At 34.2% G+C, this 56,797-nt stretch overlaps 3 protein-coding genes across 4 annotated transcripts; 1 reads left to right on the top strand and 2 right to left on the bottom strand.

Annotated features, from left to right (window-relative positions):
* Nucleotides 1–6,111: 6,111 nt before the first annotated feature.
* Nucleotides 6,112–27,746, bottom strand: LOC124360771 (testicular acid phosphatase homolog). Its single transcript, XM_046814652.1, has 7 exons — nt 27,476–27,746; nt 22,724–22,828; nt 21,540–21,779; nt 19,481–19,699; nt 14,501–14,627; nt 9,646–9,857; nt 6,112–6,507 (listed from the first exon to the last, which is right to left on the bottom strand). Exons 1-7 carry the CDS (start codon nt 27,641–27,643, stop codon nt 6,328–6,330), a joined length of 1,251 nt encoding a protein of 416 aa, XP_046670608.1. The 5' UTR covers nt 27,644–27,746; the 3' UTR covers nt 6,112–6,327.
* Nucleotides 27,747–32,678: 4,932 nt separating this feature from the next.
* On the bottom strand, nt 32,679–52,930 carry LOC124360773 (lysosomal acid phosphatase-like). Of its 2 annotated transcripts, XM_046814654.1 has the most exons (8): nt 52,611–52,930; nt 43,362–43,492; nt 40,102–40,206; nt 38,156–38,395; nt 37,478–37,696; nt 36,710–36,836; nt 34,691–34,902; nt 32,679–33,064 (listed from the first exon to the last, which is right to left on the bottom strand). In XM_046814654.1, the coding sequence occupies exons 3-8, from the start codon at nt 40,177–40,179 to the stop codon at nt 32,888–32,890; spliced, it is 1,053 nt and encodes a 350-aa protein (XP_046670610.1). In that variant the 5' UTR covers nt 40,180–40,206; nt 43,362–43,492; nt 52,611–52,930; the 3' UTR covers nt 32,679–32,887. The 2 variants fall into 2 exon arrangements, with proteins under 2 accessions (XP_046670610.1, XP_046670609.1); XM_046814653.1 differs by lacking the exon at nt 52,611–52,930 and having other exon boundaries at nt 43,362–43,596.
* On the top strand, nt 46,425–55,970 carry LOC124360769 (prostatic acid phosphatase-like). The gene is made up of 7 exons (XM_046814648.1): nt 46,425–46,783; nt 47,896–48,000; nt 49,466–49,705; nt 50,764–50,976; nt 52,619–52,745; nt 52,873–53,099; nt 55,072–55,970. Exons 1-7 carry the CDS (start codon nt 46,598–46,600, stop codon nt 55,228–55,230), a joined length of 1,257 nt encoding a protein of 418 aa, XP_046670604.1. The 5' UTR covers nt 46,425–46,597; the 3' UTR covers nt 55,231–55,970.
* The last annotated feature ends 827 nt before the right edge of the window (nt 55,971–56,797 follow it).

Genomic DNA, 56,797 nt, shown 5'->3' with positions numbered 1-56,797 from the left:
ACCTCAACATCTCCCCACACACGTCTGTGTGTGAATAGCTAGTGGTCGACAATGAGAGGATTGGCGTGTGGCCTAAAATTGGAACCTCAACATCTCCCCACACACGTGTGTGAATAGCTAGTGGTCGACAATGAGAGGATTGGCGTGTGACCTAAAGTTGGAACCTCAACATCTCCCCACACACGTCCGTGTGTGAATAGCTAGTGGTCGACAATGAGAGGATTGGCGTGTGGCCTAAAGTTAGAACCTCACAATCTCCCCCACACGTCTGTGTGTTGTGAATAGCTAGTGGCCGACAATGAGAGGATTTGCGTGTGGCCTAAAGTTGGAACATCAACATCTCCCCACACACGTCCGTGTGTGAATAGCTAGTGGTCGACATGAGATGAGGATTGGCGTGTGGCCTAAAGTTGGAACCTCAAACATTCTCCCCACACACGTCTGTGTGTGAATAGCTAGTCGGCCGACAATGACGAGGATTGGCGTGTGGCCTAAAATTGGAACCTCAACATCTCCCCACACACACGTCTGGGCCATGTGTGAATAGCTTAGTGGCCGACAATGACGAGGATTGGCGTGGGGCTTAAAGTTGGAACCTCAACATTCTCCCCACACACGTCTGTGTGTGAATAGCTAGTGGCCGACAATGAGAGGGATTGGCGTTTTGTGGCCTAAAGTTGGAACCTCAAATCTCCCCACACACGTCTGTGTGTGAATAGCTAGTGGCCGACAATGAGAGGATTGGCGTGTGGCCTAACAGTTGGGGACGCTCAACATCTCTCCCACACAGTCTGTGTGTGAATAGCTAGTGGCCGACAATGAGAGGATTAGCGTGTGGCCTAAAGTTGGACCTCAAACATCTCCCACACACCGACGTCTGTATGTGAATAGCTAGTGGTCGACAATGAGAGGATTGGGGGCGTGTGGCCTAAAGTTGGAACCTCAACATCTCCCCACACACGTCTGTGTGTGTAATAGCTAGTGGTCGACAAATGAGAGGATTGGCGTGTGGGCCTAAAGTTGGAACCTCAACATCTCCCGCCGACACACGTCTTTTGTGTGAATAGCTCAGTGGCCGACAATGAGAGGATTGGCGTGTGGCCTAAAGTTGAAATACCTCAAACATCTACCCACACACGTCTGTGTGTGAATAGCTAGTGGGCGACAATGAGAGGATTGGCGTGTGGCCTAAAGTTGGAACCTCAACATCTCCCCACACACGTCTGTGTGTGTGAATAGCTTAGTGGGCCGGACAATGAGAGGATTGGCGTATGTGGCCCTAAAGTTGGAACTTCAACATCTCCCCACACACGTCTGTGTGTGAATAGCTAGTGGTCGACATTGGAGGACGGATTGGCGTGTGGCCTAAAGTTAGAACCTAAACTCTCCCCACACACGTATGTGTTTGAATAGCTAGTGGTCGACAATGAGAGGATTGGCGTGTGGCTCTAAAGTTGGAACCTCAACATCTCCCCCACACACGTCTGTCTGTGAATAAGCTAGTGGTCGACAATGAGAGGATTGGCGTGTGGCCTAAAGTTGGAAACCTCAACATTCCCTCCCCACACACGTCTGTGTGTGAATAGCTAGTGGTCGACAATGAGAGGATTGTCGTGTGGCCTAAGTTGGAATCTCAACATCTCCCCACACAGTCTGTGTGTGAATAGCTAGTGGCCGACAATGAGCAGGATTGGCGTGGTGGCCTAAAGTTGGAACTCAACATCTCCCCACACACGTCTGTGTGTGAATAGCTAGTGGTTCGACAATGAGAGGATTGGCGTGTGGCCTAAAGTTGGAACATCCTCAACATCTCCCCACACACGGTCTGTGTGTGAATAGCTAGTGGCCGACAATGAGAGGATGGAGTGTGGCCTAAAGTTGGAAACCTCAACATCTCCCCACACACGTCCGGTCTGTGTGTGAATAGCTAGTGGCTGACAATGAGAGGATTAGGCGTGTAGCCTAAAGTATGGACCTCAACATTTTTCTTCCCCACAACACGGTCTGTATGTGAATAGCTAGTGGTCGACAATGAGAGGATTGGCGTGTGGCTAAAGTTGGAACCTCAACATCTCCCCACACACGTCTGTGTGTGAATAGCTAGTGGTCGACAATGAGAGGATTGGCGTGTGGCCTAAAGTTGGAACCTCAACATCTCCCCACACACGTCTTTGTTGTGAAATAGCTAGTGGCCGACAATGAGAGGATTGGGCGTGTGGCCTAAAGTTGGAACCTCAACATCTCCCCACACACGTCTGTGTGTGAATAAGATAGTGGCCGACAATGAGAGGATTTGGCGTGTGGCCTAAAGTTGGAAACCTCAACATCTCCCACACACGTCTGTGTGTGTGAAATAGCTTGTGGCCGGGTTCGGGGGGGGGACAAAAAAAAAATGAGAGGATTGGGGCGTGTGGCCTAAGTTGGAACCTCAACATCTCCCCACACACGTCTGTGTGTGAATAGCTAGTGGTCGACAATGAGAGGATTGGCGTGTGGCCTAAAGGTTAGAACCTCTAACATCTCCCCACACACGTGCCCTGCTGTGTGATCATAGCTAGTGGTCGACAATGAGAGGATTGGCGTGTGGCCTAAAGTTGGAACCTCAAACATCTCCCCCCTCCCCCGCCCCCACACACGTCTGTCTGTGAATAGCTAGTGGTCGACAATGATGAGGATTGGCGTGTGGCCTAAAGTTGGAACCTCAAACAATCTCCCCACACACGTCTGTGTCGTGAATAAGCTAGTGGTCGACAATGAGAGGATTGGCGTGTGGCCTAAACGTTGGAATCTCACACAATCTCCCCACACACGTCTGTGTGTGAATAGCTAGTGGTCGACAATGAAAGGATTGGCGTGTGGCCTAAAGTTGGAACCTCAAATCTCCCACACACGTTTCTAGGCTGTGTGTGAATAGCTAGTGGTCGACAATGAGAGGATTGGCGCCGTGTGGCCTAAAGTTGGAAACCTCAAACATCTCCCCACACCACGTCTGTGTGTGAAATAGCTAGTGGTCGACAATGAGAGGATTGGGACGTGTGGCCTAAAGTCTGGAACCTCAACATCTCCCCACACACGTCTGTGTGTGAATAGCTAGTGGCCGACAATGGGAGAGGATTGGCGTGTGGCCTAAAATTGGAACCGTCAACAGTGTCCCCACCCTCACGTCTGTGTGTGAATAGCTAGTGGCCGACAAATGAGAGGCATTGGCGGTGGTGCCTAAAGTGGAACCTCAACATCTCCCCACACACGTCTGCTGTGTGAAATAGCTAGTGGCCGACAATGAGAGGAATTGGCGTGTGCCGGTGTGGCCTAAAGTTGGAACCTCAACATCTCCCACACACGTCTGTGTGTGAATAGCTAGTGGCCGACAATGAGAGGAATTGGCGTGTGGCCTAAAGTTGGACCTCAACATCTCCCCACACACGTCTGTGTGTGGGATAGCTAGTGGTCGACAATGAGAGGATTGGCGTGTGGCCTAAAGTTGGAAACTCAAACCATCTCCCCACACACGTTCTGTGTGTGAATAGCTAGTGGTCGAGCAATGAGAGGATTGGCGTGTGGCCTAAATGTTGGAACCCAAACCTTTCCCCAACATCTCCCCACACACGTCTTTGTGTGGAATAGCTAGTGGCCGACAATGAGACGGATTGGCGTGTGGCCTAAAGTTGGAACCTCAACATCTCCCCCACACACGTCTGTGTGTGAATAGCTAGTGGCCGACAATGTGAGGATTGGCGTGTGGCCCGTAAAGTGGAACCCTCAACATCTCCCCACACACGTCTGTCTTGTGTGTGGTAGCTAGTGGGCCGACAATGAGAGGATTGGTGGCGTTGTGGCCTAAGTTGGAACCTCAACATCTCCCCACACACGTCTGTGTGTGAATAGCTAGTGGTCGACAATGAGAGGATTGGCGTGTGGCCTAAAGTTGGAACCTCAACATCTCCCCACACACGTCTGTGTGTGAATAGCTAGTGGTCGACGATGAGAGGATTGGCGTGTGGCCTAAAGTTGGAACCTCAACATCTCCCCACACACGTCTGTGTGTGAATAGCTAGTGGCCGACAATGAGAGGATTGGCGTGTGGCCTAAAGTTGGAACCTCAACATCTCCCCACACACGTCTGTGTGTGAATAGCTAGTGGTCGACAATGAGAGGATTGGCGTGTGGCCTAAAGTTGGAACCTCAACATCTCCCCACACACGTCTGTGTGTGAATAGCTAGTGGTCGACAATGAGAGGATTGGCGTGTGGCCTAAAGTTAGAACCTCAACATCTCCCCACACACGTCCGTGTGTGAATAGCTAGTGGTCGACAATGAGAGGATTGGCGTGTGGCCTAAAGTTGGAACTTTAACATCTCCCCACACACGTCTGTGTGTGAATAGCTAGTGGTCGACAATGAGAGGATTGGCGTGTGGCCTAAAGTTAGAACCTCAACATCTCCCCACACACGTCCGTGTGTGAATAGCTAGTGGTCGACAATGAGAGGATTGGCGTGTGGCCTAAAGTTGGAACCTCAACATCTCCCCACACACGTCTGTGTGTGAATAGCTAGTGGTCGACAATGAGAGGATTGGCGTGTGGCCTAAAGTTAGAACCTCAACATCTCCCCACACACGTCCGTGTGTGAATAGCTAGTGGTCGACAATGAGAGGATTGGCGTGTGGCCTAAAGTTAGAACCTCAACATCTCCCCACACACGTCCGTGTGTGAATAGCTAGTGAACTAGTTATCGATTAACATCGACACTACGGAAAAGTTTCTCTCCTTACCTTATAGAATACTAAAATATACTTAGAAGTGTCATTATGCACTTTTTATGTGATCACACGTTGAGCCTTTATAAAAAAGATGCAATAATATAGAGAAGGGGAAATGGCAACAGTTATAGATTTTTTCATGTTTTTCACGCCGATTAATCACTGTATGAAACTTAGATACACCATTATACGCCCGAAACCAAAATACAGTCAAAAAAGTGGACTGCATAGTAAGTACCGGCTTCAAAAAAAGCAAAAACTGTTTTTCTGTCTGGGAAAATATTGGCGACTGATTTTGGAATAGTCATGGAGTTATTTTTATCGATTATTTTCACGAATGAAAAACCATTACAGGAACATCTATGCATAATTATTTAACAAGCTGAAGGGAAAACTCGGAAAAAACAGCAATATTTGGAGGTTAAAATACTCTTTCACCAAGATAACGCACCGTCTCACACCCGATCGATTGCCTGATTAACCATCCGTCTTTCTCACCAGATGTAGCCCAAAGCGACTTATTTGTGTTTCCTTATAAAAGTTTTGAGCTCGGAGAACAATGATTTTCGTCAAAGGAAGAGGCAATGACTTTCTTTTTTGGACAGGTTACAGAGATGAGAGCATTGCTGGGAGAAGAGTGTAGAGTAACAATGAGCCTAAGTTGAAAAATATTTAAAAAATGTCAGAAAAATGTCTTGCATCTTTGTTAGGGCGGAAACTTTTCAGACCATCCCCGTAGCTCAGAACTGGATAGCAGAGCTTCAATATGTAATTTAGCCTACTAGTTTATATAGTTACCATTCCTATATATTTATACGAGTGTTTGTATTATGATTATGTTCAATATCAATAGTTCAATATTATCAATAGTTTGTCACTGGATAATCCAGTTTTTATTACATTTCATGGATCGCAAACCCAAATAAACTTTGTTCGGTAATTTTGTGTACGAAAAATGTAGAACACGTTAAAATAAATGCATTGATAGTAAGTTCTGGGTTTTAGCCTTAAATATATTCATATATTTAAAATTATCCACTACGAACTTTAACTAAGTAGCTTTAATTAAAAAGAGTCACATCATTCAGTTCATTACGAAATCAGATTGTTGTCTTTATACTTGTCCATCTTTACACACGATAACTTTCGATGTTGATGGTTAAAACTGGCCTATTAGGAGTCGTTCTTCAGGGTGTTGTCCGCTGGGGGCGAACGAGAAGTCTCCCACGCTAACTCGAAGTCTTGCGTTGAACTTGGTTTCATAAGCAAGAACATGATGGAATATAAATCTATACACTTGTGAAAAGGTTTTTTATATGTACAAAATGGTAGAAATGTAAAATTCAGTACACCTTTGACGATAAAGTATCATTTATTACAGTTGCAGTGAAAGATTAAAAATATTGGCGTGCAAGGTGTTCTCAGCTGATATATCGTGCAGAGCTCTTCTAAGATCATCCTCCAAAACCAGCAAATCTTATATAGTTACAGAATTGCTATTACAGTCCATGACTCGAGCCTATACTACTGAATATAAGAATAGTGAATAAAAGAAAAAAAACTAAACTTCTAGTTCATTGTACAACATGGTTTCGCAGGTTCCAAAATACATTCTTGGTTCCAGTTTGTGATATTGTAATATTTCTCGGTGATATTCAACAACTGGTAGAGGTCACAGGGGGAACCACAACCCTGAATGTTGATATCTTCAGGCACCGATTCTGGAGAACCTCCGTCAACGTAGAGAACCTGCAACAGACCTTCCATTGTGCTTTTATGTTCTAGTCTAAGTGATACTGAGTACTTATTAAGGGTAGGGTACGATAAGCGGACCCGGTTTTTTATATCGAAATTGGCAACCGATATTACTTAATCATAACCATCGATATAATCAATCGATACTAATTAATCATTTTAAATAATCTATATCAACAGTTGTAAATACTTTCAAATAATACACGTAAGGTAATATTTCAATTTAACATAAAAAACATTTGATTATTAAAAATGACAGTCAATTTTAGAAAACTACACAACATTGCTTTGAAAGATGATAAGACATGTTTTCCGTGGCTTCAACATGGACTCGTACCGAAAAACCCATTATGTGAAATTTGTGGGAAAGAAGCAAATGTAACTGTGAGAGGAGCAAATATGGTCGTCTTTGGTTTTCCTAATTTTGGTTACAATAATTTGTTTGATCACTGTTAATATTAAATTCACATTTTAATTTAAAACATATGTTTGTTTTTGGGAACTATAGATACTTTTATATCGATTGATAGTCTAGGGTTTGAGATGCGAATATCATGTATCGATGATTACATTCTTCGATATAAAAAACCGGGTCCGCTTATCGTACCCTACCCCTTACTAATTTTCTTCGTGCACTATTAATTATTATTATGGTAACTCAATTTTTTTCAAACCTTATCATAACAATTGGACTTCATATCTGTACAATTCTTAACAAATCTTCCTCAACACATATGGCATGGTATGGTATTTAATATGGTACATATTTTAATCATTTAAAAATTACTAAAAAATTCAAGAAATAAATATGAGTACTATTAATTCAGAGGTACTTCTTATAAATAGGGTTAATATTGTCAATACAGATTTTAGGCCATTTTAAAGAAATATTACACAGCCTTAGTAAAAGATTCGGGTGTGTTGTAAGATATGATGTATAGTCTCTTTCATTATCAGTTGTCTTAAACGTGTAATTAATGAAAGGCTAGGTAATTCTTTGAAAACGACTATATCGTATTAACTAAATTTCTTTGATTTTTAATTAAGTTGGTCTCGAGATTCAAATAACTATAATAACTCCAGTATATACCAGAATTAAATAGTTTTTTCAACTCCAAAGAAATTGTAGGTAGACTTTCTTCGATAACACATATCGAACTATCGATATATGAAATACGAATATATCGATGTAAGCGAGTGAAAACTGTCTTGCCACTTTATCAAAGTTGATGCGAACAAAAATTAGAAAAACAAACTGTAAATGCACGCCTACCTACTGCGAATAAAACTAAAAAATGTTCGTAAGAATCCAATCATAATTATTAGTGTTTGTGTCATTAATTGTTATGTGTCATAGTGGAAGAATATAAGTTTTTCCTACCATATGTGTAATTGAATATCAAGATCGAAAAAATAGTTTAGATTTTTATCTACCGCATAAATAACAAATTAGAGAATTAGCATGTAAAAGTCTACCCACAATCAGGCTCCATAACATATACGAGGCTAGGCAGAATCTGGCAAACAAACTCAATCCTAACACCAAATATTTTAGATATATAATTAGCCACAAAGGCTTGGAATTTGATTAGATACACTAAAACAGAGATGAAATATTTGTTTTACAAACAATATAAATACAGAAAGCAATCATTATTTTATATATATATATGTGTGTGTGTGTGTGTGTGTGTGTGTGTGTGTGTGTGTGTGTGTGTGTGTGTGTGTGTGTGTGTGTGTGTGTGTGTGTGTGTGTGTGTGTGTGTGTGTGTGTGTGTGTGTGTGTGTGTGTGTGTGTGTGTGTGTGTGTGTGTGTGTGTGTGTGTGTGTGTGTGTGTGTGTGTGTGTGTGTGTGTGTGTGTGTGTGTGTGTGTGTGTGTGTGTGTGTGTGTGTGTGTGTGTGTGTGTGTGTGTGTTATATACATGGAGGGTATGAACTCGGGCCACCTATCTAGAAAATAGAAATTATCTTTTCGGTCACGGTTACAAGTTTTTAAATGTAACGAAGACCCTTTAGGTTTTTATTTGAAAGGCCTTAATGAAAGAAGAAGAACAGTTGAGACTAGAGCTTTCTATCTCAACCCAGTACAAAATGGCAGCTCATTGAAATAAATTAAGTTAAAAGCATGGATGGATCCTGTTCAACTTTCAATGAACAAAGATAGAAAAATAAAACTCAGCATAGGACACCCCGATAGGAAACAAGTGAACCATTTCCCCAAAATAGGCTTTTTAGGGGGTAGTTTAAAGTTTTTAAAGGTAAAGTTACAGTAGTACTAGTAATTACAATTGCATTAAGCAATAAAACGGCTAAAACTTACTAATCTGTGCTTTTTATATCAGATGTTCAAACTGCTGTCCCAGGACCGTTTGACAATGTCCAAGCCTGTTTTAGAAACTTAAAATGACACGCTGTATGGATTCACTAGGGATCTTTTACATTTCTGCTACTATTCTGTCCCTAAGGTCATTAATGCTCTGAGGTTTCGTTTTATAGACATTGTTTTTAATGTGGCCCCATACAAAGTAGTCAAGTGACGTGTAGTGATCTTGGTGGCCACTCGATAATTCATCTTCTGCCTACCCAGCGATTTGGAAAAATATTGTTTAAATACTCGCGGACATGCAGGCCATAGTTTGGAGGTACTCCATCCTGCTGGAACTAAATTTAATTACAGCTGTGAGTAAAACATGCTTGAGTTTGTAGGGAAAGTGGTTGTCTGCTGAAGATATTTACCTTGCGAATGTGGATTTTACGTTATGCCTCAAATGTTTTAATTAATTTCAATTAGCTGTCATTTTTTAAGATAGAAAGCTCTAGTTTCCACTGTTTTTCTTTTATCAAGACCCTTCAAATGAGGTCCCTAATGGGTCTTTACATTTTAAAAATTTGAGGCGCCCCCACAGAATCAAATTAAGGGAAATGGGCAAAGTTGTAACAATGACTAAAGATTTAACTTCTATTTCCTAGAAATGTGTCCGGAGTTCCATCTTTCTATCCTCAGATTGTATCAATAATTTTATTTTAACTCACACTGTATACGTATAACTGTATAACTTATATTCCATCTCTCTTTAATTTAAGTGTATAATGAAACTGTGTCTACGTAAATTTAGTAGATTTTACATCACCTGGACGTAGAAGTTGCCAGTGCTTGGATTGCGGTGGAGCTCGTAGATCAAAGCAGACCCAGTGTTCACGTAGCGATCATTCTGCTGACCAAGCATCAACAGTAGGGACAGTATCGTGAAATCGCGACCTGAATAGTAGTACATCTTTCTTACATCTGTGCTGTTGTTAACCTTGGATCGGAACATGTCCACAACCTCTCGGAACAGTTCTCCTGGTAATGATATTAAATATCACAGTTATAAAAGTTAAGAGATTATATGTATACTCTTAAACTTGACTGCTGTAAACGAAAGGACATTTTTCACAACAAATCTTCTTGCATACAAGTTTTCTAAGGGTACATAAAAACACTATAGATAAACCGCTCGCAAAGAAACCTGCGCAGAAGCAAATATCTGAGCAGCTACGCGCAGGAGAGGTCTCCAATGGTGGGGAGTGGGGCAAGCATCTCCTCGTCTGTTTTGTCAGCTGTGTGTGTCGTGTCTCTTGCTATTTTGTTTACATAGCGGGTACTTTCATATTGTAACATGTTATTTTTTAGCATACAAAATTAAATTTAAATTAAAAATATTCATTAGTAAAATTGAATAAATTAGAACAGACAATTTTTTTTTAATATTACGAATAACGACTTGAGTTTTTATTATTATGAGCGAAATAAATTATTTTACTGACGATGAGTCAGACGCTATCTGGCAGGTCCGTGCCCGCACGGATATCGCCGCTTCCCCCCTCCGATCACGGCGAGAGGAGAAGGCTTCCCCCACCCCCGCGATCGCGCGAAACCTATATAATGACGGCCGATTGAAGACACGGAGAGACAGCCAGTGACTCCGCGACACCCGCCGACGACCGCTGCTCACCACTACTTCCACCCCTTCCCCCGACCGCGCTCGCTGAACGACTACATCGCGACTCGACGCCCGCCGCCGATATCCCAGCACCAGGTAAGGAACAACGACCCTGTTCCTTACTAAAGTGTTTTATCTCCGCCATCAACAATTCTTCCAAATTTTTATGTGAAACAGAATTTAATATTTTATTTATCATTTATGAAAATTAATCGATCTGAAATATATTATTAATGTTTGATGGTTATAGATTTATTTTGATAAGATAATTGTTTGATTTTAAATATACTCTTAATAATTTATTTGATATTTAAGGGTATCATTAAATTTAAATAGAATATATTTGACTTTCTCGATTTACTGAAACTTTAATTACTTTTTCAACTTGAATTACTAAAGTTATTCTTTTCTTCAATTTAACTTATATTTAGAATTTCAATTACTCAGATTATTTTTTTTTTTTCATTTCGACTAAATTTTAATTACTGTGTTAAAATTTTCCTTTCTAAATTTTTCAGATCTCGCAATTTCTTTTCCTGGCGATCGATCTGACACCTCATCCCGAGTTTCCTTTACGAACTTTCCTACCAATTATCTCCTACCCGGAAATAATTATAACAGTCGGGACTCGCCTTACCACTGCTTTCTTTCCGGCGATAGTACTGGCATCCTATACCCACGACTTCCTTTTATAAATACTTTCTTCCCACCGACCCCGTCCTCATAAAACTAAATCTTATGTTCAATCGATGTAAATTTGTATATTATGTATAAAGTTTTCTCGACCATCATTCTGTTGTCTGATTATTATCACATTTCTTGGCGAATCTCTAATCTATGCGGAAATATTTTTCTTTCTTATTGAAGTTCAATCTAATTTTCATTTTATTAATTATTTATATTTTTGTAAGTGATTATCTTTATTTTTCTCCTTTATCTATTTCGGGACTCGCAACCCTTTCTTTTTATTTTTTGCGAACGTCCTGACACCCTCACCCGATAACCTCCATCAAAATATTTATTTAACGATATTTTAGTTTATTTTTCTGGTGAACTGTGCAGATAGGGTGAGTGTTCAATTTTTCTTTGATATTCATAGAGCCCTAATATTTATAGTAATTTAGCTTAGTAGCCTTATTGCATGGTTTTAAATCATTTACCTTTATCTTAGCTTGCACATGGTAGGGTAATTCTGCATGGTGTGTTATAAGTGATTATTTTGTTTTTATTTTTCCAAAATTATATGCCTGAGAAAGTAAACTTGATATTTTATTTTGGAGCTATACACTTGCCTACAGAATAAATACAGCTTATTTATACTATAAAATGCATCTAGCTTTTGCATCCCGTAGAATATTTTTTGTTAATGGTTAGTGCTTGCTTTATGTATATAGTAGTTGCACTGTGATATTGGTGCATGGCTAATTTTTAATTTATAAGATTGTATATTTGCTATTGGTGTTTATTTGAATATTGCTTTTGTTTGCCATTGCTATTCATACTTTGCTTTGATTTTGTATTTTGCTTCTACTAACCATCATTATTTAACCGATTAATTATTCCAACCCCGGGCTCAATAATTACTGTATACGACTCCCCGACCAAGTTATCAGTGGAGACTACTCAGCTTACTTGTAATTCCTCACTGACCGACGTATTAATAAACAATACAGTTGTTTTCGAAAATCGAACTCGCTTGAACAATAACTTTCCTAGAACCAAGACATTTTTATTTTTCTGAGCAAGATTATTTTTATTTTTTACGTCTTCAAAATATTATTGGAGTTGACGTGATGAAGTAAGCCCAACGTTATTTTGGAAGTATCAATTTCTTCCGCAGGGCCCTCTGATTCGACTCCTAACAATAAATAATAGTTGTATGGAATTCTCGAACCCTGGAATTTTCTAACCCAGCTCGACTGGCTATCTGGCAAGTTGCGAATATTTTCGCTTGCCCCCGAAAATAACATCGCAATATTCTATAAGTACATTGAATTTTTGTGTGTAGAGCTATACAAGCGTAAGAAACTAATTAAACGCACTAATGTAGCTACAGACGTATTTAGTGAGCTTGCGTTTTGGTGTGAGGTTAGCCGCTAAGTGGCAGTGACCAGGTCAGGGGATAGAGTAAGCGGGCGAGTGCCAAAGAAGTGGTGGGGATACTGAAAGAGGGCGGTATCACAGCGGTGGAGGGGCATTTACCCCACCCTGTGTGAACTAAAATCACCCAGTGTCTTTTTTGTAAACGGTTTACCTATGGATCATCAGTAGTTAAGTTCAATATCCTAAGCAATTATCAATCCAATTTGTTCTCAATTTATAAATTTTGCATTCATGTCATATTGGATGTATAAATACTGGACCCATTTGGGTGAGTATGTTTCCAATAAATACCATTTTCCAGTGATTCCACTGCAGTCTGGCCCAGCATTGGGTGATTAATTCATTTTCGTGTGTATGGTAAAGCCAAGCAGAGTACATAGTTACAGGGAATCAGTGTTCTTCAAATTATCACAATGATCTGTTGATACCAGGTAACATTTACCTTTCCTTTTTTGATTGCAAGTGATGATACCTGTATCGGGGTTAGTTCGGGATCCTTCTTGAGGCAAATAAACAGGATTGTAAATATTGTAAATTTATACTTTTCAACAAGCATGTTACAGGAAAACTCATTGATTACGTTGCTGAAGAGAACTTATTAAGAGGCCCTTGAGACATGACGGATATGTTGTCTCAAGCCTGTTAGAGTATTTTTCATAGCTAATGCAAAGGTTCATGCCGAATAACGTCTCAGTCGGAAGCAATATGAATTCCGTCCTGAAGCAGTGGAACAGGACGGGGTGTGGATTGAAATTTGATCAGATGGGATTCGTTTTTAATAATCATGCCTTCCTACAGTAGTTCTAAAGAATTTACTTTTTTGTTAGTTTTGGAATGTCGCAAGTTTTGGGTTCCGTGTAATACATGTATGTCTTGAGACAGAGAGATTACGAGAGGTTTGCAGAGACTATTATTTCTCAAAATTCCCTTGATCCATCATACAAAATGACATGGTGTGGGATGACGATTCACTAGTAAGCCTGTAGATCATGGAACAACGGTACTGGATAAGTAGCAGAGATATAATCTTTAAGGAAAGGTCAAATCCCTTGGATGTTCGAAGATTCAAAAACAACATTGCGTTGATTATGTTAGAGTTTCGGGCGAATACTGTACTGAAAGCACTGGCAAGAGGGCATGTGGAAATTTCCTTAATCTGTGATAATAGACTTGGGATCCCTGATTTTTGGGAAACGCACACATTTCTAGCCTTTATATAAGAAGATAACCAACAGAATTGTTCGACAGTCTACAATTTCGGGATTTCTGATATATTTTAATGATTCAAACTTTAGTACTACAAATTTAGTATTCCACTAGAACGAAGTTTGTCTTTAATCTTTAGCAAATAAAGTGTAAAATAAAGCTTAGTTACTTGACTTTGTAATAATGCATAATCCATACGCGAGTATGACGGAAGGCTGAGGTTAGCAGGGCATTATTAATATTATTAATCGTTGATAATAATAGATTGTATTTAAATTGAGAACTCGTTTTCAGATCAAATAAAAAGTAGTCCACAAATCTAAAAGTAACAAGCACTCGCTAACATAAAAATATAAGACTTTAATTGTATTTATGTACTGCGTTCTCTCATTTAACTTTAAACTATAAAAATAATATAATAGCTTTTGCAATATCAACTGTATATAAATATAAAACGTCATGTCATACAATAGGGAAAACATATCCCATCTCCAGAGAGTAAGTCCAATAATAAGTAAATTACTGTTTAGTAACATTGAAATTTACAGTACTATAAAAATTTAGAAATATCAAATTGGATATTCTACTTATAGCAATTCGTGTAAACTTAGTATATACCCAGCAGCAAAATGTAGCAATTCCTGTAATGGAACACCATAACTTTAAGGCCAAACATAGATCACCAAATACATACCTGATAATAACCTTATCTGGTCAAAAGACCCCGCAAAGAATGCACTTCCTGTCACGGTTCGCAGTGAAATCACCGGCTCTGGATATGCCTTTGTGGCCCAGTCAGGAAGAGAAAGTCCATTATCTGCCTACAAATACGAGATCATAATAAAAAACGCAAAACCAACGTAAGTTTCATCGTGTCAGTAAAACTAATTATTAAACGTTACATCTAGCTAGGAGTCTGTCCTCAAATTACGTAGAAACATCCTTAGCAAGTACGTGGTTGAAATGTCTTTTAACTGAAAAAGTCAACTTTTGGTTAGCTAAAATTCTTCTAGTCACTGTCTAATTAGAGAAAATAGAAAGCAGTGAACATGCGTCATGCTCATTATTACTCGTATAAAAACAATGATCATGACTGTTACATTTTTGGATGATTCAAAGAGCAATTAAATGGTTCCAATTTAAATTATCTTTAAAACAGCTCTTCAGATAGCTTTTAATGAAAATCTATGTCGACCACACTGTTTGAAATACCAAACATACTAAAATGAACTAAGTCACCTTATATTTTTTTTATGGAATATGTATGCATCCTTTACATCTGCGCTAAATGTTAGCTAGTTTGGTTCGAGTAGTCTGCTTACATTTTATATTTTTTATTTAATGTACTTGAATCAATAAATGAATATCCGAAAAATTACAGTAATTGTTTTCCTGCCGGAAAAGTTTCAGTCACATTTTGACTACATGCACTTTAGAAGAACACGTTATCGCCAAGATATGTTATATTACAGAATATATTGGTGCATGGGAATTTCAAATATTTTTTTTAAAAACAGCCCAGTTGAATGCAAAAAGATAAGTGTTTCAAGGTTAGGCAATATCATCGTCAATATCAACAAAAAAGTTAACTCAAAAGAAACAAAATTTATGTGTCTCCTCAACTCAGTAAAATAACATAAAATATCAACATAGGCACCTGGTTTCTTTCAACTAAATCCCATATCCACATTCGTGTATGAATTAGGGTATCGAAAAGATATAGATATTTTTTCGGTATAGTAGTGAACACGACATTCCACTGGGAATACGTGAATTTGGATATTAAACTATACAAATGTTATTGCATATACTAGTTGTATCGAGAGATTCTCATTTTTAAAATTTATCTCCCCTAAGTAAAATTTTGTTTTGCTCCCTGTAAAAAGTTTTGTTTAGTGTACTTCTGTTTCTAGTCTTTTTTTAAATGTTGACTATTAATGTAGATAGACAACAAGAATCTTTCTTCTTAAATTATTGTTAAACTTTGTTATTGAATCGTACTTCAAACTTTAAATTTGCATTCAATAAATTAATATGTATATACTATTCAGAACTACGTATCTTCCAAGAGCTTTTCCTATCCAGGGCTTTTAATAAAATATAAAAAATAAGTACTTCTTGACTCAAAAATTAAAAATTGAACTAAAATAACTCTTACACAACTCAAATAAAACAAACCATTCTAAATATAATTCAAAACAAATCAACTAATTCTCTCTTATAAGCTTAGCTAAATAAATTTCAATTAAAAATTCTTCGTGCCACTTGAGAAATTTCTGTTACAATTGGCACAGGTTCAAAGTTAAAACTGTAACTATACCCTGAATTCCTTCCAAAAATGTTTTATTAAAAGCTTGAAATATTTATTTATTAATTCATTCTTATTGTTGAATATAACATTTCCTTTTTCAAACGACCTTTAAATTATATTTAAACTGAAGACGTTACTTGAACAAAATCTTGCTTTCTTCATGTTCTTGTGTTAATAATTTAGTTAATTTTCAAAATAAATTAATCCAAATAGATTGAAATAATATAGTATTCCCTGTAAAATTAAAACCTAATTAGTTGCCAATAATTTCCTCTACGCATTCGAATATAAAATTTCTACATAAGCAAAACCCCTTGCAGAAAGGTTTTTGGACGCTAAAAACCCTGAAACACAACTAAATAATACGACAAAGACAAAAATGTCTCAGGGTTCCCGAGTCAGAACCTTGAGTATATTACCTCATAACCAAAGCTTCTGATTGGTCTCAGATCACCTAATCATAAGACTGCAGAAATTAATTGTCGTTTGTTCTACCTTATTGTAATTAGTTTTCGTAGTAGACTTCAATGAACCGTTGTCTTTCTGTACCTTCTCGGATCCTTTCTTGAAAAATTACATTTTAAATTTACCTATGCATTAACAATTCTACTTATAATCAAAATCATTTTTGTATAACTTTTCTCCCATAATTATTTATTTATTAAATTTATAAAATAACATGTAGCATATTCAACAATCGTAATATATATATATGGTTTTGTCATTAACAGTGACAGCTGCTATACAGCTTTAATTGCATAAGTTATTTAATTTCAAGGAATCGTATGGGTTTTGTGGGTACCACATCAAGGCTACTATGAACTCATATTAATTACTTTCTACTAAATTTAGTTATTCAATTAAAGTTATTCAATCTTTATATTAGAGCTAGGGGATAAAGGAATCTTGCAAAATGGAAAACATAAAATGCACAGTGTAAATAAATATTAATTACATGTATAGATTATACTCTCATTTAAAGGATCAATTGTGTAATGGGGTGATGACAAAGACACAGTTGTGTTAATTTTGTTTCTCCGCGATCCGTAAGTTGGGTATATCAAATGAAGTAAAGAGTTGATAAGAAGAAGTTATTATATAACTTGTATCAGTTTCAAGTTTAATTTGATTAGGTGCTAATCTTTAACATAAAGTTCACTTGTAACTTAACAACATAATACTTTAAGTAATTTCTGTTTCCAATTATTGTCAAACATATTGTACAGTATTTGGCAATAGATATTGGAAACATAAACCATAATCTTGATTACTACTGGCGAAGTTATATGAAGTATAATTACATTTATACTATACTAGCTGTTCCCCGCGACTTCGCAAGCGTTTTGTAAGCTTTGCTCGTGTATGAGCACTTCTGGTTCAAGTCAATTGTGTTGTCAACGCCGATGTAGAGTTTACCTTGTTGACACTATCAAGAAAATCTGCCAAAAGTGTATGTTTATATCTATTGTACACGTACATGTACTTAATAATAAAGTGGTCTAACATTTAAGCTATAAGGCCAAACAGAAATTCATTTGAAAAACAAATATCCATAAAAACTTAGCGCCTTCACATAGTGTGTGGTTATTATACACAACTATCTCGTAATTGCAGTTTACAATGTGCAGGCGCTTTGATAACATATTTTGCAGCGCCTCCTGGTGGTGAGTAACATCAATGGGCATAGCATATAAACCTTCTACGTGGAAAAATACACATACATACAAATTTTCATAATGATCGGTCAAATAGTTTCTGAGTCTATAAAGGACAAACACACAAACATTGATTTATATATATATACTAGCGGGCCCGGCGCGCTTTGCTGCGCATTTCAATAATTTTTTGCAAAAGTTGCCCGCGGCTTCGCACGCAATTTCCCGTTGAAAACAGTACACTATATTCACTTATTCTTTTTCTATCACATTCTAAACATTGCTGAGATAATTGATAGTCGTTCCATCGTGAGCCTCTTGGGCGTATTATGAAGGTATGTACCATATTCCTGCCTCTATCTAGCTGTTACCCACGGCTTCGCACGCAAATCTTAAGAACCGAAGTCCTTATATTACTTAGTAAATTTTTTTTTTTACTATAATAAATTTTAGATTAAATTAGTTATATCTCCGATGCCACGATTGAGCTTGCTTTGTTGTCTCGATCGAGAGAATATGTACACACGAAGTTTTGAGAACCATACTTCTGTCAAAAAAAACAACTAAGGTTGATTTTATAACATTCTTTATATTTGTAGCCAACGTAAGATAGTAATTATGATATCTGCATTACTCTTCTGATCAAGCATGAGCATGGTTTATATTAAATAAATATTGCAGTTAAAGGTGAATTTTTACGTCAAATTTGAATTGTATTATCTGGATAGTAAAGTCTATGTTTAACAGTGATTGCAAAAACAGTTTAAACAAAATTTGTCGTTTCTCTTAAGCTTACTCTATGCTTTAAAACTATAAGTGTAATATATGTTTACAAAGAACAGCTGATTAAAAATTTGAAAAGACGTTAACATATGTTTGCTGCAATGCATTTCTTATGGGTATTTCTGTAACCAGTGGGGCGGAATCCTGAATCGGGAAAGGGATGGGCATAGCTTATAAACCTTCTCCGTGGAAAAATACATATACGTACAAATTTTCATCATGATCGGTCCAATAGTTCACGATTCCATAAAGGACAAACATACAAACATTCATTTTTATATATATAGATATATATATATATATATATATATATATATATATATATATATTGATACATACTGGATAAATTTCACCACCTTAGAATCATGTATAAACTCAAAAAGAGAAAATCCTGCAAACCATAACCATAACATTCTCACTTTACCGTTTCTAAATATTCTAGAAACCCTATTACTCTTAAAACTAATAACTCTTTACAAAAAAATCAAGTATTGCACCATTATAACATCAGAAATCAACCCTTACAATACCCCATACAACGATTAAAACGATTCGAGCAGGGCCCTTATTATTCAGCTCTCAAAATCTATAATAAACTACATCCAGATCCCATGTGGGAGAATTCCATAAATACATTTAAAACTTCCCTAAAATACTCCCTCATTAACCGGGCATACTATTTTGTTGATGAATACTTAAATGAAAAACAGTTGTTGACGAGTACTTATTATTTAATTTTTAGACTAAGCTTACTAGGCTTTCCAGATATGTAACTATTTCTTGATTGGTTTAGTTTAGTTTATTAGTTTATTTTTAATCATTGACAACAATTCATATGTGTATCTTTAGCCATTCTGAAAATTATAAACCTATGCGAAGCTTATAATAAATAAACTAATAAAATAAATAACTTATGGATGCTTACTATAAATTTCAGGGTATGCCACACCGTAGTCACGCTTTGCTGTCTATATAGATCACCATATAACTTCTTATAGAACTCTAGATCAATGCCTGTGTAAGGAACGATGTCATTCATAAAGTTTGACAGAGAGGGATTGTATAGTATGTCAGCTTTCATCAATGAGTCAAGTTGGGCTGCTCTAAACCTCGGGCATGTGCTTTTTGTTGTAAAATTCAGAATCTGTAAACATAAAAATAGCTCTTACATTTCACCATCATGTGTACACAAATCCTATAATATAGATAATTATAAAACACTGTAAAAACACTTCTATAATAAGGTAGCAGTACATCACGTGTCGCATAATAGGTTTCGTTGCATACGGAATCTCAAGTAAATATCTGATTTCATTCTCAAGACAGATAGACGTAGACCAATCATACAGTTAGTAAGTACTCCATTTTCCGGCAAGCAAAAAATCTATGCCAGCCTACTGAGATATACGATTCAATGACGTTTACACACAAATCACATTGATGGACGTGCACCATCATAGAAATACTCTTTCCTATTAATGCAAAATGTAAAGTAGCAGATGAAATCATTTTTCAGATATCTTTCCTCATGGTAAATTCATATTTTTGTTTAAGTTAGGTTCCATAACAATATTTAAATAATAAATACCTAGTCACCAATAGAAGGTGCTCTATGCAAAATTTCAAGTCTATAGCTGTCTTTTCCATTATTAAAACATAGAACGAAAGACAATCAGAGAAATTTGAACACACTCCGCCAATAAAAAGAAATTTTGCCTCAGTAACTAATACATGCTTCAATGATGATCAGCCAAATTCCATCATGGCATTTAATCTTGTCAATGTAGAAATGGACAGTCACACAAGTCTTCATATAAAATGTTTCTCAACATTTCTTGTTAAATCATACATTCCAATTTTTTTCAAATAAGATTTATATAGGATTTTCAGTAATAAATGTCTACAGACCAAGTTACCATAACATGATTAATATTTTAATATGTCATATTTTAAAATCTTATATGATTGTACTCAGCTTGGTTACCAATTTATTTATTCTGCTATTTTCTTGTTGCCAATCCCGTGGAGGAATATGCATCACTTTCGAACTCAGTGTTGTCTATTCAGAAATGAAGTTTGAAGCAAAACTTTAAGTCTATAGATCAATTTGTTTTCAAGATATAGTGAAAAACTGATAGACAGAAATGAATTTTTCAGTCCCTTTACTGTAGCTTCGCTAATGCTCAGCCATTTACAAACAATAGTTTTCAAGCCATTTTACACGTTATCTATCACGTTTCTTCTGAACTATTGTGGTCGTACAGGAAAAAAAACTTTTATTGTATTACTAGTATGAATAAAAATGAAGTGTTTAAAAAATAATTAAATAATGAGTTTCTTTATTATAATTTTAAACAGAGCACATGTACGTTAAGACAGGTTCAGACAACTCTGTCTAACTTTGTTTAAATTACAATATTATTTAACAAAGCTATAACATTTGTTAGGAAGTACGTTATTTTATAAAGCATTCTGATAATTTTTGTATGTATTATCCTAAGTAGTCAATGATTGATTCATTTAGACTCTTGTATTTCAATGGAATATATGAGAATGTTTAAATAATATTCATCAGTTAAATTTATGTTAGAATAAAATGTCAAGCAAAATTAAATGTAATTCAAGCTACTTATAACCCGTTAATTAATTGAAAACTTTTTGGAAATGTTAAATTTATTTATTTTATAACTTTTTACATTAAATTTATAAACGTTTAAGGGAACTTTGACTATTCACATAAATTGAAAACTAGAAAAACATACGGTAAAATAAAATCATTTAAGAACAATACTTGAAAATGTAATATTAGAAATATTTAATGTACAAACATTAAAAATTTTGAAATAACAAACAAATTATCTTCTTGACTTTGTTTGGTCTATAAAATAGTTTCTTCACAACTGTGGGACGTGCTTCAGTTGCTAGATAGTATTTTCATATTTTACATACAGAGTATTTCGAGAATTTTTCAATAGATTACTTACATCTTCATGATCATACAAAGTAGGGAAAACCGGTATAGGTTGCCATAGCAGATCCTTTTTCCACACCTGAAACCCTCTGGGCGGATAAAGTCCTGCCAGGAATAGTTCTGCAGTATCCAAGGCGCGGGTGTTGATAAAACTGTTAGCCTTAAATTCCTTTGCTTGGTAGGTCTGGTCCAGAAATCCATCATACATGGAGCGGAACTTTTGTCCCAGCTTGTACATCTGCATGCGACCTATCTGTAAATATACACTAGAACTAAACAGCGAAATCAATAGTTGTTCTGCTCTGGAATAACAGAGTGGGGTGGGAAAGGTGAATAAGTCTAACCTGAGGCACAACAGATAATGCTCAATGTAAAATCACAATGGCCGTCATCAACACCTGCAACAAGCGACAAGGTAATTATACACAATAAAAATTAAACCGTGTAGAGATGAGAGTAGGATACCAAATAACAGTCGTAAACAGTAACTGTTCATCTGTTGATGACTGTCACTTGGTATCCTAAAGGCTCTCTGGTATTCACTGTTTCATCTTGCACAATGGCCGTTATCAACACCTGCAACAAGCGACAAGGTAATTATACACAATAAAAATTAAACCGTGTAGAGATGAGAGTAGGATACCAAATAACAGTCGTAAACAGTAACTGTTCATCTGTTGATGACTGTCACTTGGTATCCTAAAGGCTCTCTGGTATTCACTGTTTCATCTTGCACAATGGCCGTTATCAACACCTGCAACAAGCGACAAGGTAATTATACACAATAAAAATTAAACCGTGTAGAGATGAGAGTAGGATACCAAATAACAGTCGTAAACAGTAACTGTTCATCTGTTGATGACTGTCACTTGGTATCCTAAAGGCTCTCTGGTATTCACTGTTTCATCTTGCTTTGTGTAGAATTACCTTGTCCCATGTAAAAACACAATGGCTGTCATCAACACCTGCAACAAGTGACAAGGTAATTCTACAGAAAAAAATAATCTTATAGACATTGAATCAGTGTTAACCGAATACAGGTGTTAATTTAGGTCATTATATATTGCATGAACGAAAATACCCTTCCTGTACAAACTATATATTTATTTTATATTTAGGTACAAATTATATGTAGTTAAGAGTAATAAAGCATGATAATCTTAATTTTGCCACAGATAGACAGAGGAAAGCACGTACCTGAGTAAGCTCTCCAGCTCCGTTAGGCCAGTACTTTGTGTCATCAGGTTGATAAGGGTTCGTAGGGAAGGTGAGCATGGGTGCCATTATACCATGGTGAGTCACCTACAACAGTTTTTTCAGCTCCGATTAAACTTTTTCTGCGGTTTCAATAGAAATTTTAACCCTTTAGTCTATGCTATCAAAAAGGTTCGATAAAATTAACTATCAGACATTGCCCCGCCAAAGGTCGTTGCTTTAAGTATGCTTCTAACTTCTGTATAGAATTGTACGTATAATATTATGCTATTCAAAATTATATTTTCTATTGAAAACCTTTGGAACTGCCCATAACGGTAAAAGATTCTATGAATTATTTTTATTTATTAGGATCCGAGAGGACGTTGCCGATTCGTGTGTCCCTTAGTGCAATAATTCTCATGAGTGTGATTATTCTATCTCGATAACTACCTAGTCTGCAAATTTTCAAGTCCTAGAAACTTGAAACTTGGTACAGCAGAACCTCTTTAATCCGGCACCTTCGGGACTCGACGTTTGCCAGAAGTCCGGACTATGGAGGTAATTTATAAAAATGTATTTATAACAATTAATACAATTTGCACAAACACCTATTACTGTATGTATTTATTATCTAAACATGGGTATTTAAACAATATAAATCAATATATAAGTACACGATAAATACTAAAACGAATTTCTTTTAGTGGAGCACATGATGAAATAAATTTGAATACAGTATTACGTTTACTGCTCAGAGGGTAAAGCTTTGTTGCTCTTGATTTTCGTTGTTTATTACCATTGATGGCGGATTATAGACAATGCTGGACTATAGAATGCCGGATTAAGGAGGTTTTACTGTATATAGGTTCCTATTTGTCCTGGGAAAATTTGGATTGAATTTGGGAATAACATTTAAAGATTGCGTTTATCAGTGTATCTGTCCGTATAACCGTCTGTTCTATATATCTTGGTAGAAAGGTTCTATAACCTCTAAACTTGGGATATAGCTTCTTCTTTGTCCAAGGAAGAAGCCTATTCATGATGTTAAAAGTTTTAAAGTACAGTCCGCTAGTCTAGCTCTATGTACGATGGCTACTGATAGAAAGGCATTAAAGACTGAATTGTAATACATAGGTGTAAGGAAGAGGCCTATTTATTAACGGAATACACCTTTTTGCATATAAGTATATTAAGATAATAATATAAATTATAGAAAAAAATACAAAAGTATCAATAAGGAACAATACAATAACATACTGCAAGCACGCCAGCCAACATGTGTAGCAATAAGCCAAATCAATAAGCAAACTTACTATACTAAAATAATGGTTCAACAAATAGTGGTAATACGAGGAAAATCATATAAATGAAAATAACAATAAAAGTATTAACAATAATACCCTCCTATTGTTTTGGGGTCAAAAGGCACGTCATCCGAATGTCTGTCTGTCCGTCTATGTGATAGCTTGTTACGTTACGTCCTGTAGGTTCCTCGGATATTCCATTGAATTGGCTAATTTGTACATTTATTCTAATAATAACGTGGTGCTTTTATAAAACTCTGTGAGAAATTGATAGATTCGTTGGATTGATTTGTTTCAATCGATAAAATCGATTATATTAATGATGATTCACTATTTATTGTCAATAATATGTTCGTTTGGATACAGTTATTGTTATCAACTGTATTAATTTAATCTATTCACCGGTGTGAATTTATACTCACAAATATTCATCCTTATCTTATAGAGTTCTCTTATAATCATTATTATTAACGTACCGAAAAAAGAACGTTTTCTTCACTGTTGGTATACTAAGTTAAATTTGCAACGTGACAAAGTTCTACCAAATCAACAGTCATAATGATTTATAAAAGTACAATAAGGAGGAACTAGGAAAGAAAGTTTTCCCTGCATTATTCTTTTTACTCAGATGAAAATAGATTCTCATAATCCCTTTTATGCTTGTAAAACATTTAGTATAGATATATTTCTGTAAATCTAAATAATTTATTGGTTATAAAAATAAACAAAGCATTTTATTTTTTTTTATTTTCATACATACGTGAAAGAAACATAAAGCAGTCCTACTTAGATTATTGTTATATTTCACACAATTTTCACAGCTTCTACTTTTCAGTGATATCAACCTTTAATATTTATGTACTATGTAAAAATGGATCGCCAAATATGTTGCTAATCGTTAATCTCGAGAGCGGCTGGACCAATCAATTCTTTTGATAAAATATCCGTAGAAATTCGAAAAAGGTTTATAAGAAGAGAAAGATTTTTTTTAATTTACCTTACTTATTTTTTAATTCTGAAAAAATAGTAGTGTTTATGTTTCATAATCCAAATTTAACTGACACAAAGCAGCTGTTGACACAACCGTTTCATCTGTTAATGACTAATAAAAAAAAATCTAACACTAAAAAACGGTTCCTATTTTTTTTACCTTTCAGTGGTTATATTTGTATTGTAACTTTAGCAGTATCGCAAAGCAGTTAAAATACCAATAATAAAATCAGGGTACATTTTAATTCAAAAATTCCATAACACAGCAAAAAAAAAACAAAAATTAATAAGGCATTGTTTCAGGTTTTATTAATTACATCGTTATGTATGATAGTTACCGTTATATTTAGTTTATTAATTAATAACAAAACACATCCAACCCATTAAATATAGATAATACTTAAGTAGTTGCTAAATCATAATAACTTATAAATTAGGAGTATAAAGACTGACCTTGGCACATAATAATCGACAGAGTAATTAAAAACCTGAGATAACTCACAAAGAAAGTTTTACCTCCAATTATGTTTAATGATATTCCTCATTTATAAAATACATTAACATTGTTGGACAGTCCCAACTATTTCACTTTCTAACTTAATATCTCTTTAAATCCCAATGTTTTTATTAAATTATAAATTCAGGTTAAATGTCACACGTCAGAACAGTGTTTCAAAGTAATATTAATATTTAACGTACCAGCATGTACCGACGAAAGTACCATAGATAAAAATAAAAACATAGAGCAAGCCTATCAAATTATATTGAAGAGGAGAATAATTCCATTTGGACTTCACCTTTAAGATTATTTTGGCAGTAATTCTTAATTTTTAATTTAGCTAGATTCAACTGTTCCGCCAAGCCATATGTTAAAATTAACGTCATCTATAACTAATAGGAGCAAAATGTATAGCATGTAACAAAATGTCAAGTGCAATGTATCGTGTTTCCCATTATTTTGTTGTTATTCATTATTTATTTTGTTTAAGATGCGTCATTTTGATAATGTAAAATTTCGAGGGAGCAGAAAGCTAAATTTCGGTTTATAAGCACATAAACTGTGTTTTATTGAGATCAATAGAGAAATTTTCTCTAAGAAAGAAACCTGTCGTCTGTTGCGTTAGTTTTTGTGGAATCTAAATGGTGGAATATAAAAGGTTAAAAACGCGGAATAGTATAAATTTTAATTACTATGGGATTCTTAATCAGTTGAAAGTTTAAGTCTTTACTTATGTAAATTCAAAGAGCTGAGAGCCAATTGTGTTCTCTGAAAATTGATACAGACATTTTCCTTAAGAAAGAAACCGATCGTCATCCACGTTATTTTTAGGGTTAAAAATGTGAAATCGATTAAATTTTAATTTTTATGTTGCTTTGAATCAATTTCAATTTGAAGTATTTACTACCGTAAATTCCAAGAGCCGAGAGCAAATCAGATTCTCTGGAAATCGATAGAGACAATTTTTCTAAGAAATATATAAATTGTCAGCACCAGTCGTTTTGGTGGAGGTCAAAATGGGAGCAACAAAAGGAATAAATATATGGAGTGTTATTTTTCTTAGCTTCAAAAACTTTAACCAACCGTCAAAAATGTACATGAATGTTAAATAAGCGTCAGCTAACAGTACCCAGATCCTTAATTTCAGTCTTTTATGTAATTGCTTCACGGTGATATAACTATTATTTATGAATGAAACGGTCGAATATAAATGTGATAGGTAAAATTATAGCCTATGGTCTGAGAAGAAATTATCGACCCATATTTTTAACCCTTTTAGTGCACTCTGTTTCATTGTCCACTAAACGTAGCCTGGCTAATGATATATTACTTTCTTTAAGATCAGATTAATATTGCTTATGTGAAACCTGGTTTTTGGATCTTAGATCATGATGACAGTGGTATTAAATACCCCGGAAATACAGAAGTAAAAAACCCATTTACACTTATTTTCCTCTATTTAAACAATAATGAATACCGAATTGTTATACGATTAGTCTTCTATCACTAACAAATGTAAGCCTGTACCAAACCTATGAGTATAACAAACGTTGCTTACTTTAAATATTATTAAATGTTGTAAAGAAACCAAGTTATCATTAATATTTATTAACCTTCCAAGTTTACTGTGAAAAGACTTTCAGCTTTCAACATTCATCAGAAATTTATAGTTTTTTGTCCTCAGAGCAAAAACCTAAGGAACTACTCGTAAATTGAATAACAAACAATAGTTTCATTTTTTAGGCTCTTGTTTGTTGTGTCTATCATTTTGACAGGTTTATGAACTAATAAAAGTTAGCTCTTATTTTGAAATCTGTATTCTATTTTTTACGGTATTAAAAAGTTTTAACTTTCTTTCCTTTTTTTAATTGTAATTAATCGCTTTTATACATATTAGAAGCTTCGTACTGCTGCTGATAGTGTAGTGTTTACAATTCATCAATACAAATGTTCGCTTACCACATAAACCAGTTGTAGCGTTGGGCTGGCTCTAGTTCCTCTTGTGTTGGCCTGTGACAAGCTGCTAGCAATGTTTTGGTTCGCTGGAACAGGTGCATTGTTTTGGCAATAAGCAACTGCCAATACCAACCCTAACACAGTAGAAAACCACAGTATTCCTTTTTCCATTTTAGTTTATGGTTGAAATAGAATTACCCACGTACCCAAATGGATACAACTCAATACTGTACTCGTATAGAAAACTTGAACTAGTATATCTCACTCAATTGCATCAGACTTAATAAGTTAAGGTATTATAGTAGATAAATGTAGCTATACATAGCTCCTAATCATTTATTTTCTAATTAAAGTTTAGATTCCTAGGTAGATAATAAAAAAATGATTTCCCCGTAACGACTAATAATAGATTTATTAATCTTTTTTTTAATTACTTAGAATTCCCCGTGAACACACAAATTTGATCAGCCAATCTGTAGCCTTTAAAAAAATATTTTTTGAATGTATAAAAACAGTTAACAAAACAGTTGATGAGTTCGTTTATAGCTCATATCTATAATAAAAAACGTGCAAACTTATTATTAATAACTACCCTATTTAACGTACTCGAAGCGTAATTGTTATTATTAACGGCATCAAGAAGGTTTGATTTTGTGCATTTTCATTGAGATAACTTTTACATAGAACTTGCGACGCTTGAAAGGCTTCTGTTTACTGAAACCATGTCTTTATTTTAAAAAATTCAATACAAATATGTCCAAATACCGACCGTCAGCAATCTTGCATGTTTGGACAAATATCTTTGAAAAAAAGTATTTCTATGACTACAAAACCTTTTAAGAAAACTTTTGGTTTTAGACAAATGCCAGGATTAGGATTTAAAGCAAAATGTTCAAAAGCGAAAGAATTCGTGCAGCTTATAGATTAATTGAATCGGTGTCACAGCCGCTTGACGGGACGGGCCGTTTGCCTTGATGGTGATTCCTAGTCCGATCATCATATGAATTATTATTTCAAGGAGTTCCACAGGGTTTGGAATTGGGCCCAGTTTTATTTTTATTATACATAAACGACCTCCCATATGCCTTGTCGAAAGTGCCATTCATTCTTTTTGCTAACGATACTCCACTAACGGTTGTAAATTCAAAATTAGACGATCTCAAAAATGTATTTGCTCTAACTTTAGACGAAACAAACGTATGGTTTTCTTCTAATGCGCCAAATTAAACCATTCAAAAGATCTAACTATTGATTTTTCTACACGGTCCAACTTTAAAGAAAATTTATAATTCAAAGATATAGAATTGGTATCTTCAGCAAGGTTTCTGGGTCTCATATTACTTTTTTATAGGTTAACTAAGCTCTGCTTGTTTTGCCTTATAGATCCAGTCCAGCCGTTAATTTTAACACGCTAAAGGCTATCTACTTCGCATATGTGTACGTACTCTCAACTGAAATACGGGATGATGTTTTGAGGCAACTCTATTGACTCTCTCGCAAAAACATAATTATAGTTATGTCTCAGTTACAGTACAATAAATCTTGCACATATTCGAGGAGTATGATATTTTAACACTGCCTTGCATTTACACACAGTACTACTCACAGTAACCAAGTCACTAATCGTTACCGGCTAAGACATGTCAACCTACATTCCACAATCCATCATTTAACATTGTATGAACGGGGAGCATTTTACTATTTGATATAGTACAATAAACTCTCTGTTAATTTAAAATGGGAACAAATTATCTTCATATTCAGAAGTGCCCTAAAGCAGCATTTTATCGTCCACGCATATTACAGTGTTTCTGAGTTTTTTAGTGGAACTTATTTTATTTTTTTCACTAAAGGAAGGTATGTAGATTATATGTATTAATTTTAATTGGTTGATTAGAATTTAGGTTAGAATAATTTACTGTTACCATAAACCTGTTTTATGAAAACTGACAATAATTATTAAACATCGAGTCCATGTCATTTAATGGTAATATTTTCATGTTTCTAATATATCCTATAAGACCTATCTATATTGTTATAATTTATCCTATCCTATATTTTAAATTGCTACGTTTACTGTTTTAGATTACATAGTTTATTTTTGTTACACATTGCGCCTATCTACTACACTTTATATCTTTAATGATTGACTGTCACTCATATTTTCACAACATACATTATTCCTGGACTTTATATCTTAAGCACATCTTAAGCAAAGTCTACCAAGTGAAAGGTTGGAAAATCTTTATTCTGTCTTTCTACCCGCACTATATTTCCAGAAGGAACTGCTCTATAAACTTGAAATTTGTCGTGAAGGTTCATTTTTAGCTACAACATTGACTTCGATGATGGTGCTTGTCACTCTTGGAATTTTGTTGAGCGTTAGTGAACGTTTTTCGTTGGTTTTATGGGTAATCATGATGGGAACGTGAAAATTGTGGTACAACAACACAATTGTGGGAACAAGGCAACATGTGTATACTGGTAACATGTGTATATGGTAACATGTGTATACTGGTAACATATGTATATTGTTAACATGTATATACTGGTAACATGTGTATACTGGTAACATGTGTATACTGGTAACATGTATATACTGGTAACATGTGTATATGGTAACATGTGTATACTGGTAACATATGTATATTGTTAACATGTATATACTGGTAACATGTATATACTGGTAACATGTGTATATGGTAACATGTGTATACTGGTAACATATGTATATTGTTAACATGTGTATACTGGTAACATGTATATACTGGTAACATGTGTATATGGTAACATGTGTATACTGGTAACATATGTATATTGTTAACATGTATATACTGGTAACATGTGTATACTGGTAACATGTGTATACTGGTAACATGTGTATACTGGTAACATGTGTATACTGGTAACATGTGTATACTGGTAACATGTGTATACTGGTAACATGTGTATACTGGTAACATGTGTATACTGGTAACATATGTATATTGTTAACATGTATATACTGGTAACATGTGTATACTGGTAACATGTGTATACTGGTAACATGTACTGATGGCGAGAGAAAAGAAGAGACCTGGATTCTGGCCTATTTGAAATTTGCAGGCGCTACTACTAGTATGTTGCCGCGCCTCGTTTCGTAATTCCATTATTGTTTCACTGTTCCATTGCTAGGATAAACAATTCGCAGGGTTGGCTGTGGAGAGAAGCGCCTGAAATTACCGCGCGGCAACACACTAGTACACAGCTGTGCGCCGGCACGGGCCAGGTCTCTTCTTTTCTCTCGCCACCAGTATATACTGGTAACATGTGTATATGGTAACATGTGTATACTGGTAACATGTGTATACTGGTAACATGTGTATACTGGTAACTTGTGTATATGGTAACGTGCAATAACTGAAAATTGCATATAGGATCAGCAAAGCTTGTGGCGTTACCCTACCTCATTATACTATTAATTACACTAAATTAAATATACTTAATATTGACATTCTTGTAATTGGCCAATCCATTAATAAATACATATAAATGTTATCTAGCACTAATATCAGCCCTTACCATTACTTAATTAATTTATATAGTAAATTTTAAATGATTCTGAAAAGTGTTGAGCTTAACCTAAATAATTATGCACTTTATCGACTGAAGAGAAAAACTCCATATTTTGGAATGATGAGAATGTGGGAGATTCGGTCCTCTTTAATTATAGCGCTTAATTTATGGTGAGTTTAGTTAAGTTATGGCGTTTATTTTATAACATTTGCTAAAGGTAATAACTGACAGGGTTCTAGAAACGGTTGTTATTAGGATAAAATTACCACCAGAACCGCAGGAAAGCAGGAAGTCCACTCAAGAAAGACCCATGGAAGTGAAGATACTTTATAAAAGTAGATTTCTAAAATAGAAGTGTAACAGAACTGCAAAAATGCTGTGGGTCAGGATAAAAAGCTAGAGATTTGGACAAATGCACATTCAGTTTGCCATCTACATTAAGTACCAAAATTGTATTTTTTAATGTATCGTAACTATGAGATATCTACCATCCGTATTTGAGTGAGTGAATTTTCCTTGGCGTTAAGGTCTTTATAAACTCTGAACGTGGAGGAGAAATGTCTTGCTCGATAGAAGTTGAGCAAAGCAAAACTCCCTTTCTTTCAAGGCGGTATGGCTGAAATAGAGCCCACTATTTCCCCTTTTGGCTAAGGAACCAGACAAGAGTGGTTTACCTCTCAGTTCATTACAGATTTCTTCAGCTCGTTTCCTGGAATACAAACCTTCGCACTCTGCAATACTTATTTCAGGTGTTTTACAGATTTTTTTATGCTTATTACTTCGCTTCGATTAACTGTATATAAATTTAGAATAGTAGTAAAAATGAAAGCAAGCAGACACAGAAGACCTTATCATGTATCAAGAGTAAAAAGTTTTAGTTACTTTCAGAGATTTTGAAGTTCACTCTGGTTACATAAACTATTTCATAAGGAGCTTCTGGTTAGTTTTTAGTGATACTTCAATACTTAAATAGTCCATTTTTATGTTTTAAAAAGCGATTCACGCAATATTCGCATCAGCCGTGAATTGATACTTAAGTGTTATCAGCAATACTAATACAGTTATAAAGGAAATAGCTGATTTTGAGTGATGTAGAGTGTCCCCTCAGATACTGGGTGAATTTCAAGAAGACTGCAGTACTAACTGGACGTGATACGGTAATGCCAGTTAACAGTATATAAATAAACAAGTGTGATGTTGCTAATGGTTTATTAATCTATTCACATTGTAAATAACTACAATGTCATTTTCTTTTTTCTAGTAAACTTTCCAGTTAATGAAAAATGGAAAGTAATGTTTGGAAAAAATGGATAGATCATGAATTTTGCATAACTTGTTATCTTATTTTCTAATTGTCACACTACTAAATTCCATGTGCTTGTTATAGCGTCTTCTACTGTACATGTGCTGACGGATGCAACGATGCTGGAAAAATTTATTGCACTATTTTTCTCACTGCCTGTTTCTTTTTATAAGTCGCTTCAAACACCATATTCAAAGTTTGCAGTCAGAGGGATCTCGAATCATTCAGTTATATGACATTCAGTTAATAGACCCCCCTTATAAGTAACATTATGTTGCATAATCTGATGAACTGATGAAAATAGCTTTGGTAGGAACAGAGTGGTAAAAATAAAATCTTTAGTAAAACTTTCAATAATGAAGTGCTATTTATTGTTATTTCAGTGAAAGGCTACAAATACAAATATTGGCGTGCAAGTGTTCTTCAGCTACGTCTTGAGCAAAACTGTTCTAAAATCATTGCCCTAAATATGAAATATCTTATAGTTACATAGTTGCTATTTTAATCCAGGACTCAGTCTATCCTACTGAATAAGAAAGTCGCGACTCTTACGACTATTACATAGTACAACAACATTTTGCAGGTTCCAAAATGCATTCTTGGTCCCAGTTTGTGATGTTGTAATATTTCTCTGTGACATTCAACAGGTCGTAAAGGTCACAGGGAGGACCACAGCTCTGAATGTTGATATCTTCAGGCGCCAAGTTTGGAGAAGACCCATCAATGTATAGTGCCTGCAAACAGATGATGTATTCATATAATTGTTTGTTGTGTCATCTATTATATATGGAGGGAGGGAGAGAAAGAGAGTCGTATTTTCATAACAGTTTGGGCAGGGCATTGACTTCTCTTTAAATCAATAGAGGAATTTCCTTTGGAAATAAATTTATCGTTAGGAGCACTAATTATCGTGAATGTAAAAATGGAATATGTTAAATATATGAAACTATAATTTTTCATATCACCGTCAGAAAACTAGTTAAAGAAACCAATAGCTGACGTTTATTACACTTTCGACCGTTGGTTCTATTGTTTGAAGCTAAGAAATACCATTCCATATTTGTATTCCTTTTATTACCCTCTCACTCCGACCTCTACCAAAACTACCGTGTGTGATAATTGGTATTTCTTAGTTAAATTGTCTATCGATTCCAAGTACAACCGATTGGATCCTGGCTCTTAAACTCTTGCGTAATAACGATTTCAAATTATAATTAATTACAGGCTTCGTGGTCTTTGAAAAAACTTATTGTTATAACTAAGGTTGAAGAAAAACCTGGTTTGCGCTTATGCAATGAAAATTGGCTTTCGGCTTCTGAACTGTAAGACTAAGAGAACTGGAGAGACTAAGAGACTGGACTGTGAGACTGAGACAACTGGAGAGACTAAGAGACTGGACTGTAAGACTAAGAGACTGGAGAGACTAAGAGACTGGACTGTGAGACTGAGACAACTGGAGAGACTAAGAGACTGGACTGTAAGACTAAGAGACTGGAGAGACTAAGAGACTGGACTGTGAGACTGAGACAACTGGAGAGACTAAGAGACTGGACTGTAATACTAAGAGAACTGTAGAGACTAAGAGACTAGACTGTAGGACTAAGAAAACTGTATAGACTAAGAGACTGGACTGTGAGACTGAGACAACTGTAGAGACTAAGAGACTGGACTGTAAGACTAAGAGACTGGAGAGACTAAGAGACTGGACTGTAAGACTGAGACAACTGGAGAGACTAAGAGACTGGACTGTAAGACTAAGAGACTGGAGAGACTAAGAGACTGGACTGTGAGACTGAGACAACTGGAGAGACTAAGAGACTGGACTGTAAGACTAAGAGAACTGTAGAGACTAAGAGACTGGACGTGAGACTGAGACAACTGGAGAGACTAAGAGACTGTACTGTAAGACTAAGAGACTGGAGAGACTAAGATACTGGACTGTGAGACTGAGACAACTGGAGAGACTAAGAGACTGGACCGTAAGACTAATAGAAATGGGGAGACCAAGATACTTCAATGTAAGACTAAGAGAAATGGAGAGACTTAGAGAGGCTAAGAGACTGGAATGTAAGACTAAGAGAACTGGAGAGACTCAGAGAAACTAAGACTGGGCTGTAATACTAGGAGAACTGGAGAGACTAAGAGAGTGAACTGTAAGACTAAGAGAACTGGGGAGACTAAGAGACTGGAATGTAAGACTAAGAAAACTGGGAAAACTAAGAGGCTGGACTGTAAGACTATGCCAGCAAGACACCCATACGAGTATAAAGAAAGCTTGTAATACATATCCCTGTACTTCATGTCTCTTTAATTTTAGTAAATAATGATTTTGGTTCCACAATATATAAATACTACATTACCTGGACGTAGAAGTTCCCTGTGCTTGGATTGCGGTGAAGCTCGTAGATCAAAGCAGACCCAGTGTCCACGTAGCGACCATTCTGCTGACCAAGCATCAACAGTAGGGACAGTATTGTATGGTCTCGGCCTGAGTAGTAGTACATCCTTCTTACATCTGGGCTGTTGTTAGCCTTGGATCGGAACATGTCTACGATCTCTCGGAACAGTTCACCTGGTAACGTTGTTAAATATACAAATTAGACCAATTGTTTAAAGCTTTACAACTTGTTAAGGTATGATATTATTTGTACCTGACTAATGTAAAGGTAAGAGAAATTGTTTACATACAATTTTTTTTTTGCACGTGTCTTATATATCGAAACATCAAATCTTAAGTTCTTTTCCTTGTTTGATAAGATTTTCGCACAGACAACTAACTCGTGAGGACGAGCAGACTAAGGCTAAACGGGGACCTCCTTATTTTTTAACCGAGGACACTTTGAACAACAAAACCATAAACAGGAATAAATTTAAATAAACCCAACAGTCCTCACACTATCTTAAGTTGTTAGCTTTCTAAATTTTGGTGTTTTTTTCAGATTGGCCAATGAATGATGCCTTTTTGCATTTCATTAAAGTTAAATCAGCACCTTGCAATTAAGTCGTTTTTGAAGACACTTGTATAGAAGAATCAGTATATATTACAGAGATGCAGTGTTTTTGAAATGATTACATTGACCTATTGATACCGGATAAAATTTCACTTTCCTCTTTTTGGTTTTGAGATAATAATATGGGTGTCCTATAGTGCTTAATTTAGGATCCATCCTGGTAAAATAGAAACTAGACAGGAATGCAGACATCGGTATTTCTTAAACAACTATAACGTAAGTAGTGGTCGACTAGATTGAAATTTTAGCTTTCAATTTTTGTCAAATGAAATATGGTGACTGAACTTTGTAACGATTTGTGATAATCTAATACAGAAGGCTGAGTTGGCATGGATATAATTAATCGTTGGCAGTGTATTCTAATTCAGGACTCTATTTTCTGGAAAATAAATAGTTTCCATTCTGTCTACGAGTAAGTGGATAATAGAACAATATTCACTAATACTGCAATATGTGTTGCTAATAATAAGTGTACAGAGAGTTAATTGTGAAAATATCCTCATTTATATTAAAGCACCTAGGCTATAATACTGTAGCTACGTATTTTATGAGTTTGTATGTGTGTATATGTCAAATAGAAATATTTATACGGGACAGAGTAACGTAATGATTACAGTACTATATCTCGAAACAAAGAATATATAGCAGTCCTTTGAGCATAATTTTTATGTTCTCTTAGGAAAAGAAGCTTAGAAAGTGCTTCTTATCATAAAAGGATCCTGGCGCTGCTTCCGGAATGACAGGATATTCTGGATGGGTAAGGTTGTTGGTATGGGCCGCCTCCTGTCGAGATCCACGAGGAAGAATTTGGAGCACTAATCTTAATTCATGTCTTCTCGGAAGAGAAGCCAGCTCTGAACCAGCCTCTCCAGTTAAAGCAGGGAGGAGGTAGCACACTCGTATCGCTAGGCTAGCAAAATCCTTTGACTCTTAGGCCACGAATCCCACCAACTCCAACAGCCAAGTACTGCAGTAGACTAGACCTATCGAATTACCCTTACAGGCCAGAATCTCGACACCTGCGGTTGGTGATGTGCCGCTCGTGGACATGCATAAGCCCAGGTTTGAGAGACACATCAGGTTTTTCTGTGCCCAGTGTGGGTTTAGCTAGAATGTATAAACCAGCCAGAAGTGAACCTTCCTGGGTAGTGAGCACTACACAATAGATCAATACTTCATCAATTATTGTGTAGCACCATAGACACATACAGTTATACTAAAAATAAACTTGAATTTTATTTCCTGTTTCGATAATAAGTATTTAGATTCTAAAATCGCTGTGGATTATCTATACGTACAGTGGGAAAGGGTTTCAGTTCATTTCATACACGTTTAACTCAAAATATCCGTAAATTAGGTGTAATTTACCTTCCAATAACCTTATCTGGTCAAAAGAACCCGACAAGTATGCGGCTTCAATCTTAGACCTCAATGAAATAAGCGGCTCTGAGTAAGCCTGCCTGGCCCACTGAGGGAGAGTCAGTCCGTTGTCTGCCTACAAACACAAGATAACGATTTTATTAATAATAAAGTACCACTTATCTATTAGAAAATTATTAAATTAATTGGTAACATTTTTTGTCTACACTCTATATGTATACAGTGGCATAAAAAAAATCATCTCGGGGGGGGACTGACACACTGGGTGGTCATGGAGGAATAAAATATCCTCCATAAATAGGAGCTTGGAAATCTTTCCTCGGGAAATTGTTGAGCTAAATGAGACCTCATTAATGTGATCTAGCTTAAAAACAAACTACTGGGTTCGATTCTAATGTGTGAACTGGAACTAAACTGAACATTCGAATCTAATATGTGTCTTTCAAATTTACGGGGGGGAGGGTGCCCGAACTCCTTGAACCCCCTCATATACGCCCTCAGAATTATCTTACATTGTTCAGTTATCATTTATGTGTCTTAAAATATAGAAAACAGCTTTTGGTTAGGATCCCTTTTCGCAAGCACAGTTTACGTGGGAAAAGCTCAAAGCATGGCACAAGCTGTTTATAGTCGTATAGTTGTTATTGATAACAAAAACTCAAGGATAAAAATTATATGGTTCACATTTAAATGCTATATACATATTAGCATAATTATTTGATTTCGTTTATATAAATCAATAACTTTAATACTTACTATAAATTTCAGAGCATGCCATACAGTCATCATAATATGTTCTCTATATGTATCACCAAATTTCTCCTTAAATTGTTCAACGTCGATGCCTGTGTTAGGAATGATGTCCCTCATAAGGTTAGTCAGTGAGGAATTATACAGTTTGTCAGCTTCCAGCAATGATCTCGTTTGGGCGTCTCTGAATTTCGGACATATGTTTTCACCCGTGACATTCAGCACCTGGAAACATTGTAATGAGTTCTTTAAGTGCGTTGCTCTGTCACGTGACCTTAAAGCTTAGGAGTTTAGTTATTAGGAATAATAAAACTTAGCACTTCAGTTACACACAATTTATTAACATTCATGCGATTAAAGATAAAATAAATGAGAAAAGTAAAATATTTACAAAAATGACCAACACTCGCTCCCCTATTTTTATTTTCTCATTCAAAGCCCATTCTTAAAAATATATATTCAGATATTTTTACCCAGTTTGAAGACATTTTTTTTAATTGTGTATTCTAAAATAGCACTTTACAAAACAATGTTAAAAAGATCAATCTAGATTATACGTAGATTCATTTCAAAGAAATTTGTCATACTTAAAACCGCTCTGTTACGAGCTTTTTCAGTTTCGGGATCAATTAAATGACATTTTAGATGCATAGCAATTCCACAAATTCGTCAATAGATACTTACATCTTCATGATCATATAAAGTAGGGAAGACCGCTATAGGTTGCCATAGCAGATCTTTGTTCCACACCTGAAACCCTCTGGGCGGATAAAGTCCTGCCAGAAATAGTTCTGCAGATTCCAGGGCGCGGCTGTTGACTAAACTGTTAGCCTTAAAGTCCTCTGCACGGTAGGTCTGGTCCAGAAATCCATCATACATGGAACGGACCTTTTCTCCCAGCTTATACATATGCATGCGACCAATCTGAAAATATAAATATAGGAGCTAGCCACGGTTTCAAATTGTATTTTTTTTGTGACATGAATATATTCAGGTGGCGGAAAGTACAATAAGTCCAGGATAACAGCATAAAGAACTAAATATTGACCCCATCAATATAAAACTAATTCTTCATGCTGGTACATAATGGCATGTCGTCACACATGAACCAAGTGAGAAAGTAATTTGATAAGCAAAAGAGAGTCGGTAAAGGATAAACAACTGCAGAGGGACAAAATTAAAGATTCACTTAGTCCAAAAAGGACCTCTGCGCCGCATCTGGAGTGACAGGATATTCTAAATGTGTAAGGTTGGGGATAGGAGATCTAGGATAAATCGATTAGGACAGATTTTGAACACAGAAGTCAGGTCAGCTGTGTACCAGCCTATCCAAACAAATCTTAGCAGGGGGTGGCACGCCATTATGTTGAGGCTAGCAACTGCCTTTAACACTTAGGGATCTGCACCGAATACAACAGATTTCCTCTGCAGTATACTATACTTATCGATCTTCCCTTGCACCCCAATACCTTTTGCTGTTAATGATATGCCACTCCTGGATATCCATAGAGTTGCCCAGGTTTAAGAGAAATATCGGTTTTAGCTGTACCCAGTTTACTTTCAATTCAAAAGAGTGGTACAACCCAGTAAGCAATGAACCCTAATGGTTTTATTTTCGATTAATAAATAATAGTTTAAAAAACACGCTTTTATAGCTAACCAAACTAAAAAATAGGAAATAATTTTTAATTACAAAGAGTTTATATTATGGTAGTAGAAGGCAAAACAATCATTCATAGTTTGGTTAGCTATAAAAGCGTGTTTTTTTTTAGTTTTTTAAACTATTATTTATTTTTCATTTTTTAGTTCGATATATCAATTAGTTTCGTGTGGAAATGTGGTATTTCTTACGAATCATTCCGCAATCTCATCATTTCATTTAAAGCTTCACTATTGCATGGGGTATTTCCTGTTAACTTAGAGCAATCAAGTTCTTCAATCCGAATAAAGATCTTACACGACTAAGTGCTACATAGGCTTGTCCAGCAGCAAACAATCGCGAGCTTAGATAAATGACTGCATGATCAACTGTATAACCTTGCATCTTGTGAACGGTCGAAGCCCAACTTAGGATTAATGGCAACATTCGTCTCTCAGCAGTTCCATAGTTTTATTTTGCTGGGAACTGTATCGATATCGGGTTAATCATGTGCACACCATCTGGTCTGGAATCGATATGGACTGACGGGATGTCTTCCGCGTATAGTTGGGCTCTGCGAAAATTTGGCCAGATAATTTCTGTGATAAAACCCATATTGCCATTCACTAAACCTTTCGACACGTCAATGTTCGACCTTAACATCACTTTAGCTCCTACTAATATTTTCAGTACACTCGGAATTCCTCCGATTTTATTAATATAATTATGTATCACAGAATCTAAGTCTGTAAAAGAATTTATTAATCCTGGCGGCTCTTATAAGGATAATGGAAAACTATGATCAAATTATTGCATTGTCATCGGTCCTTGATACGTATGCAAAGTTTCAAATTAATCAGACTTCTGGAAATTGGTGAAAATTATGCTCAAAGATTCCATTACATACATAGATACAACCGAAGATTATAAAAGTGTGTTAATAAAGGATAGTGTAAATCAGTATTACAGATAGACTGAGGAAACCTCTTACCTGAGTAAGTTCCCCTGACCCGGATGGCCACAGGCTGGTATCATTGGGTTGATACGGATTCGTAGGAAAGGTGAGCATAGGTCCAATTGTACCATGGTGAGTCACCTACAACAAGTTATTCATGGATATCTGACAAATCGTCTAATGCTAATTTATTACAAATGTAAGTCTTTAGTCTATGCTATCAATATTTTTCGATCAGCCCAAACTTGAAAGCTTGCAATGTCGAACGTTATTCATGGCTTTTAATGTTTAAGTAAGTTCAATGTAAAATGTATTGAACAGGTTCAAAGTTAAGTATTGCGTCTGGACAGGATTCATGTCTTTGAGAAGTATATTTTTCTGACATATTGATTAAAGCTTTTAAGGCTAGATTATTTATCGTTCACAATGCTGAATGGTTCTACTATTTATTTATTTATTAGCATATACCAGCGGATGTGCACGCGATTCCTGCTAAATAAAAAATTAAACAGAATATTGTTATAAATAAAACTATGTAATCTATAATAATAAATAAACAAATAAATATCATAAGCAACACATTTGTATATTTTAATGAAGACATAAATGTTTAAAATATGGAATAAAGATGTATTTTATATTCAGACCGTCTGGTTACTACATTTAAAAATTAGTTCATTTTCAATTTCGATATTCCTTAAGGTTTTTAGATTTTAATTAGGTCCTAATGTTTGTTTTGAATAATAAATTACTTTGAGGTTCAAGTATATTTCAAAATTATTTTTGTTACGATTAATAATTGCATGTGTGGACAATGTTCTCCCAGAATGTAGGGGAGCAATATTAAACCAATGATTAATAATTCTTACTCTTGAAAGAGTGATTGTTTTGACATTTTAATTTATGGGACAACCTTTACAGGTACACATACACATGTTGGACTGAGAAGCCTACTACAGTCAAAAAGCTTCTACTTCCGGAGCTTGTATTCCACTTGGAATATAGGAGATGGAATGAATAATCCTGATGAAAGAGTTTAATAAAGATGTCCGTTACATAAAAATAATATTTTTTATAAAAAATAAATTTAAATTTCATTATCATTTTCTTATCTTGATTTAAACGGTAACGTTTATATCATACAACAGTTCCACGCAGTGCATTTTTATTCAGAACCAGAAGTCGTTTATTTCGGTGATTACAAAATGATAAAATCAAAATCAAATAAGGTCCCAAAAGGTCACTTACAGTAGTATATTTTACATATTTGTGCACTCACAGGAATTCTCGCACTGTATACGGACATCTCTGTAGCAAAATGATAGTACTATTTCTTAGAAATCTTTTTGAGTTGAATAGGTCTTTAAGATGAATAAATAGTGTGTTGCATACTGTGTCATCTTTCTGGTGATGAAACGAAATGAAATGAAAACTTCCACTTAAACCTCTAACATGATTAAACTTCTGCAAAAAGATGAGGGTTATTTTCAGAGAAAGTTTAAAACTTAAAGTAATATATTTGAAAGGGTAATGAGATTTAGTTGCTGAAAAAGGCTTACATTGAACGCGATGGCCAGCTCGAGACTTAATACGAGAAAATTTCTGTCGGGGTCTAAATGCACTGAAATATTTACAGCACCCTCTTTTAAAAGTTGTCATTATTGAGATAAAAAGTGTTATTGCCTCGTTTAATGTTATACACATAGAGGAAAACTGTTGAAGGAAAGTATTTTTTATGCAAAGAATTATATCGAATAAAAGTTTGCGATATAAATATTGCCGACCAATTACAAAACATTATCGCTACGAAATAGTTAGCTTATTTTTCAACATTTTCTGAAGATTTGTATTGTAACTCTAGGAGATGTAATAATGTAATAAGACTACATGTAAATTAAATTTAACCTGTCGATCATTTAAAAAAAGCGAAATCAAAAGTAGACCAACTTTTAATTTAACAAACCATAACCAGAATTAAACTAAATTATATGTTGATTATTTTAGATTTACTTAATTATTATATCGTCATGTACGGTAATTACTGCTAATTTTACTTTTTAAAATCATAACATCTACAATTTTATTACGTCAGATCGTACTTAATTGGTTACGTAATAATAATAACATAAAACTAGATATAATAATAATTAAACCCGGCCCATTATCATATATGGACTAATTAAAAACTTGTGATAACTGATTAGAAAATCTAAAGAGTATTTTGCGACTAATCCTGTTGATAAATTTATAATTTCTCATTTAATAGATAATGATGGTTATTATTTAATGAAGTATAATGATAAGTAATTAAATTTTATGTGATTATATTAACGTAAATATTCCGGGGCAGGCCTGAAGATTTCATAATTTTAATATAATAAATTTTAGCCTTAGTTGAACGTTAAACAATATTTACTTAACTAATTAGCTAATTGTAATTGTTTATTTTAGAGACAGTTTGTAAATCCGAGCTATAAAAATTGCATACGTAAATAAATTTATGAACAATAGATTCCGGAGTCAATTCTGATTAAAAAATGTGTGAAGCTAAAGTTGAAATAATAAAAACGTTCTTTGTTTGTCACGATGGAAGGACTATGAAGGAAACTGGATTTTTTCGTGTATTTGCCATCAGTTAGTGATAAAATAATCCATAAGACTACTTTTCGAGATCTGCAATCTGATCTCTTCTTCAGGTAAATTACTCACCTAACACATAACTACAATCTAGGTTAAAATAATAAAATCATACCGCAGCGTTGTCACACGCATAAGTCAGGGATTCCAACCACGCTGTGTTAGGTGGCAAGTTTACTAACTCTAAAACATGCACTTAATAAAAAAACTATACACAACACTAATCATTAAAACAGAACTACAGAATACAGGTCACAACACGTCTGCATTCGTCTACTAACCAGCACTTGTCAGTCGTAAAGTTGCGTCTGAAGCCGCGGGTAAACTCTTGTAATTCATATTTTTTTAGGTTAAAATGACAATTTTTATTTTAATAAGAATTTAACTCGCTATCCTACATTTATTTCACATTTTCTTAGTTCATTTCTCAATGGAATTTAAATTGCACAGCAAACAATGATTTTAATTTTCAAGTGAATTATTTTACGATTATCAATTATAAATTGGTTTATTTTAAAATTTCAGTTTTAATTTGTTGTTGTATACACTTTAAATTATGCTCGTGAACTGTTCACGAGACCTGTATCTCAGGCATTTTATAGCTGCCGCTGTAATATTGTAACGTTTATTATAGTTCAAGCAAATAAATGCTCGCTTACCACATAAACCAGTTGTAGCGTTGGGCTGGCTCTAGTTCCTCTTGTGTTGGCCTGTGACAAGCTGCTAGCAATGTTTTGGTTCGCTGGAACTGGTGCATTGTTTTGGCAATAAGCGACCGCCAATACCAACCCTAAAACAGTAGGAAACGAGAGTAACATTTTTGCGAAACGAAAGTAAAACTACACACGTACCCAAATGTATGCAACTCTACAACTAAAACTTTAACTTATATATCTCACTAAACTACGTCAAACTTAATGAGTGTAATTATTATAATAGATAAATTAAGCCAAATATTACTCGTAATCATTTATTTCTTAATTAAAACCTTTCGATAACCAGTTGCGTAATAAAATTATCTTTTTCCCTGATAAATGGTACGTTTATTATTTCTTAATTTAAATGTACGTACACCTACTATAATACCCTTAAGTTTTAATTTTTAATTAATATCAGTCTGTATAAAAAACAACATATACAAATTTTCAATAATATTGAACGACATAAAGTACTTTCCCCGCCGAGAATCGAACCCGGATCACTCACGTGCCGGGCGAGTGCTCTATCACTACACCACGGAGCCCCTTCTTTTTATCATTAGATTTTTTTTGTATTTGGCCGTTTCTGTGTTATATGTGGTTAAATAACCAAACATATGATCGGAAGATCAAATAACCACCTAACGACTTTAGTCTACATTCATAAAGTTCGTATAGTAGTAATAGCCTAATTTAATTACAGTAAAGATTTTATCAAAAAGTATTTTGTCTACCGGGATATTTATAATACAATACAATTATGATAGATTTTTAATATATATTTGAAAATTCACTATATATTTATAGTTACAAGTTCTCGGTCATACAATAAAAATTTCGTCGAAAAAGCTACTTTAGAATTTAAATCAATAATCGGTTGTTTTATAACTAAACTGATTTGTTGTTGTTTCAAAAATGTTTAATTGCCGCTATTTTGTAAATATTACATCAAATCATGTGATATTTGATTTGCGTTTTCTTTACTAGTTCTATAGATAGTAATTTTTTATAATCAAAGTAAAATGGCGCCTAGCAGTTACTCGATAAAACATTACTCGAGCTATGTTTATAGGACAATTTAGGTTTTAAATCATGATTATTATCAGCCACAGAATAACACTATCCTTTTCTGAACATCCTGTGTGTATATATATATATATATATATATATATATATATATATATATATATATATATATATATATTCTGAATGTATATTTTATATTCATTATATATATATATGTATATATTTATAAAACATTTTGAATTTTATTTAAATTAATGCAAGGCTGTACATTAAGTTCGGAAGACGATGTGCTGGATAGACTTCTGCGCTGGTCAGCTTCGAACAATTTCTTTTTAAATAGTGATAAATGCTTTCTTATTATCTTTTCAAGACTAAAAAGTACCAGTATGCATAATTATCATTTTTACAATTTAGAACTGACCCGCAAAGAAAGCATTGTGGACTTAGGGTTATAATGGGTTCCGAGTTAAATTTAAGAGAATATATTTTTGATCTTACAAAAAGCGCTGCTACAAGTCTTGGATTCAACATTATAACTTTTAACTATCGACACATATCCCTTTTTCGACACATATTAAAATATTGTTTTAAATGTCCAAAAAAGGTGTTTAAGGTAGATATTGTATAGGATCTTCTATAGATTTAAAACTAATATTTAATGTCAACGATCTAAAAAGTACAAGAATCGTTTGATCTGCAATGTATCTAAGAAAACCGGTTACTGATAAGACTGGTGATTCTCAAACGCTCTAAAAAATTTGTTTTCACGTTCCACAGTTTTACAGGAGATCTAATTCACTTTTTATATAAAGAAAGTGTAGAACTAATTATGCTATGAATTCACCGATACATGCTATGGTGAGGAACTATAATACTACTGTTTTGAACAACTAAATTGTAAATAAATAATTTTCAAGTTACATATAAGATATCTGAAATGGTTTCACAAGTAACTTGATGGGTCGTTGCCCCAGGTTTCATTAAAAAATATGGCTCAGTGTGAGATTGGTCTCTAAGTCGTTGTTCGTTCGTTTGTGCAGGACACAAGTCTCTTAAGAGTAAATATTTTCACGCTCCATATCTGATTTCGCCTGAAAATGTAATAGTGTGGCGACCATGTGGGATCTTTTCGGGAGTATAAGACATTTAAGCCATGCTGTGCCTATGATGGATGAAAACGACTTCATTAAGTGGTTGCAACCCCTTTTATATCTATTCTTTCCCTTCCTACCCTCATTTGTTCAATTTGATATTGTCTTTAAAATGTTGTCTAAACATCATTTATCATTTCCTTTCGAACCGGATTCTGTAGTATCTAGAGGATTCAAACTACATAAACAAGGCATAATTACGCCAAATTACGTGTAGTAACATGCTTCACCGATCAGACGAACATACAATCATACAAAAAAGAAGATAATATACGAAAATAACTAAATATAATTTAGTAAATAATTTTATACACGAAAATAAAACATTACAAAACTCATTCTTATAAAAATAATACTTCATGCAAAATCTATTAAGACGACATACAAAATCTTTCTCAACTCATTCCACAAGATACATTCAGATTTGTTTCATTAATTTGGGATTCATATCAGTGTTTAATTATTAAAAGTCTAAACAAGTCACTATAAAATGATGCTCTATATGTAGGGATGGTTATGCTTCATGTGTTGATATAACACATGTTTAAATCTCTTACAGGTGTATTGAGTTTTTTTATAAATGTATTTATCCTGCTATTTTCTCGTTGCCATCATGGTAACCTATAAGACCAGTGTAATAATATTCGCAAACGCTCAGCCAAATCCCATGGAGTGACCTCCACCATCATCGATCTCAATGGTTTTCATGTAGAAATATAGAAGCTTTATGCACAATTTCAACGTCATAGATCAGTTCGTTTTCGAAATAACGTGCGAATAGATAAAAGAGACAGAAATGAAATTTTTCCATTCCTACGAGAGAAAAGCTTTTCTAATGCACAGTCAACAAGGAAGCTTTAGCTGTTATCTTGCAGTCGGTGTAAATTTGGCTTACTACTTAATTATAACTGAGCTCTAACAAAAACTACTATCTGACAAAAAGTACCCGTGCATAACTATATTAGTTTTCCCTACCAAACAAAAGCCTGAAACTTTATATAACATTTTTTTTCTTATGTCATGAATTTGAGCAAAATGTCAGCATGTCATATCTGGATTTGTGTTCCTACGTTGGCAGTCCTGCTGATACTTTACAGTTTGACAGATGTTTTTAAACCTAACGTCGACAGTGTTATCGCATCCACAATCAGTGATACCAATAAACTTGGCGCCAGAGCAGTACCAACATTGCAGCTGTTAATCGTTGTAAGTTTATCAAGATAATAAAATTATTCCAAAATATATTAATTTTATAAATATTTAAACTTTTGTTATACTTTCCAACAGATATAATCTGCTTGAATAGAAAAAGATAATAAATGTACTTTAATTTCTTATTGGTAAAATTTACTATTAATATATGATTATATTTTGTATGTGATTTAATATGATCTAGTACATGTCTATCTGTATGACACCTCAATAACGAAAGGAGCTATAAACTTGGAAGTTTGCATGCAATCTAAGTAGAGTCTGCTACGCAAAACGCCGTGTAGCGTTTTCCATTTATGAGAAATTTTTTTTTAACTTAAATCATTTATCTAAGGAATGCTAATAGTGTTCTTTCATTTTTTAATAAAATTTCGAGTTTCTTGAGTTACTATATTACGTTTAGTATGTGTTGAGTCGTCTAACAATAGACACCTACAAAATTTGAGTTTGATAACTATCATTATAATTATCTGATCTATAATTTTCTTTTGCAGCATTTAATTTTTAAAATTAAAAGTAAAGCCAAAAAAATGAACCGGGATTAATAGTTAAGAAAACTTATTTACTGTAGATTACTATCATAGTAATAATCATTAATTCCGAAAGGCTGAGGTGTAATCTATCTTATCCTAGGGAGCTCGATTTAATCTTTTACAACTTTGTGCGTTTGTTAGTGAGTGCACGCACGTTGACTGTCTCATATTTACAAGGCAAGTAATTATAAACCAAATTTATTCATATTTTTAATAATTTCTTCTCCGAATCTCTTGCGCAATTCGTTTAAAAAGTTCACTTTGAGAATTACACTACGTTTTTAATGTCAGAGTTTGTAAGTTTTTACCTAATACTTTGAATTTTGCAATTTATAAAAATAGAATTAAATATTAATATAGAATAAAACCATCTCTTAACACCCTTTGGTACAGTACAAGTCCATTGCGTGTGATAAAGAGTGCTACCAGTGCATACAGTATTTAAACTGATGTCATATGTGTTACGAAATAAAAGAACGTTATAAAATACCTTTTCACGCTTTACTAGAAAATAAAAGATCTTGAGAATTTTTTTAATAATTTGGAATTTAATCAGTTGTGATAATTTTCTAGTTCACCCGTCATGGAAGCAGAGGTCCTAGATTTAACTACCCGAGTAGTCCATACCATCCCCTGGATACCAACTATTGGCCTAATGGTTGGTTGGAGATCACAGCCGTAAGTATGTTAACATTAAACAATACTATGAAAACATTATTTAGATGGTACACTCCCGATTGCGCAATACGTTGCGCAATCTATGTTGGATGTCTAGTTGTATCAGTGCATTCTGAATTAATAGTTAAAAATCGAAAAATATCTTGCTTATTCTTAAAAACGAAAGTAAGCATCAAAACAATTACAGAAACATAGGAGTCTTTGAATATCTACTACTTCTATTCTACTCTTAAAAACTGACATAATTCTTTTGATATTGCAGTGTATGATTTCTAAATTTTTGGTCTGAACAATAACAATAAATAAACTGAATTAAAACCATTTATTCATATTTTGTTTACTTTAATTAAGAACACAATAAAGGTATTATAATAGTAATTCAAAGAGTTCTAAGTGACAACCAAAAAAACATTTTTTAATTAAAAATTGAGATAAAACCTCGTCTAACTATGTTAATAAAATGTCGTAACTTTGAAGCTAAAGGATAGCAAACATTTTTTTTGTATATGAATGGAGGAATTTACATATATTATCTTGAATGTACGGTTTACATCGCTACTTTAACAATGTTGGAAAATCTTTAACTATGGATATAAATACTTATATAAGCAATAAAATTAAAATGTTACTTCGTTTGGTTTGGATGAACCAAATTTATCTTGTATTATTATTTTAGGTGGTTTTCAAAACATCGTTATGTAGTAAAGAGTATGTAATATAAATTTAAATGTTGTACCAGCTAGACCGTGAAAGGGGTGAATTTGACGTCAGTTAGGCACTAGAAATCTTGCCAAATAAATTTTCGCAAATCATTTTAGTATCTTCTACTTTTAAAGAAATTCTAAAAAAGTTTACGTGTTTTTTTATTTTAATTATATTTATAGCAATTAATAGTAAGTTTTGACTATGTTCTTTTTGAGACTAATTACTATTTAAATTATTATTTTTACTTTGTATTTGCTCCTAAACTGTCTTACTCAAAACATTTTTACCACGGATGTTCGTTGTGTCATACATTATAAAATAAATAAAAATGCCTTTATTTTTTAAGCGTTTCTCAGTACATAACTGTTTTTCAGAATAACTTGCGTCAAGTGGTATACGCTTAATAACTAATTATCAACTAAATAACAATAACATACATTACAACACACAAACTAAAGCAAAGATTACAAAAACAGTTAAAACGCTATATATTAAGTATTTTAAGGCAAGTCAAATACAGAAATGAAAATTATGTCAATAAAATATATAAAAGTTCTAAAACCTACAAACTAATATAATAAAATCACTACTTAATATGCAAATCCTTTTTTACATCTTAGTTGTTGCTGTTTTATTTTCATTTTCTTTTTAAAAATATATTATACCTTATAATATAGTATATTATATATCTCTATGTATATAAAACTGGGTATGTGTGCGTTATAGTATTGCCTTTTCCTTTCAATGGTCATTTTTACAGAGAGGTCATGTCCAAATGTACAAATTAGGGATGAAGTTCCGCTCCTTGTACAATGGCTTTCTGGACCGCATATATCGCCTGGAGGACTTGCAAGCCAACAGCACTCTGTTGACACGGACTATGATGAGTGCGAGTCAGTTCCTGGCGGGGTTGTTCCCTTCTCGTGACTACCAATTGTGGAACAAATATTTACCCTGGCAACCCGTGCCGATATACCCTACTTACAAAGACCACCAAGAGGTTGGTATAACTGGCGCTTTTCATAAGTTTCCAGAGCATCAAAACAATCAGTACTACAGTACATTTATTTCTGACTTCTTGACGTAGAAGCACTCCGCCGTATAAAATTGTGTTTTATTGTACTAAAGATTGTTATTTTTTTCTTAACCAGTATAACCTTTTGCTTCAAAGTTTTAAAGACTATGTTACGTATTAGAGATGATTAAACATTTTTATAGGTAGTTTAATTACTGCAAAAGTAGGAAAACATAACGTAATAGTTAATAATTATGGTTCAACAATTATTGATGGTTTTTAACACATTTGTATATTAAACCTTTGAGAGCAAATCCACTTTAAGTAGAAATGCCTTTATTTTTTCAGCTGTTCTCAGTAATAACTGTTTCCAAAATAACTTGCGTCCGATTCATGCTATGTGCCTAACAACTAATAACAATAACATACATAGCTGCGCCATTAGCAATGTAATATTTGTAATAAAAGTTGACCGGTTTTGAAAAAAATGTGACGACAATGTGATATTAAATACGAGCAGTGATATAAATGTATAAGATTAAATAATAAATATATAATACATTAAACAATAATAACATTATATTACAACAAGCAACAGTTGTACAACAAGCAACAGTTACACAACAATAACAAAATTAATTAATTACACCAAGAATAGGTGCAGCCACAAACATTAAACTCATTCCGCGAGGATAAACTTGGGTCAATACTCCAGTCTTATTGAGTAGATTAAAAACTAAAAAAGTAATCGAAATAGCGAAAAATAAATAGCACTGAAAAATATCTAGGTTACGTAAAATAATATGGTTGTAGAAAAGTATAAGGAACGTAACTTACATCAAACCACTACAGGTACTAATGATTTGAAAAAAATCTAATAGAAAATTGCGATTATTATACTAGTTGGAATTGTATGTATTAATTTTGTTTAACAAAAGATTTAAGGACGTCTGCACAAAGTTATTTTTCAGAATGCTGGGAAATATAATCTAATATTTTAATTTCTCAGCATTTTATTTATAAAACTGTATTATATTTTTCAGATCGCGTACGCTATGTTTGCTATGAAATGTCCTAGATTCTACGAAGCTTGGAACAAGTCTGTGGCAGAATCCTTCCTCAGTAATAGGCAAAATATTACCAATCTGCTAAAATACGCAAAACCTTTCACAAAAATAGATTTTGATGAGTCTTTCAATGACACCCAGTCGGCTTGGATGACAATCTTCACGATGTGGGAGTCTATCTTTCCGATAGTAAGTTCTATAAGAATCATATGAAATGAGAAAAAGTAATTTCCTTTTATTTTTAAACATATTTCTGGAGGGTATCGATAAGTATCAGAAGGGTTCAGTTAAAGAAGATGAGTTGAAGTAAACTACCCTGCGAAACACCAAAAGTACAATTGAAATTAAAAAGTTGTCTAAAACATAAAAAGTTGTATATAAAAAGTACATAAAAGTACATAAAGTTGTATATATATATATATATATATATATATATATATACACCCAAAACTCGGAAACAAAATTATATTTAGGGATTCGTAGATTTTATTACTTTCTAATTAATAAAAAAATTAAAATGTTGAGTTTGTGATCACTAGGTCACTTTATGGTATTATGGTCACTAACCTTGTAACCATAATAACATTGAAAAAATAGCACAATAAATACATTTTAAAATTAACTAGACTACTTGCACAATAGAATTTAATATGTGAAATATTTAACATGTAGCCTTACTACACCAATTACACAACCATATATTGATAACTTGATCTTATCTAAATTCTGCTATGACATTCAGTTTAGTAAAGAAACATGGAAAACATATATTCATCCAAACGGATTGCGATGTCGATGTAGAAACCTTCACCGTACCTATAAAATTACTTTTATGAACTTTTTGAAGGATAACAACATTCTCCTCTCTTTGTAAAAGATAGAGGGGTGGTCACTTGAAAACTGCAACCCCTATCTTGTGACATATCATTTAAGTAAATTCACAAAAATACAATGACATGAAAAACATCTCTACGAAGGTCCTAGCAAAATTTATGGGTCATTAATCCCTTACATTGTAATGCCATCCAGAAGAAACACAACTCTTACCAAAACTATGCACACCAGAAACATTAGATACTACGTAAAGAAATAAGCTGGGCCCCTCAAAGCCTTAATTTAAAATATCAGGTATGCACTATCCCTATATAAAAACGTGAGTATTTGTGAGTTTTGTTTCACCCATCAAATAGTTACACTACATAGTAAAAATACCATTTTATTTCTACTGTATTGTAATAAAAATAAGAAAATACGTGTTGTGAAATAATAATGCAAACCGAGTTCCAAGAGACAGAGATGAGAGATGTTCCTGACTGCTTGAATCGAGTTTCAGTATTTCTTTCAAACTTCATAATCAATTCCTTTTAGTTTATGTATTAGATAATACTGTACAGTTCAAAACTATAACTATAAGATGTATGGAAAAATAGAAATACGTTTAATAATACGACGCATGTAACAACAGTGTTTATTAGTATAAATTATGTAAATACTGAACTCATACGTACTGATGTCGAACAAGATAATCAATTATAATTTGGCGACTATTACGTATTTTGTTTGTGCTCATATATAAGTCATAATACTTATTACAATTAACAATTTTCATATCCTCCGATTCTGATTTAACTTTATATATTAGTTAGCCTCACAACATCCAGTATCTGTCACAACATCTTTAATATGTTTAAAGCAATTTAATTTTTATTTAGCTAAAAGAAATATTCTAAAGATGTTTTATTAAATTGTGTTCAATCCTTACACTTTTACAATTTATATAATGCGACACATTTACTTCAAAGTATTAACAAGTGCCTTCATACTTCAACAGATTGAAGAAGGACTTCCACTGCCCAGTTGGATGGACGAAGTCTATCAGCGAAACTTGACTTTCTTGGCCGACCGAACAATGAGGGCGGCTTCTGTGGGCTCGGACACACAGATTAGATTAATAGAGGGTAATGTATTAGTATATCTTGTCAAAACCGAGAGTGCTTTTAAAACCAGTTAGTGATCAGGTTATTAATCACGTTAAGTATTATTATTATATAATTATTGTACATCACTCTAGCTTTCAAATTGCAGGTGTATATTTTAAGGAAATTACGAAACTGATGAGGTCGAAGATCGAGGGTACCCTGCGCCCAGACAGGAAGATGTTCTACTTCTGCGGGCATGATTTTACCCTCCTGGGATTACAAGGTGTCCTGGGATTGACGCACGATCCAACTGGCCGCCTTAATGCAAGGACGGGATCTGCCTTAATATTCGAGCTCCACAAAGATCTGCAAACTGAGATGTTTTACGTTCAGGTGAGAAATTCACAAAATATCAAGTATTTCCTCAGATCTTTAACTCTTACAGAGTGGAGTAAAGACTTACTTTCTAACATTTTTCGTTCACTTTGATTAATTTAAGTTACAAACCAGATTAAAAGTATTCACTATTTCATACGACCGCCTTAGTTTCCAAGCGGTCGATAGTAGTCTGGTGTAAAAGGCTATTCATATTATAGTTGTGAAAGGTATCTGTTTGTTTTGGTTTCACGCGCAAACATATACATTCTTAGGATACCTGGGATAAATATAGGCCAATTATTATTTCGAAAATCCCTCCGGCCTACGCAACAAAACCCAACTTGGCATTTAAAGTCATGAAACATTAACCAACTTTTCTGCTTAAACATTTTTTTTATGCCAGTACAACAAATTATTATTACTTTATCCACAATTTTCAATTTGTTTACATTCATTGTTTGTAAATTGCTTAAGGAGTAACCATTAGATTGCATGCCGTTTTTAAATTTCGTCAAAGTACTCGTCTACATTAGAAAATGTTCTAAAACATAATGTAATTCTAAAACAATTTTATCCCAAATATTCTCTTTAAAGCAGTGCTATGCTAGGTGAATGTTCTCTGGACTATGTTGTAACAAATATACGAGTTCTAGCTTTAAATTTTCTAAAATATTTAAAACATTTTCTAGTTTCTAAAGAAACAAACAAGTAAAACGTTGTCATTGTTAATATAATTTGAAATATAGCAAGCATTCAATATTAGACATAAAATACAAAGTTACTATCTAAGAATTACATTAAATTTAAGATTGTTATAAAACCCATCTTAGTTTTCTTTTAACAGAAACGTCTCTGATCTGTGATATATATTTTCTTATATGAGAAACAAAGCAAAATCAACCATGGAATAAAATAACACTAAGAACGAAGTTAATTACTATGGCCATAAAAATACACTTTAAAATAATTGTTTTGATCGTAGGAAGAAGGCAAACTCAACATTGGCATCGGAAATGTAATTTACACGAACTATAAATGCTCATACTGGTTCAAAACCTACGAAATTGTGTGCGAAGCCACGAGTAATTTCTTGTTATTTACACGTTTATTAGTTATTACTATAAGAAACCGGAAGTCAAGTATAGGGATTTGTTTATGTACACAATGAGGAAGTATGTTCCGTGTAGTTGTGCTACAATCTCAAATTAAGATATTAATAGAAAATATCATTAACTAATCTTACAATACTATAACAAACTACAGTTAATTATGGGCTGTAAATGAAAATCGGCTACTTTTTATTATATCGAACCGAGAATCCTGAAATCTGGAGTCATAATCGTCTGAAGAGATCCACAAAAGTCGGTGACCTCAAAGCGAACTCTTTTTATCGTTTCGACATCACAGCTTTGCAAACCTTTTTTAGACCCCTTCCAATTATAGTTACGTTATGTTTTTCAAATTGTACTACAGTTTGTTTATTTTAGATCTGCAGACGTTGTCATTGCACTCTCGTATGGTATGATTTTGGAGGATAATTTAAATTCACTTTACATCGGAGTCACTTTGAAGAACTATAAAGCGATTTCCATGTAGTTTGTTTTAAACGTTAGGGAAATAAACCTTGGTGTTTGAATTTGTCATTACTCTCATTACAATTTTAAGGATTTTAATCCGTGGGCCAAGAGGATCCAAAAATAATTCAACCAATGCTCTATCTGTGTTTCTTTACTGCCTGTCTATCTGTATGTGTTTTAAATTATCTTTAAAACTACCCATGACCACTAGCCAAACTTTAGAAAACTTATTGTGTAATCAGAATTAAAAATAATTTTAGCTGTTACTTGTGCTATCGTTGAACTCTGAGAACTCTTAGAAACGTAAGATTGAGGTTTAATAAACAAGAAAGTCAGTTACATTTCCTTTTCGCTTTTCTAGACGGTCAGTGAATTTAGACTCAACATTCTGCTTTGTCTACATGTTCCAGGTATTGTACATAGACGGAGCCTCTCCAGATTTGGAACCCCTAGACATCAACATCCCCGGCTGTGACTCTCCCTGTGACTTTCATCTGCTGATGAACATCACTGAGAAATACCACAACATTACAAACTGGAAGAGAGAGTGCCAAATTATAGACATATAGTTAATTGCTTCAATACTTTTTGTCTAAATGTCTAGTTAATTCGTGTTAAAATTAATCTTATAATACAAACAAACAAAATATAGTTAATTTCAGAATGTGTACAGTTTTAAAACTCTATTGGTTTTAGTTACAGAATGTTAACTGATTTAACCTAACATTTTACTTTTAACGTATAACATATTTTATTTCAATTTTTTTGAAAATTTATTTATCATTAGAGTGGAGGTGACCAGGCAAGATCGCTTAGTTTTGAAATTGCTTCTCTTTTTCAATAGCTTTGTATGATATTTTTTTTTATTCTAAATAAATTTGTAAACCTCAGTTGAAATAAAATGGACCAGTGTCAGTTTTAAAATGATTATGTTGTTTTATCTTTAAGATAATAGTAAATCAATTATAAATTTCTATCGATATTTCCAAATGACGAATTTATAAGTTTGTTAATTTAATTAATTTTTCAGGCTATGATCCCAAATATGCGTATAAAATTAATTATACTAGCACTGTTTAGTATTAACATGCCTGTATTTAATCCGGGGTTTTTACTGCATGATTCATAAAAGGTTTGATAACTCTCTACTGGAAAGACTATAATTTCAGATCGTAGTTAAATTGCTATAAATGTTTAGGTATTTCCTACCATTGTTCAATAAACTTTACCTGTATTAGACTTAGTTACGAAATGTAAATGTATTACTTATAAGAATTAACTCATTATTGAAACAAATAAATTTATTTGTACCAACTGACAGCGTAACAGTTTTGACTTCCCGATAACAGGCTGTGGTGCATATGGGTCAGCGTTAGAATGTACAGAGATGAAACGAACAGGAAGTTTGTCGTTCTCATTTTGACAGAAGGCAACACAAATCTACAAACAGGAAGTTTGTCTTTCTCAATTTGACAGAAGGCAACACAAATCTACAAACAGGAAGTTTGTCGTTCTCATTTTGACAGAAGGCAACACAAATCTACAAACAGGAAGTATGTCGTTCTCAATTTGACAGAAGGCAACAGAAATCTACAAACAGGAAGGTTTTCGTTCTCAATTTGACAGAAGGCAAACACAAATCTACAAACTGGAAGTTTGTCGTTCTCATTTTGACAGAAGGCAACACAAATCTACAAACAGGAAGTTTGTCGTTCTCATTTTGACAGAAGGCAACACAAATCTACTAACAGGAAGGTTGTCGTTCTCAATTTGACAGATGGCAAGTGAATTCTACTAACAGGAAGGTTGTCGTTCTCAATGTGACAGAAGGCAAGAGAAATCTACTAACAGAAAGGTTGTCGTTCTCCATTTGACAGAAGGCAGGAGAATTCTACTAACAGGAAGGTTTTCGTTCTCAATTTGACAGAAGGCAAGAGAAATCTACTAACAGGAAGTTTGTCTTTCTCAATTTGACAGAAGGCAACACAAATCTACAAACAGGAAGTTTGTCGTTCTCATTTTGACAGAAGGCAACACAAATCTACAAACAGGAAGTTTGTCGTTCTCATTTTGACAGAAGGCAACACAAATCTACAAACAGGAAGTTTGTCGTTCTCATTTTGACAGAAGGCAACA

This window comes from Homalodisca vitripennis, chromosome 4 (assembly GCF_021130785.1).
Source record: "Homalodisca vitripennis isolate AUS2020 chromosome 4, UT_GWSS_2.1, whole genome shotgun sequence".
NCBI classification, from domain to species: Eukaryota; Metazoa; Arthropoda; class Insecta; order Hemiptera; family Cicadellidae; genus Homalodisca; species Homalodisca vitripennis.
The sequence above is the reverse complement of the archived record's forward strand: the minus strand, read 5'-3'. Positions and strand labels throughout refer to the sequence as shown.

What these genes read in the sequence shown, in the direction of transcription:
- LOC124360771 (XM_046814652.1), bottom strand. Translation starts at nt 27,643, where the DNA reads ATGGAAAAAGGAATACTGTGGTTTTCTACTGTGTTAGGGTTGGTATTG. An exon ending in CGCTACAACTGGTTTATGTG is followed by an intron (nt 22,829 to 27,475) that starts GTAAGCGAACAT and finishes AAACTGTTGTAG; the next exon opens with GTGACTCACCATGGTATAAT. An exon ending in GAGCTGGAGAGCTTACTCAG is followed by an intron (nt 21,780 to 22,723) that starts GTACGTGCTTTC and finishes GTATATTTACAG; the next exon opens with ATAGGTCGCATGCAGATGTA.
- LOC124360773 (XM_046814653.1), bottom strand. Translation starts at nt 43,520, where the DNA reads ATGTTACTCTCGTTTCCTACTGTTTTAGGGTTGGTATTGGCGGTCGCT. An exon ending in GGTCAGGGGAACTTACTCAG is followed by an intron (nt 38,396 to 40,101) that starts GTAAGAGGTTTC and finishes TTATATTTTCAG; the next exon opens with ATTGGTCGCATGCATATGTA. An exon ending in CAGGGAACTTCTACGTCCAG is followed by an intron (nt 33,065 to 34,690) that starts GTAATGTAGTAT and finishes ATCTGTTTGCAG; the next exon opens with GCACTATACATTGATGGGTC.
- LOC124360769 (XM_046814648.1), top strand. Translation starts at nt 46,598, where the DNA reads ATGAATTTGAGCAAAATGTCAGCATGTCATATCTGGATTTGTGTTCCT. An exon ending in GTTGGTTGGAGATCACAGCC is followed by an intron (nt 48,001 to 49,465) that starts GTAAGTATGTTA and finishes TCATTTTTACAG; the next exon opens with AGAGGTCATGTCCAAATGTA. An exon ending in ACAGATTAGATTAATAGAGG is followed by an intron (nt 52,746 to 52,872) that starts GTAATGTATTAG and finishes TTCAAATTGCAG; the next exon opens with GTGTATATTTTAAGGAAATT.